Raw genomic sequence first — 72089 nt, 5'->3', positions numbered from 1 at the left:
CCTCTCCTCGCTCCTGGGCACAGGCACACCTTTCCGGTTCCTTTGTCCGACGTAAATAGGGCAATTCGCAGAGGCGCCGATTGGCTCAAGCCCCGAGGGGGACGGGAGTCCGGTCTGATGGGCAGCTTGTGCCACCCGGACCTCCCCCCCCCACTTCAAACCATAACATCCACCTAACACCTTAATCACTGGAAAAAGGCTGCAATAGTTACATCTGTACAAAACTGCTTTAACCAGGTCTTGAATTAAAAAACATTTGTATTTTTATTGCAGAATATGAATTCCTATATATCTGTAATGGCAAAATCTCCTGAAAAGCTATTAACAGGAGAATTACTTGGCTGAGCAAACCAACCTACTAAGCAACTTTGCGAAAATTAAAATTCATTTCCTACACAGTATAGTGTGCTGGTTCACTATAGCCCCAGTAAACAGATTTTTCTGTTGATGTTTCCCCTTTTTAAATTGGAAGAAGCACTCATCCTATTTCTTTCAGTTCAAGAGCCTTAATACCAGCTGAGCAAAAGTGCTGAGGACTTGTGAGAGACATTTAGGTTATTATTTCATAGTAGAAATATTTAATAAATATCTATGAGGTAAAAACTAATCAAATCAAATCAACAAAGCTCACTTTTCATAGCCTTTCTTTCTATTCCAGTATAAAAAATAATGTACTGATTCTTGCCTAGAGACCTTACAGGTGGACAAGTCAGTCATTATTTTAGCAGCGTTCTTCTGCTTAAGATGATAGTTCTGCTGAGGCTTTTTAGTCTTTGAAGATTGTCTCAATATTTTGTGAAAAGATCCTAGATACTAGAAGAAACTGGCTTCTGATAGAGAGCTGTGTATCACAAATTGACAGATTATCTGTGGCATTCCAAACAAGTCTTCTGGGTCTCACAAACACAGGCATTATTTCCATTCTGCAAGAACTGGATATCAAAATAAGCATCAGTTGTTCAGTAGCTCCATATTTTTCTAATAAACATCAAGTTAGTGTCGGTAAAAGATGACACGTGTTGGTTAAAGTAGCTGCTATTTCAGAAAAGATCTGGAAGAAGTTCCCAAAGTATAGCTATATATGTGATTAGTATGACAGGAGGAGACACAGGGGAATTGATGAATGCTTGCAACTGTAAATCTTTTGAGTTTACAAAACCAACTGTTTATTTTCATGAAGGTTTTGAAAAATAACCATAACATTAATGAAGTGAGTTCGCACTAATTTTGATTCTCCTTTCAGGTGAATTGTGCAGAGACATATGACCTAAATGTCTGGAAGGTATCTCTGTGTCCCAATGAAAAGATTTTGGAAATAGCTTAGTGAAAAGATTCAGACTGTCTTGACAATGATGTGCATTAGTCATTCCAAAGCCTTACTCTTAATTTTTTCAATTCAGAGAGAAATTCCCTCCATTGAAAATCAGCCCATAGCATTCCTGTGTTAAAGTTTAAAATGTTTTTGACTCCTAAGATAAATGGAAAATTCTTTTTTCTTATTGTATCCAGGAGCTTTTATGTAGTGTATTACAAAATGGTACAAAATAATGAAGTTTAGAGAAGCTATTAAGGAAATAAAAGTGTTTTTCAACTAAGTAAAGACGCCTACAATTCAAACAATAGTACTGCATTTGGCAGATAATTAGTCAATGATTGTCTTTTGAACTCTGAAAATAAATTTAGAAGGAGCAGATATGCTGTGCTTTAGAAAGTGACAGCTTTCACTGGTTTGTTTTATTTTTTTTTCTTTTTAAGCTTTTTGCTTAAAGATTTTTTTCAAAGGCAGTTTTCTAACCAAGTACTCTAATTATTTACACATGAATGCGCCTTGAGGAAACCATACAGGTCTATTCAACTATATGCTATACAGATTTTCATTTTACAGATTCTTATTATTTTAGTTCCACTAAATGCTTTTAGCTAAGGTTGACCAAAACTTTTCCCTTTGAGACTCTGTTTTGAATTCCTCATAATTGCCATATTTAAGCTGTTCAGGCAGATATGCCCCATGCCAGATGTCTACTCTAGGATGAATCATTTTGGAAAATTCCAGCAAAAATAGCTCAATAGCTTTGCAATAGTAAAGAAAAAAAAAGTTTTTCTTTTGTACCCATTAATGTGTTATTTTGAAGCAGTTAACTTGAATATTCTTGTTATTTCTGAATGAATCTCTCTCCACTTTACAATGCTGTCTTTGTAGAAATGGGTCCAAATGAAGCTCCAGACAAAATGTTAGCAACAAATAAACAAAACCCAACAAAATCTTAGCAACAGTCCAAGCACACGCGCCCCACTCTCCCACACACCCCCTTGTTCATAGATTCATAGATTTTCTAGGTTGGAAAAGACCTTAGAGATCATCCAGTCCAGCCATCCCTAATCCCCATTAAACCATATCCCTAAGTAGTTCATCCACCCTTTTCTTAAACACATCCAGGGATGGGGACTCAACCACCTCCCTGGGCAGCCTATTCCAGTGGCTGACAACCCTTTCAGAGAAGAAAGTCTTTCTAACATCCAACCTGAATCTCCCCTGACTAAGCTTATACCCATTTCCTCTTGTTCTATCACTCATCACTAATGTAAAGAGCCCTTCTCCCACCTCCCCACCATCCCTTCTCAAGTATTTGTAGGCTGTAATCAGGTCTCCCTTCAGCCTCCTCTTCTCCAGGCTAAACAGCCCCAACTCCCTCAGCCGCTCCTCGTAAGTTTTATTTTCCAGCCCCTTGACCAGTTTAGTCGCCCTTCTTTGGACTCGCTCCAGGAGCTCAATATCTCTCTTCAAGCGAGAGGCCCAAAACTGGACACAATATTCCAGGTGCGGCCTCACCAGTGCCGAGTACAGGGGCAGGATCACTTCCCTGCTCCTGCTGGTCACAGGAACAGGATTTTATTGTTGATTTTATTGGGGGTCAAATTCTACCGTTTGGGAGTGTTTACAGTTTTATACTAACTTCTAATATAAATTGACCATTGTTAAAATGTTTTCTATTTGTTTCTACTTTGTCTGCTTCTCCTCTCTTTTTGCCTTCCTCCAAGCCAGGAACAGAGTACTAGAACAACATGAAGTTTGATGCAGCGGGTACAGCAATCTGCGGACCCGGAGGGGTAAGCATATAGATGCCTCAGCCCAGTATGCTGGCAGAAATGGAGACTCCAGAGAATCATGATGACACGAAGTCGTACCTGAATGAGGTCTTTTCTTTGACAGATCTTACTTTAGAAGAAAGAATAGCTAATTAGAAGGACAGAATACTTAAAATAGCCTTTGGACTGTACAAATTCGGTTTTTTTTTATGATTTCCAAACATGTTAACAGAGTGAAATAGAAAACTGGTTAAGACCTATCTGCAGATGCACATTTCTTTTTAAATAAAAACATCTTAAACATGTAATACGCTATCCTGATAACTCCTCTATCTAATTTCTTTAATTCTCCTCTTCACAAAAATCCTTTTTCAAAACCTTATTCCAATCCTCTGGGAAGATTTTCAGGGAAAGGTAAAAGTGAAGTTTTTTCAGAAAAACTTTTTTGGGCATCTGCAGTTGAAAATTGTGCTATTATTCACTTACAGTAGCTCGCAATATGTTAGGCACCAACTATACCAATGGAAAGAAAATTGTAATCCTCGTGCCAAGTTTGCTTTAGGGTAAAAATGGGAAAAGATATTAATGGCTCTACAGATTTTAACAACCTAGTGTTCAAAACTAAAGCTCCAGTTCACTGCAGTTCACAGTGAAAATGTATGTGCTTAACTCTGGTCACACAAAGAGTTTCAGGCTGAGTCCACCTTCAGCTGTTGAGTGCCCTCATGTCCACAGCACATGGGAAGAGTGTGCAGTGACCATGCAGGCTTTCTTCCTGTGGAAGCCAGTCTGTGTGTGTGTGTGCATGGGTGCACGTGCGTGTGCATGCCCATGCGTGGAGAAGACAGTGCTCATGTTACTGCTCTCCTCTTCTCTCCAGATATGCAATCTGAGTAGGACTAAATGGTATACTTGCACAAGGGAACTTGGAATGTTTCTCTGTTTAGTAAAATAAACATAGCTTTGGAGCTTAGGAAGAATCTTCCAGTGGTTAAGTATACATATAATTATTTGCAGGATCAAAAGATAGGTAGAGCACAGGAAATGAAATAGAAAGTAAAAATATCTGTTAGCTCACCATGTTAGGCTGTATAATATGCTAGTAACAAATTTTTTTTCATGTTAGAGGTATTTAATTTGTTTTCTTGTACCTACACTTGAGCCATAGTCTTCCAGTAGGGTCCTATTTATTGCCAATTTTAAATTGCAAAGTGACAAAAGACTTCCATTTAACACATTAGATGTTCTTGATAAGTGTTTTTTTAAAAATGAACCAATCAGTGTGTTAAAATTAATGGTAATCTACGGCATTTCATAATATTCAATCACCGTTTAGCAGATAAAAAATGAAGATGAAAGTTTCTTTATTTTCATTATACATCACCCCTGGCTCAAGTTTGCCGCTTCAGCAGCTCTCTGAAAAAGATATGTCTTGCAGCGTGCCCTCAAGGGCATTAGATTTGGGCTATTTCAGAGTAAGGAGACTTCACTGAGAATGCACTGTCAAGAATTCTTTCTCTTTTACATGTAGAAGAACCCAGCTTGAGTGACATCTGACATGTGTTGTGGTTGAAGATAAGAGATACATGTAAGAGATACATGCCTGAGAAGACAGTAATGGCTTCACAGATCGGTTCAGAAAGGGCATGCCCAGCCTTTTAGCCTTCAAGGTCTCGTCTGGATGTTCATCAGCTAAGACAAGTGATTAAATTAGTCTTTATTGCTGTTTGACTTTATGCCCAGATAAGGTGCATACTTCTCCAGTCTTTCTAAACTTTTTACATCACTGTGCTTCTGTTCTCTTCTCCACTGGATCTTAGCCTATTCTCTTCCTCAGAAAAGACACTTAGCATCCACAGTAATTAAGAATAGTCTTGTTGCCTTAGTAAAAGGAAGCTGCAGCAGTGCCCTTTGCAATTACACAGTGCACTGGAAGGCACGATATCTAAAGGTCAAACATTAATTGCTGTTACAGGTGGGAGTAGTCTGATCAAACAGAAATACCTAAATAGTAGATACCTAGGTATGAAGCAGTCACCTCCTCAGAGAGAAGAAATAAACATTTTCAGGCCATGGTTTTTCAGACCTATTTCAGTCATCTACTTAGGAGGTTAGTCATGTCCTGAAGAGTCTCTGATTATTTCCATTGACTATAAAGGAAGACTACAGTATGCAGCTCACATGAAACATGTGCATATCTAAAGGTAGGTGAGGCATATCCTGTGCTGGTGAATGTGTGGGTTAGAGCAGCTTGTAAAGTCAGATGGGACGTTTGTGCCTCTGTGTATGATTTGGGCTGCATGCTCTCCTCCAAAGAAGGTAGAAAGTAGTGTCTTTCTAGCTTCTTAGAAGCAACTAAGTTAGTGGGTACTTTTGTCTTTAAAACTTGAAATTCCCTTCTATAAAACATTATTTTAAATGAAATTTAAATTAAGTGAACTTTCAAAGCACAGCAGGTTGATGTTGCTACAGACACAGGGGTCATAAAATACACATGTAGATTATCTTTTTAAAACTTCAGAGCTTCAGAGTTGCTTCACTAGCACTTATACACAGATGTTATTGTCATAGTCAGAAGAGGAAAAACATAAGCAAAACCATCCAAATTAGAATATCTTAGAGCATTGAAACAAAATTTAACAAAATTTGGCTATGAATTGTATGAAGACTTGTGCTACAAGGTCTGATTTTTAGAAAGGCTGCTATATAAATGTTGTTTAAAGCAACTCTTCATTATTTTCAGCAACCAATTTTGAAAATGGGACCTGATTTGCTGTCTTGATTTATGTAAGTACATTTCATTGAAATCATTCATGTATTTGATAATTCTGCATATATGGACAAGCAGTATGACTTACATATGCAATTTCTGGTTTGTGTTCTAATAGGAAAATGGAATAATATATAAATAACTCAAATTCAAATCCCATAAATATCTGGGGTCAAGTAAAACATGGGAATTTTCATAAGGTTTGTACCCGTTTTCTAAAGGAAGATAAATCCTATGTGGATAATCTTTCAGGAAGAAAATTTACTTCTTTGTCCATTTACAGAACTGGATATTGGAGTCAGTATTTTCAGGAGTAAACACATTAAAATAATTGATAACATAAAAGAGTTGAGTAAACGTGATAAGTTTTTATATTGCTTTGATATTCGGTGAATACCTGTAAATAGTGATACCTTCTAACATAATAATCTTAATATGTGACATTAACATAACAGGAGGAGTTATTTTTATAATTCAAAATCTATTTTAGATTCTATTGTGAAATGTGGTAAAGGTTTATTTGAGTGTGCGCCTGGAAATGGATCTAAACAGCATTCAATGGTTATGACTTTTCAACTGCATACTTGGAGTGAAGCTCCTCTGAAAGCAGGAAGGTGATGACAGCCATGAGAACTATGATTGTTTCATAGACTCATAGAATCATAGAATGGTTTGGTTTTGAAGGGGCCTTAAAGATCATCTAGTTCCAACTCCTCTGCTGTGGGGAGGGACACCTTCCACTACATCAAGTTGCTCAAAGCCTCATCCAACCCTGAACACTTCCAGGGATGGGGCATTCATACCCTCTCTAGGCAACCTGTGTCAGTGTTTCACTACCATCAGAGTGAAGAATTTCTTCCTTAGATCTAACTGAAATCTGCCCTCTTTCAGTTTAAAGCCATTGCCCCTTGTCCTATCACTACATGCCCTTGTAAAAAGCCCCTCTCCAGCTTTCTTGTAGGTCCCCTTTAAGTACTGGTAGACTGGTAGTAGGTCTCCCCAGAGCCTTCTCTTCTCCAGACTGAACAGCCCCAACTCTCTCAGCCTGTCTTCAGAAGAGAGGCGCTCCAGCCCTCAGATCATCTTCGTGGCTCTTTTCTGGACCCACTCCAACAAGTCCATGTCCTTCTTATGTTGGGAACCCAGAGCCGAATGCAGTACTCCACGTGGAGTCTCATGAGAGCAGAGTAGAGGGGCAAAATCACCTCCCTCGACCTGCTGACCACACTTCTTTGGATGCATCCCAGGATATGGTTGTCTTTCTGGGCTGCAAGTGCACATTGCAAATTCATGTTGAGCTTCTCATCCATCAGCACTCCCAAGTCCTTTTCCTCAGGGCTGCTCTCAATCCATTCTCCGCCCAGCCTGTACTTGTGCTTGGGATTGCCCCGACCCACCTGCAGGACTTTGCACTTGGCTTTGCTGGACTTCATGAGGTTCTCACATGCCCACCTCTCCAGCCTGTCAAGGTCCCTCCGGATGGCATCCCTTTCCTCCAGAGTGTCTACCACACCGTACGGCTTGGTGTCATCAGTCAGTTGCTCTTCCCTTATCTATCAATTCTGTAACCTCATCATAGAAGGCAATCAAATTTGTCAGACATGATTTGTCCTTAGTGGAACCATGTTGGCTGTCATCAATCACCCCCTTATTTTCCATGTGCCTTAGCATTGTTTCCAGAAGGATCTGCTCCATGATCTTGCTGAGCACAGAGTTGAGACTGACTGGCCTGTAATTCCCAGGGTCTTCCTTTTTTCCCTTTTTAAAGATGGGGGCTATGTTTCCCCTTTTCCAGTCAGTGAGACCTTCACTAGACTCCACAGCTTCTCAAATATGATGGATAGTGGCTTAGCAACTTCATCTGCCAGTTTCCTCAGGACCTGCAGATACATCCTGATTTATAGAATTTCACTCTTCCCTGTTCCTTCACAAAAAGGAATAACCAAAATTTGATGCTTGAAAGAGGGGAAAAGAGAGAAACAACGTAAAAGCAGCTTATTTGTATTGTATGCTAGTATTTTCTCAGGAGGCCGCTGTTGGCTAGATTAAAAACTACACAGACTAATTTAGAATAATATTTTCTTAAAATCAACCCATTACTCTAAAGCCAAACATACCAATACTAAGGCAATCCAAATTTTGTAGGTTTGGTTCATGTCATATTAGACCTTAGTGTCAATTAATTTTTAATTTATGAGGTTCTAGTAATCCTATCGCTTACAAAATACACTAATTATAAAGATTGTTAGTTCAAATCAATTTAGTTTGTAACATTATACTTTTAAAAACATCACAGAAAATTCCACAAATCTAAAAATTTATCTTAACCGCCAATGGATTTGAGAAAGGATGTATCATAGGAGGCACATTATTAACTTTTCTGAAAAGCACCCTTACTTTCATATAATTGGGGGAGAATACAAGCAATTTTACAGAATTGATCTTTATTCTTTGGTTTAGTCAAAACAAAGCTCATTATGGGTAGAAAGAAGGGTTTAAACTTATCTTTTGAAGTTCCTCTTTGGTTGATTCTCTGATCTGTTTATAAATTAGAAAGACCTAGAGACTGCTATAAGAGCAAAACATCTTTCTTTGCCCTTGTTGCCTTTGACTGATAGAAGTTGAAGTACTAATGTTGGTGGTGTTTAGTCTGTTGCTTCATTTTTTCACCTGTAGTGGATGCTGAAAAGAATTCGAAGTCAGCTGTGAGTTACAGGAGCAACATAAAACGTTCCTTTGCCTCACAAAGTGAGGCCTTGATAATTGCTCTGGCTCATTACATAAAATGTATATTTGAAAAATAAGTAAAAGCCTTGATATCATGACATTTATCACTTGATATTAGGAACAAAGTCTTTCACATACATCCATTTCCAGGACAACAGTGTCAGAAACAGCAACCCTTACAAGTTTTGCTTTGTACAGAAAAAGATTTACTGTGAGAGTTTAAGTGGGCTAAAGCCCCCAGCAGCTTTGCACACTGTAGTATAGGTAGTCTGGGTTGTGCACCACCATGCAGCACCACACATGTAGGTCTTGTGTGTCTACTTGCACAGAAAAAGAGCTCAGCAGTAATTGAATTCAGTCTTGGAATAGTTTCCTAGAGACAGTTCAATGAAAGAATAGATCTAGTTTGTAGATAAGTGATGTGGACACTTCTGCAACAAGTTATCTGAAGCCATCAGCACACTCTGTGTAAGTCACTGTATGTCTTTCGCAAAGTAACAAACTGTAGGTCATAATGATGGCGTGATGAGATCAGAAGAACATTTATCTCTGTAAAATTAGGGTAAAAACTCACTATGCAAGCAATCATTTTTAAGTATTGCACATTGAAATATCTTCAAAAGAAGTGAATGCAGAAATAAACGTGGATTTCCATGTTGCCTAAAGATGAATCTGATGGGATACCATTTAGGATAGAATATATTTCTGAATATTATTTGCAAAAAGCAAAAAGAATTTTTACTTCTTTGGACACTGTGCAGCAAATGAAACAAAGAATGGGTTTCTGTAACTTGCTATCAGCAGAAAACTCGGTGTTTTTTCATTCTATAATAAAGAAACTGCTTCAGACTGCTCATGGTTATTCTAATGTCTCTGTCTCTAATGACATGCTTTAAAGCTGTGGCTGATGGTATTGTAAGCTCTTGAGCAATAGGGCAAGGGATTTATTCTGCTTCATGTATCAGGATGAGAAAAATCAATTTTCTGTCAAGAAGACAGAATTAGTAATGTGGAAGAAAAATCTCTAAATATGTACAATGGCTTTGTGACAGCAGAAAGTTAAAGAGGGATCAAAACACAGGGACGTGCATATTGTATGTCCCACTACATAGATGCCACATCAGAAAGAGTTTAGTTTCAGTATCTGCCAAAATAAAGGAAGTACCATAACAAAGATGTGCGTACTACAATGTGATGGAGAACAGGACCATGCCTAATATCTTAAAGAAAATTTAATAAAAATACCCCTTCAACTTAATCAAAAAGTGCCCCCACATAATGACATTTACAAGCAATAGTTTCCTCTGTGGTCTAATTATTGTTAACTAGTGAGCAATTCGTCCTGTTTGCATTTCAGCTTCTGGACTTCTCCCCGAGTACTGGAGGGCATACTGCTGGTACCACAGCAGGTGGCACTCTTTCCTTCATATTTGTTCTGAAATAACCTCTTCAGACACAGAAGGCACAAAATAATTGAAAGCATTATATTTCATGAAATCTGTGAAAAAGTGGTGATAACAAGGTCTGTTGGCTGAAGAACAATTTGAAGGTCTCTGAGTCTTCTTACTCTCCCAGCACTTGCCCAGGATGCTGCTGAAGTAGTTTTCATATGCATAGCTAAGTAATTTAAGACTGAGAGCAAGGCCAGCTAGGAAATGGGTTGTAGGCACAAATTGCCTCCTTTCTCTTTTCTGAGAAAGTATCATGAGCTTGTGTTGCTATTTCTTGGAACAGAGGTGAGTGAGGACAAAGCTGAAAGCAGAAAGGTTCTGCCTTGTAGAGCGGTAAAGAAGTAACCTGTTATGTGTGTGATGCAAGTCAGACCAGGAAGTGTCTGAAAGGTGTCATGGTAGAAAAAGAGTCTTTGCATGGGGGATTTGAAGAGCTGTAATCTCATAATTTACTGTCTAAAGCTAGAATTTATGGCAGAGTAAAGCCAAATTTTTCCTCAGTGCACCAGTGCTGGTTTTACTTTCTATATTCCATCTGGATGAAAAACTCTTAAGGTCAGAAATGTTTGTGCCGAATGTTTGAAAAGAGTAATGCCTGTCAATCCTACACCCTAAAATACTGAAGCCTTGATCCCGTAATGCACTGTACAGAGTTTGTTGTGTACTTGATAAAAACTTTCTATCTTGTCATGGCAAATTCAGCTCACCCCAAGGATACGAGTAATTCCTATCACACCATGACAAGGTAAGTAGGACCTACAGTATGTAGGGTAAATGTCCTTTCAGGACTAGGACCTTCTGTTCTGCTTGATATGTAAGGATATTGTTATTTATTTACTTTTTTTTTTTTTTTTTTTTTTGGTCCTAAAGCTGTTAGCTGTTTCCATGGCCATAGGAGACTAAATATGTGGTGGTTATCTAAGAAGACATGTTATACAAATGTGAGGCATCTGGTATCATTACCAGACAAATTGTATTTGCAGTATTAAATTTAACAGTTTCTGGTTTTGTATTTCCCATACTTATCTTTATAGAATATGAGAAGTATAGAATAGATTACGTTAAATTATTTAAATTCAGCATATAAAAATTTAAGGTTATATATGACCAGAACTAAGTAAAAAATCAAACAACTAGGCCAAGAACTGTTCTAAAGATTACCTTTTCTACCCAGGCCTTCTGCATTCTCTGTGCCTTCTCCATGAATTAACAAATCTAACTGTATTTTATTCCTTGATAAACATATTGCTCCTCTAGAAAAGAGTGAGAAGATGAATTAAAATGACAGTTACGAGCCTATTCTGTGGTAATAGTGCTGAGATTTTCTTAAGTGAGGCTAGGACTCAGGTCAGTGTAATCTGAATTTCCTTTTTGTGTAGATATTTTTTCAGTTGTCAAAAAGAACTTGGAGATATTGTGTGCTTTGAAAAAGGCTAGTTTATTAAAATCATAATGTCTATTGTATCACAGTTTCTACTGTCTATCAAAATCTACACTCTTTTAGCACAAGTATTTTGCAGTGGATAAAGGCAATCTGAAAGCATGTAAAAAGTAAAATTAGAAAAATGATGTTGCTAATCAACGGGTCGACTTCGCGAGCAGCCACTGAATTAATTTTCTTAAGAATTCATTTGCATTTAATGTTGTTTATTATGGAGATTTGACTTTAATTTTGTTTGTGAGTCTAGTTGCATGCAGAGTTGGCAGTCTTACTAAGAAGATAAGTTTAAAAACCAGAGGAATTTGGCTTCTGCATCATATACTGTAAAATAAAAATAGTACAATTTGGTCAAAGTTGTACGAAATGTGCTTCTCGTTCCATGCACAATGCAATGATTAAGAGTTGCTAGCTCTCATGAAGCTAAAAGCTTGTATGTCAGTGGACTTTTGGCTCCCAAAATCCGAGTCAGCTAGCCTTAGCAGCCACGAGGATGTGACTTTGCTTTGGGGAGCTTCCCTCTGGACACGAGGCTGATGTGGCACTAGTGCTCACTTCAAGGCTTGAATTCCTGTGGAGCTACTTGCCTTTTTTTTTATTTTTGAGTGAGAAATCTGGTGGAATGGATGATCTTCACGTGGTCAGTTACACTCTGGTGACTGGAGTGGATTGACTCTTTTACCTGTTCTTCGAGTGGGAATTCGCCATGCGGCCTCGGTTTAGAAAAATATTTGATTCACAAAATGTCATATTGAGTTCTTCCCTTGGCACAGTGGATGCATCAGTCCTGACAGATGACACAGATTTGTCGTCAGTTTCTCCTTGAGGCAGCTTGAGCTGACGGAGCGCAGTTATAAGGGTCAAAATCTGCTCAGGACAAGTTCTTTCATTTTTCTTGGCACGTATAAGTACTCCCTAAGGCTGGGCTAACAAAAATGAGAATGACTCAGTGACTGAGCAATTAGGGCTGTTAAATGAGGCAATGTGTACCACCTCCTCCAATTTATATTAATGTCTTCAGTGTAAAATCCAGTAGTTCAGCTGAGTGGTTTTGGAAAGGTGAGAATGAAACCCTTCTCATTAAATACACTGACCGGCAACAGTGGAGATTTTTACTCCATTCCCTTGCTGATTTTTAAAATGATGCCTTTGCCTAGATCTTTTTGTCCCGTATAATCAATGGAGAGGGGTGGATGGCCCTGAAAGATGATTTATGTCAACTTTCAACTTATCTCCTTCCATTGGTGACAGGAAGAGTTGGATGACTTAATTAGACTGGACATCTAAACTTCGGTTGGCAAAGTTAGCAGAGATGGTTCTTACACTAAATGACAGCAATCTAGAGAAAGCATCAGTTTTATCTTAAAAGTAGATGGATGTAATTCAATATTTCTGAATTGATCTTTCTGAGGTTAAAAACGACAGGAATGAAAAAGAGGCAAATGTTCCTCAAAAAAATGGAGAATACTGCACTGCGATATGGAGAACAGTTAAGAGAACTGGCCAAGCAAATTGCTAAAATGTGGAATGAGATGAATCAAGTCACATGGAATCTTACAGAAGAAAAAACTTAAAATGCAGTAATATTGGGAGAGACAAAATGTTTGTGCATTTTATGTGGATGATTGTATTTAAAAAAATAGCAGAGGCTGTAATGAGCAGTAATTTCAATCAGAGCTTCAAAAGCAGTACTTGAGTTGCTGAATAGCAGTACTAAATATGGTAAACAGCAGAAGAGCCATCTCCTCTCCTGTAAAATTAAAAAGGTTCATTGAAGCTAAAGATGCGGTGATGACTTACATCAGCTGAAGAGCTGCCCCATGAAGTTTATCAGTTCCATATTGAAATATAAATTGCAAAGCATGTATAATAACAACGTCAGCTGCTTCCTGTCAGACAATGTTTAAACCTACATACTGTATCTAAGGGCTGCCTCATCCAAAAGGGTCCAAGAAGGAAGCCAGGGTGGGGAGGGGAGGCAATTCAGAAAAAGTAAAGTTTGTCTACTGCAGAGATGGAAAGACAGACAAACTCTTCCTTGTTCTACACAGCACAGATTTAACAGTGTGCTGCAGTATGGGCTTTGATTTTACACTAACACATCTCAAATAATCTTCAGACAAATAGTGGTAAGAGTAAAGGATGCAGGCATTAGCATGAGGTTTGCTTAAACCACTTAATAATCATGTTACAGCGCTCTGAGCAAGCTGCAGGCTTGAAAGCAGGGAGTAACAATAATCAGGCATCATTGTCACAGAGGCAGATGCCAGTCTGGAAAGCTACCACTGAATGAATCATATTAAACCTTTGCAGCTTTGCCAGTGGAAAAGGATATTGGAGGACATATTGGTGGCTTGTGGCTACAACAAATGACAAAATTAGCTGCTTTTTGGACTGCTTCATGAAGATTCTTCTGCTTCAGGAAAAAAGGACTCTGTTCATGAGTAACTCTTCACTAATAACGAGGGGACATTCACTCTTACTTCTTCAGTTCTTATCACTCACATCTCTTTTCTGTTTTCATTCCTGCTCTTTATAGTTACTTACACTTTGGGGCCTTATATATATATATCTGTATACACTCATACACACACACATATATACACCAGAAATATATATATATATATTTCTCTATCTGTCTTGCAGACATCCGATTTTACAGAAAACGATTGTTAAGTGGACCTGTTGAATTCCTTAAAGAGATAACATCAAGGAAATAAATAAAACATAGTCATAAACCCCTGACCTGATTATGATAATGGTTTTATTTTATGAGAACCATCACAGAAGAATGAAAAGGGTTGGTGATATGTATTCTCTATATAATTAGTTCCTCACTAATCGTGGAAAGTATTGCATCAGTTTGACTCAGAATTTTCTTTTTTTCTAAACACAAATCAATTTGTTATAATTTATGAAGGCAAAAACCCCATCGCTACAATGAAAAGAACACTTGTTCAGATCCTGTATCAATTAACAAATAGAAAGCTTTTACAAAATAATTCAGGTAGAGAAGTATAAAATGGATTATATCTTATACATTAATAAGATGTTTTTACAGCTATTGTCCTTAAATCTGCCTGTGTTCTCAGGATGCAAGGAGATACTTGATAATATGAACAGATTTATTCAGAACATTCTTCAAGCAGACGATACTACAGATATTCTGGAGTGAACTAAGGAAATCTGCGAACTGCAAATCTGTGGTATCATGTGGGCACAGTCATCTCTGTACAGTGGAAGTAGACTCACCCAACTCTGACTGCAAGATCTGAACTGGAATGGCACTGCCATCTCTTCTGAATGGTGTCATCTTAATGTTGTTGTCTTGTGAAAGACATGGAAGAAAAGAGAAATGTCATATCAATTCTTGCCCATCCAAACAATAAAAAGACTTTTAAGAGCTGGAGGAGAGAAGTTGTGGACACCCCATCCCTGGAAGTGTTCAAGGTCAGGTTGGATGAGACTTTGAGACACTCGATCTAGTGGGAGGTGTGTCTGCCCATGGCAGGGGGGTTGGAACTAGATGATCTTTGAAGTCCCTTCCAACCCAAACCATTCTACAGTTCTATGATTTTACTGTTTTTTTTGTTTGTTTCTTTTTTTTTTTCCATCGAGTATTGGACATCTCAGTTGAAGGTGCTGTGGTCTTCCCTATCTCAATGCACACATATACATTAATTTTTGTGTCCATTTAGAACAGAGCTGTTTATAGTGCAGTAATATATGGATATGCTGCACCTTTTTAAAGGTGAACTGACTAACAAATCCTAGGGATAGTAAAGGATGTTCCTGTTAACAAATGAAAGAGTCTGGCTTTATTTCAGCACTTATTCATATTGATCTAATGGAAAACAGATGGCTTATTTATGGAAGTTGAATATTAAAGGACATTTTCACCCTTACTATGTTCGTACTAATGGGTAAAATGAAACACTTCTATTATCTTAGAGAGCTGTCAGCTGCAGTAGATGCTAGGTATGCTTGATTAACTCTCACTGTATTTGCACCTTATAATGTAATATGGCCTCAAATGAAACATAGGTAGATGGCATTTTAACTTTGAGTGCTCCTTCTGGAAGTAAGTAACATTATCTTTTTTACTCTTTTGCTGCAGAGGAAATCTGAATAAACTAATTGCTTTTTTAAACCTGTAATCTCCTCATTTTCTTTAGTCATATCAATTCATAAAGTTGCATTTAAAAACATATTTTTAAGGCAAAGTACACGCCACCATTATCTCTACAGATAATATGACTAATTATACAGTAGTTTGAGTGTAGTAAGTACTGTATTGCCCATGAAAGAATGTAAAATGCTCTGTGAAAGAAACCGAGATCTCATTTGCAAGTTAAGATACATTGAACAACTGGACCATTGCTTTAAAAAAAGCTGTGTGCATGTATATTCTCTTTTATTCCTTTTGCATTGTACAATAAATATGAAGTGTATTGTACAATTATTTGAGTAACTATAGTGGTATAATATATTTTCTTCTTTTATTAAAGAATTACTTAAGTATAATTCAATTGGTCTTTATTGGCCTTTTAGAAAACATAACTATTGGGCTTTTTTGTAACCCTTCTACCTTTCTCTCATTTGTAGTTTTAAAGGCTTAACTTTGCACGGTTGTGGTTTAACGTGGTAGGCAGCTAAACACCACACAGTCATTTGCTCATTCCCCTCCCTGAATGGGATGGGAGAGAAAATCAGAAAAAAAGGCAAAACTTGGGCTTGAGATAAAGACAGTTTAATAGAACATAAAAGGAAGGGGAAAAAATAATAAAAGGATATGCAAAACAAATGATGCACAATGCAATTGCTCACCACTTGCTGACCGATGCCCAGCCAGTTCCCAAGCATCGGCTGCCACCCTTTAGCCAACTACCCTCCAGTGTTATTGTTCAGCATGATGTCATACAACCCTTTGGTCAGTTGGGGTCTGCTGTCCTGAATGTGTCCCCTGCCAGCTTCTTGTGCACCACCAGCCTCCTCACTGGCAGGGCAGTATGAGAAGCTGCAAAGTCCTTTACTTCGTGTAAGCACTGTTCAACCACAACTAAAACATCCTTGTGTTATCAACATTTTTCTCATCTTAGATCCAAAACACAGCATTATATCAGCTACTAGGAAGAAAACTAATTCTATCCTGGATGAAACCAGGACAACAGTGTAAATAGTTCCACTAATGAATTGAACTAATAATATGTTATAAACATGGATGTGAGTTTTTGGAAGACTTAGAATATAGTAATGTTCTGGAGAAAAATGAAGGAAAAACCCCTGTCATTCATAGCTATGTGTCTTTGCAAATCTTTTTTATTCCATTATCTTTTCAAATTTGATTTCTGTCAAGTACCTTTTGTTTTACTTGGGTGGTTAACACCTCTATGAACTGCTTCTGTATATTTCTTCTATGCATTTTTCACAAATTTTAATTCTAGCCAGTATATTTTCATGCCCTTTTTTTTCTTATTCTTTTTTTTTTTTAATTTATTCTGTATTGCAGCCTATCCAGATAATAAATTGGTCTTTCAATCATGTAAAGAATGGAACCGTAACTGAGGCTGATATTCAAAGGATGGAAATATTCTTCTACAGCAGGGTTGGAGGTTTATTTCCTTGATTATACATTCTGGTATTTTCTATTAATTTTACTTTGCTATCTTCTATGAGATAGAAGTTGGATAAAAATGCTTATGAATTTATCTAATCTGTCCTTGTACTTTAAATCCTTTGATTGTCTTAAAAGCTCTTGGTGCCCTCTTGCTCTTAGTGCAGTACCCAATTTTAGTCCTCTGGTTTCCATGGCTTCCAAACGTTATTCATTTTGTTTAATAAATATCATTACTGACACTCATCTTTCCAGCAGATAGAGCAATTTTATCCAAGTGAATCCCACAATAGTTTCTGCAGTTTGACTTAATGTGATCCTGAAAATTAATTTCCCATGCAACTTCTGCCATTAGGAGTGAAGTGGTTACATGCTGAACTGATTTTCCTCTGAGTTCTGAACCCCAGCGTTGGCCTCACTTCTGGTCGACATAATTGTAGTCAGGCAGCAATAAAATACGCTTGAAGTGAAGAGCCTTTAAATGTTACAAGATCAATTATATCTGTTGGTCTTTTCTAGGAGCCAGCACTGACATAATCAAACTTGTGAGCTACTGTTATTAGTTGCAGAGAAATGTTTCCTTCTCTGTCCAAAATGAATGTACCCTCTCATGAATAGCAGAACTTTCATGAAAACAAGGCTTACTACTGTCTTTTGCTGCTTCTATATTACGGCCGCAGAAATATCTACTGAAAAGTACTTTGAGACAGAGACAAAAAATAATACGAAGTAGGAAAAATGTCGATGGAATAGAATTCAAATTTTGCAGGATAGTTTTGTGGCTTTGATGAAGATTTTTTTTCCCAAAATCTCATGCACTGTCACTGATTTATAAAAACAGATCTGATTGATATGTATGTGAAGGACAGGTAGAAGACTCAGTCCATCCATAGTATGAGACAAAATTAGATAAATAAGGACAACTCAATGTAAGTGAAGTACGATAGTCCTGTGATCTGGCAATGTTTGAATTACGGGAATGCCAAATATCAGCCACATATTGGCCAATTCTAGGGAATTCCGTACTTCCAAAGAAAAATATTGATGATAAAGGCAGTATTTTACATAATTTATGTATTTGTGTTTAGTAAAATGTTTCTCTGTTTTGATAATTAGAAAGTACTGAAAGGATACTGAAATTTTAAGTTCAGTTGGTGTTTCACGTATTACAAGGAAACTGGAAAAAAAAAAAAATGAGCATTCCTTCCTTTTCATTCCGTTGGCTCAGCTTGCTGGTATATTTCAGAAGGATAGTTTTTTGCAAGACTGATATTTCCAAAGAAAATAGGATGGTTTGATTTGACTGCTTGATGGCACATTTCAGGGTGAAAAAAACTAATGAAATGTTGTTTCAAGAAAATTAAAAAGAGAGAGACAAATGAACCATGTACAGTAAATAATTGTTCTAGGAAAGTCAAGGAGGTCTCTAATAACTCAGTTTTACTAACTAAACTAAACACTGACAGTTTACTTTGTAAAAGACCAAGTGTTTAAAATTAAGAAGCTTCACAGAATTACTCTGGTTGTGAGTATCCGTGGCAATGAATAGCAATATACATGTGTATAAAGGAGTAAAATGGTTTGCACAAAGTAGTCTTTTAAATTACTGCTTCAGAATTCCTAGTTATTGTAAAATATTGACTTTCTCGCAGCAATAAATTCACTTTTGGTGTTGCTTGCCACTGTCTGAGTACCAATGTGATGCAAATGAAGAAGTGACACTTGATGACTGGCGATCTCTGGCTGCCAACCTTTTAGTTGGTACCAACACACAGAATCCTGACGATTTGTATGCAGTGCTAAATCAGCCTATCTACTGCCTAACTGTGCAGCAGATGTATTTGACCATAACGTCTGGTAGCATTCAGTAGGCAATTTAATGTTGAACCATTTACCCAAATGCTCGACTTTTTGGCTCTGCTCACTAACAAGTTCCATACAAATGAACTGTGGGGCTATCCTGGACTCTCTTGTCTCTTTGCTTCTAGTTTTAATCTTCTTCACACTAGCAGCGGACCATTAATCCTGAAAGAAAATTTATTTGGTCTCTCAAGAGACGTTGGTTTAGTGCTCTATGCCATTACTTCAGCTACCGGACAGGCAAACAAAGATAAGTTCCGCTCTTTTCAAATCTGCTGTCATTCATCCTGATAAAGGACTCTGAAGCTTACAAAAGAACATCTTTGTTTTATATAAGTGCTGGAAATAAATAATGGTTTATAAATTAAGATTTCTGTTTACACTATGCAGGGAAGGTTTTTAGGACATGCATGAGAGGGAGTGCAGTAAAGAGAAAGGAATGAAACTGTATTAGTTTGAAAAGTAGAGACTAAGACATCCTGCACTGAATGGATAAAAAAGCCTTTGTGTAAACTAAGGAATAATCCAGTTGATTTATTTTTGATTGCTCATATTAGTGTAATGTTTCATACCAGGATGTGAATGTCCACAGTAGTGACCATTACATAACTGGTTATAAATAAAAATGTTTTCTAATTTCTTACTCTCTGTTAGTACGGTGTGGAACAAGTGCTATAAGACTGTAAGTTAATGAACACATACTTTCAAATAAAAAGGAGTAAATTGGAAAAAAATGCAGTTCTAAAAGCTTCAGTGAGTAATTTGCCACTATAGAAGAGGATCTGCTCTTAATAATTTAATTACATTTTCATACAGTCTTATCCTTCCTCTTTTCTTCTTACTCCTTCCTGTCTTTGCTCTACCATATAGCTGTCAGGTTGCCTAGGTTGTCTTGGGGAAATATATTGGGAGTTCCTCCTAAGGAGATAGATACACGGAGTAGAACCCTCACAACTACATGTGTATGGAGAAGAATAAAACCAGGTATCACTGTTAGAATTTTACGGCATATGTCATTTCCCTTCTTAGCATGACTCTAGGGAGAAAGATCATATTGCAAACATAAAATGGCCTTTTTTAGCACAGACATTAGCCTCTGAAGTCCTTACAAAAGGGCTGTATGCCAAAAGTGGAATGGAACAAATACTACAAGAATGCTGAACAGTTTTCCTTGTAACAACAGAGACAATGTTAGATTCCAAATAAAAGGGTTTAACAACCCGCCAAAGTAATAACTATGCTTTCTGTCTAGTGCCTTTGGACACGTTCATCTCAGAGGATTAATCCTATGAGAGATATAAATGACAGCTAAAGCTAAAGAAAACTTTTTCTGTTTCATGAGGATGTTAGAGGTCTTGCCAGAACAGGGAAAAATGTACAGCTTTTTCATGTAAGATAGCTAAGATGACTTAGGTAACATATTTTAAATTCCAAAGATGAAATCTTCTAGACCATGGTAGCAATATTTTAAAAGGATTCATTAATAATTTTCATCCTCACTTTAGCTTAATATATTGAAAATATACTTGTATATTTGTTTTGTAAATTTAAGCATTTTTAAACACTACGTTTGTCTGCATTAGTTCCTTTAATAGTGTTAAAAATAAGATATCTTGCTTTAATAAACTAATCAGTTTTGCTTTCTAGACATTCAGACAGTATATTCTAACAGAAATAACTTTTTTACTGCTTTACACTCCAGTCAACAAAAATCCGGAGGAACAGTGACCACAGGCTCTACACCTGTTTCACCTCAGCAGCTCAGCCACCTGCAATAAAAGGAAAGATGCTGGGAACAGGAGTGGCAGGGTGCTTGGGAAGCCATCTAAACCCTAAAATAGGATTATTTGTGAATAATCAAAAATTGGAAGCTATAGTAATCTTTTCGCTGTAGCACTAGCTTCCATCCTGTTTATCTCTACGGTTTTGTTTATTTATTAATTGGCAGTATAAAATTGGGGGGGTTTAGTTTAAATAATACTGTATTTGCATTTATTTTTATTTCCAAATCTGATGTTGAAGTCATGATGTCTTAGAAGACCTCTTTTGCATATGGCAGAGCACTAGCTGTAAAATCTGCATCACGTGAGTGAGCCCTGGAGTGGCACTGGCCTCTGGCTGAATTTTGTTTCTGTAATTGTTCATCTTAACACATTTTAATCTGAATATCTGAATATGCAAATAATTCTATTTCATTAAACTAGGCATTTAAATCGTCTAAAGGAAAAAGAAAAAAAAAATCAACCAAACCATCCACCCCACTAATAACTGTATATAAATAATTAAAAAAAAATTTCTGCACATGGATTTTTTGAAATAGCATTATCTTTCTGACTTATTAAAAATTATTAGTAAAGCAGAGAATGCTATTCATATAAGTCTGAATTTTCTGGGATGAGACACATGTTCTGACTGAGAACAGTCAGCTCTAAATTCCATAAAAATAGACATTTTTACTGATTATTTTAAATTGCAGCTAACTTTGCTAGTTTGATGTAATGGAATGCCAGTTCAGCTGTGAAGTTTTGTGATGTGAAGCAGCATGTTTAGGAGCATATTTCACTCTCAACAGTAATAATACTAAATTAATACATCTCAGCAAGATTCAGAAAATCTGGTTCAAATTTAGTGCTACTTATACAAGTTTTGAAGAACAGTAAGAATTAACAAATCATGTCATGATTTCAAATTAGCAAAATAGATATTTAGGAGCTGTTAAAAGACTGAGTTAAAATGTGAAAATGTTATGAAAATATACTTTCTGTGTTCAAAGACAATGAATACTTATTTTACAGAGATTGAAGACTGGGTGCACTTTTGTTTGTTTTTCTTTCTGAAAAATACTCTAACTTAACCTGTATTACAATCTCTATGTTAAAAGAATTTTTAAAAGACACAGAACAAAAGTTTCCCTAGGCTAAATTCTGTTTCCTGCTGTCCCACTGTTGACTCTCTGATTCTCACTGAAACAGTTTGCTGAAGGAAATCTCTTCACATGTATGAAGGTGGGAGGTGGCTGTGGGGTGGATAGGTGCATAGTTTTCTCTCTTCTTTGCTATTCATATCTTCTTTTCTCAGCTGACAGAAGGTAGTAAACACCTAGCTTTGTAAGATGGGAGAAAATATACTGCAGATTCACACAGCTCGTGTGAATCGTATTTCTCTTTACACAGAGAAACGTGGAGGGATGTGAGAGAAAACCAACTTCTTTAACCTAGCTAGGCAGATAGTCTTACTAAAGCTTTTAAGAAGTGACACTGCAAATAATTTGTTTTGATACAACAAAATCAGCTAACTTTCCCATGTATTGGGGAGATCTGATGAGTGTGTGTTGTACGGCCTTATCTTATCTAGGTTTCCTTTTAAGTTGTAACTGCACATTCATGTAATGTTAGCATAACGTTTCTATAATACGGTTATACTTGAATGTTTTTCCTTTGGAGAGGCTCACTGTGTGTAGGGATACGCATCTGCAACTAAATTTCTCCATATTAGCTTTTTCTTCAGAAGTTTTATTACTAGTTTTGGGCCATCTCTTGCTGTTGCAAAGACAGTAATTCCCTTACTTATCTCTCCAACAGCAGTTAGGAAAGATTAGATATCTATCCCTAAAAGTACTCATGGGATAACCAAAGTATAAAGATATTAGTATGTGCATGTGTGTGGAGGAAACTAGCACCAACCAACCTGATTTTCAGTTCTGTGAACATAATATAGTTAATTGCCACATATGCAACCTCTCAAAGACTCCTATATGACCACTTTAGCTCTTTATTTGTAAAAGCATTTTTTTCTAAGACTTTTAAAGTCCTTTCAGAAAGTTGCATACAAAATGGTTTTCATTTTATGATTTCAGCTTTCTTAGCAAAATATCATTGCTTCTGACTCTAACATTGAAGATTTCTGTGGAAATATCAAGATCTACAGAGATTAAACACATCCAAAAAATGGAGAAAATGAATGACCTGTACATTTATATGAAATATTCATTGGGTTTCCCTTTAAATGATGGTAATTTTGGAGATATGCTTCATTAACTTTCTTGTATATCACATTACATTGGATTGTATGTCTCATTACACTATGTTATCACTTCATGGTATTGTAGTTTGCATGGCGACAGTGAGAGTATAATGTAATGTGATGATGTACTGTAGCTGTGAAATACTATTAAATGATGACACTCTAGGGATTCAATAAAATAGACCATTTCACTAATCTCAGTTTCAGAATCTGTAGGAGAGTGTTGAGGGAAATACTTGCCTTGAAAGGATTTTCTGGGTTTACTTACCTCATTTGTGACCTGTACGGCTTAATGCTGAAACTGCCATTTCCATAGGGTTCTGCTGTTGGAGTTAATACGTAGACTTTGCTTGTCTACTGCAGTAATGCTCCAGTAATCTGTTACCTGCATGCTGTTAAAGGAGTGAGATCTCTCGCGGAGATGGTAATTTAATTTAGAAGATTACGAATGCCTCTACTTGGTGCTTGACCTCATCTATGGTGCAAGCTGAGAATTTAAGAGACAGATTGACCTGGGAAGCCTATGAACATTGACACTTTAAAATCAACAACAACGAAACCCCCAAACATCATACACTTTCCAAAAATATCTATATTTTTGTCAAAAACTGTCAAAGCAAGTCTGCATTCAGTTTTTCCGATTTCAAGACCACTGGAGCAGTACACTACCAACAGGAAATACAGAGTGATCAATTGTCTTGCATTACAAAGCATATTTAACCTTGAGTTATCACGATTCATACACTGAACTTCTAATCTGATCATACAGGAAATGATTACTTTTAATCTTCATTTGCAACAGAAAACGTATTTCATTGCTCAAGGAGGTTCTTAAAATGTTATGTATCTATGGCAGATACGCAGCTTAGCTGCTGGCACATGGCTAACAAAATTTTTCATATAAATGATATGACATTGAATCTCAGATTTGTCATCATCAGTATTATACAAAGTAGACAGATGCCTTGACAAGCCTTCTTTGTGAGGAGTGTCTCACTCATCATTGTTATTTTCCTGTCATGAGACAGAATAGTTGTAGAGGTGTTGGAATAGAGGTCTTGGGGTTACTATTATTTTTTTTTTTTTTAATTTAAATGCAAGTAACCATATATAGCTGCTATGTATATTTCCTTTGTTGAGATGGAAAGAACATCTTCAAGAATTTTTGAGAATCTTGAGTGCTTCATCATGTCTGATATTTGTGCCCTCCATTGTTGGCTCTGTGTTTTGGGAACCATCTCATAGAAATAATTAACAACTACACTTTTTGCCTCTCCTCTTCCAAGAGCCAATTTGTGGAGGAAACAAAGAATGGCACCTTCTCTGGGGTGGATGTTTTCTGCCTTGTTGCAATGACTCCTCAGTACCTTGAACATCCTTGGGTAAACAGAATGCTAATATTGATGTGTCTCAAGAATCTGTTTCTGGCTTTTCCTAAGGTTATCAAACTATTTAAGAAAATTACACAGCGATAAGCCCTGAGGTAGTGTGGTCATGGGTGGCAGGGTGTGTGGGGGAAGATGAGCAGGTACCTAGAATGGTTTTCACCTTGAATAGTGTAGGATCTGAGCATGATGTAAATGGTATGGCATAAGTGGTCAAGATTGTACTGATTTTGGCTGGGATAGAGTTAATTTTCTTCATAATAGCTAGTATAAGGCCGTGGTTTAGATTTGTGCTGAAAACAGTGTTGATAACACAGGGATGTTTTTGTTATTGCTGAGTGGTGCTCATACAGAGTCAAGGCCTTTTCTGCTCCTCACCCCACCCCACCAGTGAGTAGGGTGGGGGTGCACAAGAAGTACCATATGACGTTGTGCTCAGCATATAAAGCTGGAATAAGAAGATGGAAGTGAGCAAATGTTTGGAGTGATGGTGTTTGTCTGTCCAAGTAATGGTTACTTATGATGAAGCCTTGCTTTCCTGGAGATGGCTGAACATCTGCCTGCTGATGGGAAGTAGTGAACGAATTCTTTGTTTTGCTTTGCTTGTGCAAGCAGCTTTTGCTTTACCCATTAAACTGTCTTTATCTCAACCCACAAGTTTTTTCACTTTTGCTCTTCTGATTCTCTCCTCCATCCTACCAGGGGGAGTTGTGAGTTAGTTGTGAGTGTGGGGCTGAGCTGCCAGCTGGACTTAAACCACAACAATAACACAGACTGGAAGAATGGAAGCAGGTGGGCAAAGGCCACTGCATCACTCCAGCTGAATAGCTACAGTGTGACGAAGTATTTATACCATGAACTTACTATACTGAATTTGATTGTGAATTACATTGCCTTTCATGAAGTAAATAAAATAAGACAGCACAAAAAATATTCATGGTTTCATTGGAAAGAATTAATAACAATTTGCATGTTAATTTACTTCTGAAAGCTTATGAGAGTCATCAGTTCTTTGTAGTTCTGTATTACAACCATGTCTTTATTATCTCCTTCATTACCTTCTCGTACTGCATTACATCTTGATCTGTATGTACTAGTCATTTTATAAATCTTGAATTTGGAATAACATTTTCCATCAAAATTTCACTAGAGTAATAGCATCTCATGAATTGTTTTGCTCTGGCCATAGATGTAGTTAACAGGAAATTAGAAATATTTTTCAGTTTCTGATATCTTTTATCAATAGCTACTGATTTATTATTTGGTAATGTTTCACCTTGTTAAAAATTTTCCAATGTTTATGTTACTATTTAAGAAGCTATTGGCGTCCTGAAGCTATTTGTCGTTTACCTACTTGACTTCACATGTACCCTTTTAATAGAAACTCTGAAAAAAGAAATGTAACGATTCTTCTACAGCCTCTCTTTTATGGAACTGCACTGTTTATATTTGACTCTGTTCATAATGCTAATACAAATACAACACTAATTCATGTTTTCATTTGCAGCTAAATTTTTATTTAGCTCTCTTAGAGCTTTTCTAAAAGTCATGATGTTATGTGAATCTCAAAGTTTGGTTTAAACGCTTGCAGGATGTGAGATTTTCACATACAAAAATTTCTTCAGTTTTTGTTTTGTGTGCATTCAGTCCGTTCTTCATCACGAACATTCATTTTTGGTTTTGCATTTGTGAATTAGAGCTACCCGGGACTTGCAATATACCCCAAGTGATTTCTCCGCTACCACATTTATCATTACCTTGTGAGTTTTCATTACACTGTAGATAAGACTTCAGCAAAACTTGACCAAGCCATCTAACTGGTTAAAAGCTGGACAAATTCTAATTATTTGCCAATAGAAATGTAGCATAAACACTGCAATTGATATTTCATCTTTTATGCAGGGTTTTTTTTTTTCTGTCCTGCATTTGTACCACTCAGTCCTTCCTGAAAAGGGCAAACAATAGAAAGAGAAAATGATTGACTTAAATCTCTTTTGGACACAATGCATCTGTCCATGGTTAATTCATCTATTTAGCCCCTAAGAAGCTGTGGTCATCCCTGTCCAAGCAGATCCTCAGCTGATTTAAAGATAATGGTCAGAGGTCATTAGAAACCAAACTCAGTTTCTGAGAAGCTGTCCACTGAGCACCAAATGCCAGAGAAACATTTTCTTAATCACACTAAAGCGCTGCAGTTTGTTTCTGCATTGCTGAGAAGACTATTAATTATGAGTGTCTTTTCGTCTACATACGACTTTTTATTAACGATGGATGACCTTCAAGAGGTTAAGCTATGAATAACCACGTTAATGTTTGCACTAGGTTGACTGGCATAGTAAAATAGATCTGCTTCTGTGATGCCTGGCTCTTTGTGTGGAGCAAAACGCCGTGACCGGGTGGCACAAACAGGGCTTCGCTACGTCCCTGTGACGCGACCCAGCGCCCAGCCTGCTGTGACGGGCTGGCGAGCACGTGGCTCCTGAGGGCTTCCTTGGCCGGCAAATGCTGGCAGACTCCAGCCTGGAGCTACTGCTCTAACAATGGGGAGTCCCAGAGCGTTCTAAATAACTCTCTAAAATATATATTATACAGCTAAATAGTTTCTAGAGGAAATGTCAATATCCTGAGGTAGTTACATTTTAGAGGATTTCAGCTGTGCCTCTGGTATCGTCTGAAAGAAGTTCTGTATCTGTTCACTAAAATTCCTTCAATAGATTTCAGTGTGACTATCAAGGTTTCCTGACACTAATGTTTAATCCTGTGTATCTTTTCTAACTTCTTCCATTTTTTATTGACTTCAGGCAATCTATTAACAAATTTCTTTATTTTACAGATGTGAAAATGGAGTTGCTGGATATTTCTGAGTATAATGCCAGAAAAGTGGAATTTCTTGGTGTGATTACAATAAAAGGACCTTATAAATATATTACACCTGCTGCTGTACTCTGGTAAAGCCCAGTGTTGATTGAAAAATTAAAAAAAGAGTTATTCAGTTTAATATAAAAGAAAATAACAATTATTCAGTTTAATACAAATGAAAATATTTAATTTTGAAACTAAAGTTATTAGATATTGAAGCTGTTACTTGACAGATGATTAAATCTTTAACTAGTGTGATCATTACTAGTCTTGAAATCTACAGATCATTTCTTTCTGCTTTATAACACACTACTATTACACTTAAAAAGACTAGTGAGTCTCACTTCTCCGCGTTGCAGCTTCTGCTGAGTGAATAGGAAAGAAGGTAGAGGAGGTAAAGTCTTGTGATTGGGCATTTTTACTGTTACCATAGAGACTCATTGAAAAACTCAACTAAATGTACTCCTTAAAATGTCAAACACAGGAAGCAGGAGGGAAATTTCAGTGGAAAAATATATGAAAAGCATAAAGCTGTTATATTAGCTAAACTCACTGTGCCACTCTTTCATTCATTGTAGGTTAAGTAAATCCTGCTTCTGAACCGAAGGGAATTATTTCCTTCAAATATGGGCTTTCAATTACCTATGAGATATGAACTCTAATCTCTTTGGTAGAAGATGAAAATTAACTGTATCTACCAAGGCCAGTCTTACATAAAGGTTAATTAATTTGGATTTGATTTTTCCTCTCACTTCATTTTTTTTAGAAAGAAAGTAAACACATGAGCAATAATCTTGCGATCCGCACAACACTAGGCGTAGCTCTGATTTTATTACTGAGGGTTAAGAATGAGTCGAATTCAATTCAGTATCACAATTTTTTATTAATGTTTTTCCATGGTGGGTATTACTCTCAGCTAGGGACCAGTAAGTAATGAAGCCAACACAGCCGTAAAAGTGGGTCGACTTTGCTGCCCAGCTGGGAGCTGGTGAGAGTGGAGCAGCGCCCGGCACAGAAAGCCTCTGCCCTCCCACTGTGTTCTCAGCCTTGCCTGCACTTGCCTTTTCCACCTTCACCCTCTCTCCTTGTTTAAGGAGATTAACGAAGACTATTTGGAGCGCGTGTCTCACTATCAGCAACAACACTGAACTACGGAAACACCTCAAACCTCATATCAGATAGCAACGTAACATCTTTTATAGGAAATAAATGTGTGCATGATGAAATATAAGATGAAAATTGTGCATTATGTGGCTTGTAGGAGAATTCATACATGGTAGCCTAAAAGACCAATGGGAATCAATTCTAGAATTAATATCCTGTCAGTTCTGGGGAGCCCTGTCGTGTAGGCTAATATGCTTTGGCTAGAGTGGATATATTAAGTGAAGTACTTATTTTGTGGTGTAGAGTATTGGGCTATGGGCCAGGTTTTCAAAGTTCTATAGTCCTTTCCCAGGTTTTGACAAGAATGTTGGAGAATTTCACTTGACTTTCCTTCCTTTTTTGCTTGTTTATCTGTGAAACTGCCATCATGGTACTTAGTATGTAAAAATATTCCATATACCTTAGGCCTAATATTTTAGTAGTTAATCTTGAAACTATATGACTATAGCTTTTATGACACTGGAAATTTCCACCAAATACTTTATTTAAAATAGCTAGCAAATGAACACAATGAGTATAGAATCATAGACTCATAGACTCATAGACTCATAGACTCATAGACTCATAGACTCATAGACTCATAGAATCATAGAATGGTTTGGGTTGGAAGACCTTAAAGATCATCTAGTTCCAATCCCCCTGCTGTGGGCATGGACATTGTCCACTACATTAGGTTGCTCAAAGCCTCATCCAACCCGGCCTTGGCTCCGAGCCTGGTGTATCTGGCAAGGGTTTGGGTTTTTTGACAGTGGCTGGATCTGCAGGAGGCCAGGTCTGTTAGAAAGGCATGGTAATAGCCTGTCCCACAGAAGGAGAAGAGTTTTGGGAAGGGAATTGGCAGGGTTCATAGACAGAGCTTTAAACTAGGTATGAAAGGGGGTGGGGGTGAAATCAGTATCACTGGAAGGCAGCCGGAATGCAATATGCCAGTGCTTGTGGGGGAGGAATGCACTAGCAAGATCGCGCAGTCTTGTGAATTAGCAAGGGATCAAGGTGTCATGCCAGGTTGCAGACAGAGCACAGGGGTTGTTGAGTTGTTGGTTACTGTGGAAACATCTGAGCATCATCAAGGGGCTTCAGGTACCTCATCAGGGACCCAACTCAAATGCCTCTATATGAATGCCCACGGCTTGGGCAATAAACAAGAGGAGCTGGAGATGCTTGTGAACCTGCAGCGCTATGACCTGATCGGCATCACAGAGACATGGTGGAGTGACTCTTGCGATTGATGTGTTGGACTAGAGGGGTATAAACTGTTCAGGAAGGACAGGCAGGGGAGACGAGGAGGGGGTGTTGCCCTCTATGTCAACGAACAGCTAGAATGCATGGAGCTCCACCTAGCAAGTGATGATGATAGAATCGAGTGCCTGTGGGCCAGGGTGAAAGGAAGGGTAGGAGACTTTACAGTGGGAGTGTGCTTCAGACCACCCAATCAGGAGGACCAAGTGGATGAGGTCCTACATAGGACAGATAGGAGTTGCTGCTCGTTCACAAGCCCTGGTCCTCATGGGGAATTTTAACCACCCTTATATCAGTTGGAAAAGCAACACGGCGGGGAACAAGCAATCCAGGGGATTCCTGGAATGCATTAACGATAACTTCCTTATCCAAGTGATAGAGGAATCAACGAGGAGAGGTGCCATGTTAGACCTCATTCTCATCAATAGGGAAGGGCTGGTAGGTAATCTTAAATTCATGGGTAGCCTTGGCTGCAGTGACCATGAGATGGTGGAGTTTGAGATCCTAAGGGCAGCTAAGAGGGGGAAGCTCAGCAAGCTGGAAACCCTCGATTTCAAAAGAGCTGAATTTTGCCGCTTCAGGAACCTCCTTGGTAGTGTGCCATGGGATAAAGTCCTGGAAGGACTGGGAGCCCAAGATTGCTGGTTTACTTTCAAGGATCATCTCCTCCAAGTTCAAAGGCATTGCATCCCTAAAAGGAAGAAATCAGGCAAAAACACCAGGAGACCTATATGGATAAACAAAGAACTCCTGGCTAAAATCAAATACAAAAGGGCAATACACAAAGCATGGAAACAGGGACTTGTAACCTGGGATGAGTACAAGGAAGTTGCTTGTGTACTCAGAGACCAGGTTAGAAAAGCTAAGGCCCTGCCAGAGTCAAATCTGGCCAGCGATATTAGAAATAACAGAAAAGGATTTTATAGGCATGTGAGAGAAAAAAGAAAAATGAGAGAATGTGGGGCCTCTCTGGAAGGATACAGGTGACCTGGTTGCTGAGGACATGGAGAAGGCTGAAATATTCAACAACTTTTTTGCCTCAGTCTTCACTGGCAACCACTCAAACCACACCACCCAAATCACAGAGGATGTTGTCTGGGTCTGGGAGAGTGAAGAACCACCCAGGGTAGGAGTAGATCAGGTCTGGGAACACCTAGAGAAGCTGAAGGTGCACAAGTCCATGGGATCTGATGAGATACATCCGCAGGTCCTGAAGGAACTGGCAGCTGAAGTTGCTAGGCCACTAGCCATCATATTTGAGAGGTCGTGGCAGTCTGGTGAGGTTCCTACAGATTGGAAAAGGGCGAACATAACCCCCATCTTTAAAAAAGGGACCAAGGACACCTCAGGAAACTACAGACCACTCAGCCTTACCTCTGTGCCAGGTAATATCACGGAACAGATTCTCCTGGTAGCTGTACTAAGGCACATAAAAAATAACCAAGTGGTTGGTGACAGCCAACATGGCTTCACTAGGGGCAAGTCGTGCCTTACTAATTTAGTGGCCTTCTATGACAAAGCTACAGCGCTGGTTGATGAGGGTAAAGCAATGGATGTCATTTTCTTGGACTTGTGCAAGGCGTTTGACACTGTCCCACATGACATCCTTGTCTCTAAAATGGAGAGACACGGATTTGACAGATGGATCACTCGGTGATAAAGAACTGGCTGGATGGTCGCACTCAAAGAGTTGTGGTCAATGGTACGATGCCTACATGGAGACCAGTGTCAAGCGGTGTTCCTCAGGGGTCTGTTCTGGGTCCAGTGCTGTTCAACATCTTTGTCAGTGACATGGATGACAGCATTGAGTGCACCCTCAGTAAGTTTGCCGATGACACCAAGTTGTGTGGTGCCATGGACTCACTTGAGGGAAGAGATGCCATACAGAGGGACCTTGATAGGCTTGAGAAATGGGCCAGTGGAAACTGCATGAGCTTCAACAAGTCAAAATGTAAGGTCCTTCACCTGGGTCGGGCCAATCCTAGGCACAAATACAAACTGGGCACAGAGTGGGTTGAGAGTAGCCCTGAAGAGAAGGATTTGGGAGTATTTATAGATGAGAAGCTGAACATGAGCCGGCAGTGCGCTCATGCGGCCCAGAAGGCCAACTGCATCCTGGGATGTATCAAGAGAAGCGTGGTCAGCAGGTCAAGAGAGGTGATTCTCCCCCTTTACTCTGCTCTTATGGGACCCCAGCTCGAATACTGTGTCCAGTTCTGGTGTCCCCACCATAAGAGAGAGATAGGTCTGTTGGAGCATGTTCAGAGGAGGGCCGCAAAGATGATCCAAGGGCTGGAGCACCTCGGCTACGAGGACAGGTTGCGGGAGTTGGGATTGTTCAGCCTTGAAAAGAGAAGACTTCGGGGAGACCTAATAGCTGCCTTCCAATACCTGAAGGGAACCTACAGGAAGGCTGGGGAGGCACTTTTTACAAGAGTGTCCTCTGATAGGGCAAGGGGAAATGGGTTTAAGTTGAAGGAGAACAGATTTAAATTAGATCTTAGGAAGAAATTCTTCAGTACGAGGGTGGTAAGACTTTGGAATAAATTGCCCAGAGAAGTTGTGGATTGCCCCCTCCCTGGAGGTGTTCAAGGTCAGGTTGGACGGAGCCCTGAGTAGCCTGATCTAGTTGAGAGGCATCCCTGCCCATGACAGGGAGGTTGGATTAGATGATCTCTAAGGTCTCTTCCAGCCTATGCCATTCTATGATTCTATGATTTCCAAGGATGGGGCACCTGCAACTTCTCCGACCACCCTGTGCCAGTGCCTTGCAACTCTCACAGTGAAGAATTTCTTCCTTAGATCTAATCTAAATCTCCCCTCTTTCAGTTTAAATCCATTGCCCCTTTTCCTATCACTACATGCCCTTGCAAAAAATTCCTCTTCAGCTTTCTTGTAGGCTCCCTTTAGGTCCTGGAAGGCTGCTAGAAGGTCTCCCTGGAGCCTTCTCTTCTCCAGGCTGAACAACCCCAACTCTCCCATTCCGTCCTCACAGAAGAGGTGCTGCAGCCCACTGAACATCTTCATGGTCCTTCTCTGGATCTGCTCCAACAGGTCCATGTCCTTCTTACGTTGGGGGGCCCAGAGCAAAAATATGTAAAAATCCTCAAAATATTATTTCTTCTTCTCTTTTTCAATGTCAAAATGAGAGAAGAAATAAATAAAAAGAAAAAAAAAAGGAGAAAACTTTATGCAAAAACTTTTTACGAAGAAAAGTTTTAAAATACATCTTGAAAAATATTGTGAATTTTATGGTTTTTGCAAGTTCCTGATTTTCAAGTCTCTCTTGTTCAAAAATATTACATAGTGTCAGTAATTTTTATGTTATGAAAAACTTTTTTGTTATCTAACCAGATTGTCTCAATACATCCATTATGTTGTAATTCTTCTTGATGCATACTGAACATGATAAATATGGAAGTTCCTATTTTGACGCTGTAACATGTTAAAATAAATAAACCATAAGAAAGACATCTTTTCAGAAATGAAATTCTTGTTATTTTTTTTAAACATGTATCACATTAGTGCCTAGGATGACAACTCTTAATCCTCCCTACAGAAAGCAAAATCTGCCACAGGAGGGAAAAAAAAAAAGGCTTTTATTGAATTAATAGGAAAATAATAACAGTAATCTAATAATGGGAAATGTCGTGGGACACCTTATCTGTTTAGTTTAATACTCTAGTTCTACCTAACGAAAATATGTTTCCATAGATGTTTAAAGTAGCTTGTAAAATGAACCAATTTTAAATCTCCGCTGTTTTCTCATGAGTGTTGTGCATCTCCTGTTCATAAGAAGGAGGCTGAGCGACAGACACTTGTGCTATGAGAGAGTGCTAAGTCCGCGCCTAGAAGAACAGAGGACAAATAACACAATATACTCTACAAGTGTGAGTGACAAATCGCTCATTGCCTTTTTCACCTCAATTCCTGTGAAATTATTACGAGTAATTTCTTTAAATCTCAGATATTAACATGCATCTACTAATACAATGACTTATTTTGTTGATAAGCAGCAGTCTCGGAATGAATGTATTTGAGAGCAAATCCTTTTTATGAGGTTTAAAAAATCCTGCCATTGGCTACCCAAATGAACAAAGATGATATCTGGACAATATTTTGAAATTTAATCAGGAACATAACTTCGGTGCTTTCTTTTGAGAAATAGTTTTAAAAATTATTGTCTTTACAGAAACTCAGAAAAAGATTAAAAAATTATGTCTACATTACACTATTATTAAAGACTAACCTGGGATTTATGATAAAGGACTAGTGTTAGCCCTTTTAGACCTTTTAAGTAGTAAAAAACACCACACCGAAGAAGCACGGTATAGGGATATCTTTTTTTTTTTTGGATTTTCAGAGAGAAATATATGAGACTGCACCTACCAACTTGCAAGGTTGTATATGCTAAAAACTAAGGAATTCTAATTACTTCCCATTCTTTATTTTCACTTTTATCTTCCAGCTATGGCTCTGAAAAATAATGTGTAAAAGTGTGTAAAATCTTGGGTTGTTGCTACTTTTCTTAGAATCATAGAATCATAGAATGGTTTGGGTTGGAAGGGACCTAAAAGATCATCTAGTTCCAAGCCCCCCCGCCATGGGCAGGGAATTTCTTGGGCAGCCCTGCCCTGGTGCTTGGGAATGGGAGGCTGGGAGAACATGAGGGACACATTGTCTGTTGCAGTACTTAGCTGAAGGGAAATCATGGTGCTGAATCATGGTGCTCTCCGAGAAATTCTCCCCTTTGGCTTTCCCGCACTGCCAAGACAGTGATGGAAAGCATACCCCGCGGTCGGTTGCTCTTTGGTCATGAAATACACACGTCCCGGTGCGGGGACCAGCTGCGGGCCCTCTCCGTGGCCGTCCCCCTGCGCAGGCTTGTGGGCAAGGTGAGCCGGTGCCCCTCATAGGTGCCGTCCCCTCGCAATGAGTGCAGCAGAATCTCACAAGGCTGCTGGCAGAGTGGGCAGTCCTGGAAATTCCTGATCCACCCCTGGATGCAGACAAAGCAAAAGGCATGCATGCAGTAGGCCACGTATACTGCATTTGAATGCGTTCCAGTCAGATGGGGCACCAGGCGTCTGCTGCTTCCTCCGCCGGCCCTGCCTGGGGCCGCTGGCTGCTGCTGCCATCCCTTGCAGCAGAGCCCCTTTCTCCAATGGCTTCCTCCTTGCCCAACATTATGGCCTGCCAAGAGAGAATTGCAGAGTGTTGGAGCACGTCTGACAGGGCACTTGCTCTCAGCCCACCGCTGGATGCTGGATGTGAAGGCACAGCATCACAAAGCTGGCCTCCTCCCAGCTGTTCAGGGACATGGGATGACGCTTCTCCAGCTCTATGGCCAGGCTCTTCATGTGCTGCAGTGGGCTGGGGGGAGCTGGGGATGTCAAGCTGCTCCATCTCACTGGCACTGCAGCAATGGGTGTTGCACAAGAACAGGAAGAGGGGTCACAATTCTGGGCTGGCCTGGGCAGAGGTGGAAGAAATACCCAGATCCCTCAAGAAGGACACCCTCCCACCTCCCGGCATGAGGTTGCTCCACACAGCTCACCTCTGCTGCTGCGAGTGTGCCGCCTGCCTGTCCCTGCTGCCTGAACCTGGCAGGGCCAGGGAAAATCCTTGGGAAATGGCTCTGGGGTTGGACACTGAGAGTTGCAACAAACAACTTCCCGGACATGACACCAGCACCAAAGGCCTCACTCCCCACTCCGAACCTCATGACCTTGCTCAGCTGGAGTGTGGATGCAAAGTGGCCGAGTGAGGCTCGGCACCCTAATGTAAGCAGCAAGGGATGCGTGGCCATGGCTGATGTCTTCAGGCATGTACGACAGTAAGGTTCACATGAGAACACCTTGCACCTCCCTTGGAGGCTGTAGGACAAAGTCCCACAGGCTCTACCCATGCTCCAGTACTGACTGGATGACTATGACGACTATGCAAATGTGTCAGTATTCTGGTTTACAGTTTGATTATTTGAAGACTTCAGAAATTAAATGTATACATGTGAAGTGCATGCACGCACAAGCTTACATTAGAGTATTAATGTAATATATAAATTAATATATACTGTAAATCCTATCTTGTACTACAAGATTAAAGCTCCAGCTCCGAGCTCTCCAAAATTAGTAACTGTTGGATAGAGTTGCGTGTACTTCCTAATTCACCACATGCCTTTCAACGAATAGATGTTTTCCCTAGAAAGAAGTCATAATGTGACAGTAAAATGGGCGTAGTCGGCAGGATAGCCATGGATAAACTGCTGCGAAAACATAAATATACTACGAGGCTTTGAGCAACCTGGTACAGTGGAGGGTGTCCCTGCCCATGGCAGGGGGCCAGAACCAGATGATCCTTAAGGTCCTTAAGGTTCTTGCTACTGTAATTTTAATTTTGTTTTTCATGACTACTGCTCTGTACTATGTTGCAGTAAAATGCATAATTTGAAAATCAATAAAAACATTTTTCCTGTAAAACACAATGCCCCCCAAAGGTTCAGTTGGCTCTAACTAGGTCAAAATCTGTGACCTTGTAGTATTTGTAAAATACCAGTGGTAACTTCTCAGATTGTCGCATCAAAATTGTTTTTAGGTCTCCAAGGAGAGTTCAGACTCTAGTGTCAGTAGAACAAAGGTAAGGGCAAAAATTACATGTCAGCTGCACTATATCTTCAAAGAGAGCGTTTTGCCAGGCTGACACATTGGCTGAAAAAGTCTCACACATATAAATCTTTTATTTCTTTCTAATATGTTTTTGGAGATGTCATAGAACCACAGACAAATCCATAAAAATAAATAGGACAAGAACAATCATATAAGACCACCATATATGTAGTCACTAGTGAACTGAAATTTAATTCACTTTTTCTCAGCTCTTGAAGCAAAAGATATATACCAATCTTTTCACCTGTTTTGTGGTTTCCTCTAGAAATAAGTTTTTTTACACTGAGTAAGTCAACAGCTAAGAAAAGTAAATTGCCTAAATAAAAATAATTGTAAAGCAGACTACGGTTTCAGACTGCATATGGGTTTTATTATTTTTTAAATTACAACCTTTACAAACGATATTATTTTTCTTGTTCACAAGGCTAGAAAGGATCGTAGAAAATGAAGAAAGAATTCTTATGAAAACAATATTTGATTGACTGCTGTTTCTTCTATCCTTGGCAGAAAAAAAGTCGTGTTTATGTAATGCTGTTGGCAGAAAGAGCTCTTGTCATTTCTGCAGGTATGGAATAATTAGAGAAGAGGACATAAATGAGATTACCATCATGCTAATACTAGGGAGTATTCGAATATATTGAAGAAAGAAGAAAACTCCTCAAGGAAGCAAAAAGATTATAGATAAGAGAAACATGATTAAATTCCATTTTAGATTTGCCTGGGAAGAACTAAATGAAATACACTGTCTGTGAGTCTTCCTGGAGAATCTCTGTTTATAAAAAAATTTCGAATAAGAGGACAATCCATGACTTTTTTTTGAGAAAAAATATAATGACAGTCAGAAAAAGATCTTTCAAGAAGAAATAAAATCCTGAAAGACTGAAAGAAATGGTTAAATTTTCATTGACCTAAATAAAGCTTCAGTGTCTAGCTAGCAGCTTCTGACCAAATCTAGCTTTGATCAACTCCAGACAGGAAGGACTCATTACTTTAAAATTGGTTTAAGACAAAAAAAAAAAAAAAAAAAAAAAAAATTGCTAAAACTGGATCTACTAAGCTTTAAGATTGTTAACTCAGTGCACAGCTCACTGATGTTCTACAGTACCTCAGGGAGATAACTGCTCTTTCAAAAAGGATAACTATGTGTATGTAGAAATGACTCATGATACACATTTACTCTTTAAACTAATTATTATTTAATGAGTGCCTGATAAAAAAAAATAAAACCTCAGAAGAGGTAATTTCCTTTTGTTTTATTGCATGAATAAGAGTCATATAGATCCAGCTGTGTAAATGTGTATTCTTCTTTCAGGCATGTTATTCTAGGCAAAACTAGTAGCACTCTATTTTTAGAGTTGCCTGATACTCCCTGCTGTGCAAAGCTCTGTCTGTTATATCAGCTTCGCCAAACTTTCCTGTTTGTCCTACAAATTATTATGATAAACATCTTCATGAATGTTTCTGAAAATTTCCAGCCATAAAAGCACAGTTCTTACCATTGTGCTGGGTTTGTGTAAAGGAAGCCAGGGAAAAAAGTAAGTTTTGCTGTCTTAAATACTGCTTGAGACCCAGATAAATGCTTTAACACATTGAAACACCCTGTGCATTTATATAACAACTTCATATTTTGCAGGCATTATCTCTTGTATCGAGAATCGCCTTTTTGTCATCTCTAATGACGATTTAAAATTTAACTTAGTTGCACACTTTAAACAGTATATACATACTCAATAGAAACTTGCTGTTGAAGAATAACAGCTGATATCTTCAAAGAATTCATCATCACTGTGTGTGCTGAATGTCTGGTATATGGGATAGTGCCATTCTCATGGCTGCTCTTATTCTCAATGGAAGTAAATTGGATGTTTTAGGCAAGACCTGTCCCAGTTAAGGGGCATTTGAAGAACAGTGTGTGACATTTGAAAAGCATGCTACTGTACAAGCTGATTACCACATATATACATGTTTATTGTGTTTGACACCATATGAGTTCCTTCTGACCCAGAGCAGTGTGCACATGTAATCACAGCACATCTCTAGGTTTATCAGCATTGCTGAAAACATGATGCCTTGTTTAGGGAGAGTGTTTGTGTAACTATGGACTCTGGTACCTGCACAGTTTTTCAAATCCGGTTTCCTGGTTTTCTGTGATGTGCAATGTGGACATACATTAAAGCGAGAACTATCCAATGATGCATCCTCTGTCACTGTCAAATTTTTTGAACAGAAATACTGATCTACTGTCTAACTTGAAAAAAACGGAACGGGTAGCTGACCTTTCATGTCAGTCATGCCCCTGAGCCTCCACACAACGAAGAACTAGAAAGTCTACTTGTCCCAGCAGAGGGATGTCCTGGGACATTATTGTGGTGCAGCTCAAACAATAACATGTAATAACACCAGAAAAAGTCCAAAAGAAAGTGAAACAGGATGACTTGCTAGCCATTTACTGAACTCCTAGAAGTCTGCTGTAAGGATGATATGATCCACAAGAAGGGGCAGAGACAACAACATTTGTCTTTTCTTTTCTACTTATTACTACACGTTCCCACTGTTGATAACATCCTCAATGTACAAGCTGTGTTTATGAGAAACTAATGACCTCTCCCAAAATATACTTGCAGTTTACTTTATCAAATAAATTGTTACTGGCTACACAAATTTCAAACACCTGTAAGGTGAAGGAGAACATTTAACACAACTGAGTATTTTGGAGTCTGTAATCTGGTAATATTTGAATGGACATATTAAAGAGACATCCATAATCAACAAGAAATTAATTAAAAGTATTTAGATGCTTATTTAAGTGCAATTCTGTTGCATTACAAAACAAGAATAATATTACTAAAATAGATATTAACATCAAATTAATAAGCAATATTAGCCTGTTAAAAATGTGCCTAGTTGTCAATCCTCAGTTAAGTGCTCAACTTTCCCTACTGATGCAATCAGAAGGGAAAATATTTAAGTCAATGTAAAAATGCTATAAAAACTTGGAAGTATAACCCAAGTGTAAACCGAATCAACTTGCATGGATGAGAAGATTTGAGGATGAATAATAAAATAAAATAAAACTATTTTATTATGACTTTAAAGACCCTAAAAGCAATAGGGAATCTTAAAGTTGATCTCAGAACACAATTCTATGAGATGTTATCTCTGCAGAAGAAAAAGAAGTTATCAAAAATTCTGTTAATGGTTAGAGCTTTATTTGGCTATAGGTTACAAAGAGCTGAGGTGTTAAAATGCCACACTGACACCAGAAAGAGTCACTCCATCAGTTTCATTCAGTATAAGGTCTTACGTAGTTTTACTGAACAATACAAAATGATGAGTCAAATCGGTTTTGCTGCACCTTTTTTTCCCTCAGTCATTATTTTCAGGAGCAAAAGATTAGTAAAAGTCATAATAAGGTGAGTAATATCAATTTATTGTAAATTTCAATAATCTAAAAATCTGAATACAACTGTTGTCCTTAGTAATCTAAACTAAGGACTGATTATGTTCATGTCCTAAAAGGTTGGAATGAATGTGCTTCTTAATTAAAAACACTTAATGGCAACCAGAAATCAATATCCAGTATTCGTATATGCATTTTGCTGTTACTACCTGTTGCGGTTTAGTTAAGCTAACACATGATCGCTCACTCCTCCCCCTCGGTTCTTTGGAGAGGAGAAAAATGTAACGAAGGGCCTGAGGGTCCAGATAAAACCAGGGAGGGATCACCCACTGACCATGGCCCCGGGTAAAATGGGCTCAGCTTGGGGACAAATCAATTCAATTTGTTAACAGTTCTTTCAGAGAAGACGAGAAGAAACAAAGCCAGATCTTAAAAAACCTATTTCCCCCACCCCTCTCTTCTTTGCAGCTCTACCTCCTCCCACAGCGCAGTGGTGCAGGACAGGGAATGGGGAGTTGCAGGTCAGTTCATCACACTTTGTTTCTGCTGCTCCTCCTTAAAGGGATAGAACTCCTTACACTCTTTCCCCCTGCTCCAATGGATACTCTCCTCATGGGACAGTCCTCAGACTTCTCCAATGTGAGTCCTTCCTGCAGAATGGAATCCTTACCCACCAGATTGCTCCAGTGTGGGCGTCTCATGGAATCACGGCTTCTTAGGGCGCAGAGTGTGGTTCTCCACAGACTTCAGATGCATCTCTACTTTGTCAGTCTCCAGCAGCATGAAGTCCTTCCGAAGGAGACAATCTACGACGTCCATCAGGCACAGGTATCTCTGCTCCAGCATGTGGTTCTCCATGGGCTGTGGATGGATCTCTGCTCCAACCACATTAAACTCCATGGGCTGCAGGGGAATCTCAGCTCCGGCACACCTCCTCCCCCTCCATCTTCACTGACCGTGGTGTCTGCAGAACTATTTCTCTCAGATCTCAGTCCTCTCTCTGTTGCAGCTGCACTGGGCCCAACTGGCCTGATGAACCCCAGCAGTCCTGGCAGGAAGGACTCTGCCCAGCAGGTGCCCCAGGAGCAGGGCACTTTGGAGCTCTCCAACTCATGCGGCTGCAGCCATCTCCAGTTGAGCAGAGGCTGCCCAGTCTGGGCAACTGCTCACCTGAGAGGCTGGAGGGGGGCCAGCCCCTGCCTCCTCCCTCTCTTCAGTGTGAGTCCAGCCCCATTTGGACTCCTTTGTCCCTGTCTTAAATATGGCTTCGCAGAGGCTCTGATTGGCTCCGCCCTGTCCAGAGGGGACGGGGACGGGGACGGAGACGGGGGGGGACGGACGGGGGGGTGGTCCCAGCTGGCCAGACCTGTTCTGGAGCCAGGGACGCTTCTTGTAACTTCTTACAGGAGCCATCTCTTCAGTCCCTCCCCTGCTACCAAACCCCATCACATAAACCCAGCACACTACCCTGCATGTCAGCTGCCGGTAACACTTGGTTGTAAAAGAACAGAACACTTGTTTTAAACTTCTGATGAATTAGATTGCCTTATCCGGATGATGTGTGAGGACAACATGGCAGCTGATGAAATGGTCTTCCCTCTCCTCTTCCCTTTACTGAGAAAGTAAAGAGAAGAGAACCTAGGCATGGTGGAACTGAGATTTTACCTCCATGGAGGTTTGAGAATTGTAAAAAACAGGTATATCTCCTGATTTTGAGGCAAATAAAAGAGCTACACCCCAAAGAGGCAAGCATGCTGTGGCAATTTTTACGCCACAAATATGCATAGCTGAGTCTACCAGCTATGGTCCATCAGTGGAACCGTAAGAGCCTGAGGAACCTTGGCTCCAAGTCGCAACAGTGCTACGCGCAAGGGACATAGACACGGAGGCTGAGTGCAGAAAAAGGTGTTACATGGTGTGAAAAAACAATATAGACATCTAGGACTTAAATGAGACCTGAGAGCTTTTTGGTCCCCTGTGGAGAGAACATCACAGAGCACCTCTGAAGTACAGTGCTTCCTTTAGTTGCTGCAGATAAATACCAGTCATTTAATAGCATATGCTCAAGATTGTGACTATTGACTTGATGTGGCCCTGATACTTTAAAAACAAGCACACAGATCAAAAACATACTCCTTAATTAAGCAAAACTCACAGCAGGTATGTGGAAACATCCAGTCATAACACTGAAATCAAAATCAAGTCAGATTTTCTATCTAAATACATATTTGGAAGGCTTTGTATAGACTGTGGAGGAAGAGTATTTGCCTTTTAAATGAAGATATAAAAAACACAAGCTACATCAAAACTGTGGAACATGGATCTGCTTCATGGTGCCTGGATGTACGCTGGCTGCATATCAGGACAAGACCTGGAAGCATTATCTTGCTGTACATTATTCTCCCCATCTCCTCTGCTGTTTCCTCTTTCCATTGGATGAAAATGTGGGTATGTGACCAGGAAAGGATTTACTGAACACTGGCTGTTTGTGAAAGTAAGTTTATGGGAGCACACCATAAAGCATACACAGCTGAGATGCTGCCACTGCTCCTGTTCAACTGCTTAATATTTCAGAGGTAGTCCTATTGAGAGAAACACATAACAGCATATTACAGTAAAGGTGGCACTAGTGGGTCCAAAGTAGATTAGTGTTTCTACCTGATTAACATAAATTCCTACAGCCTAACCTGGATCAAAGTTTAACCTTTTCAAAGCTTGTCTTGTATTCACACATCTGTTGCACTTGACATTTTAACATCTGTTTTCACTTATCTGATGTCTCTATTTCATTCTGCTAATGCTGAGAATATGCTCTTGTGTGCACATGGAATTTTATCTTTCTGACTTCCCAAGTCAGTGCGGACATTTGGTGTACATGAGTATCTACTCTGTCTCCTGATTTTGAGGAAGGAAGGTGTTACTGCTCAGAAAAGGAAGTTACGGCATATTAAAGTTCTAACCCCTTTTTTTTGCAGGAGACAGGTGGCTGTCCAGAGGCACATTTTTATAACCACTTCTTGTGGAGTCATACTTGAATGAAGTGATTTTTTTTTTGTAGTGAACGAGACAGGACAGTAGGTGTCCTTAGTATTCCAATTGGAAAAGCAAAAGTGTGCTCAGAAAGGCAGGCAGGATTTGAGGCTAACGTGTTTCATCAGCTTTCTTCAGTGAAGCAAGGCTCATCTTTAATTCTCTGAGCTACAGGCAGCCAATAAGATCTTAGGAATAGTTTCTCTGGCCCAGATGTAAAATAAGTTAAAGCATTTATTTTAAGTTCTGATTTTGAAAATTTACAATATCTGCTAATAACAGGAAAATTTGTTTCAGTGTTCTTTATGTAATGCTGCTATAGACAGAACAGAGTCGGAGGGAAGTTTTATTTGACACTGGGAAAATAGGGAAATCTTTATTACATGAGTAGAAAGGGCTTGTGTTTCTCCTATATTTATTGCAAACAATTTTACCACTAAGAGTACCATCATTCAAAGGATTGTGTCTGGATAAAGCCGTCCTTATGCAAGAGGAAACAGGGAATCTTGGCAGCCCTGAGCATAAATTCACCCTCTCCCCAAACAGCATTAACTACTACAACCATTTTCCCACAAAGTGCAAAATACTATCTTGTAAGAAATGACAGCAAAGATACACAACACACACATATACAGATACACAAAAAAACCACTTGTGCAGTGGAAAAAGATATTAATGTTATTCAAATTGCATAGTAAACACACCAAGCCAGTAAGCATGCAATTAGTCACACTAGTTTAATTAAATAGAATATTAGGTTTGGCAATGGGGAAAAGAAATTCTGCTGTTACTCAGATAACCAGCTGGTTGAGTCTCTGGTGACTGGAAAAACTCAACGATTCATCTCCGGACCTAAGAACAAGTTACACAGCACAGTTCGAGACCATACAGCCAAGTTCTTTCTCCCTCGCAAAGAGGACCGTCTCATCTTTACTACCTATTGGGAACACTCCTTGGCCTCTGCAATCCCCTGGTCATTAGTGCAGTTGCAATTACTGTCTTGTATTGTAGTTTTTGTCTAGAAAGGTGTTTGCTGAGATGAGCCAAAATCATGTCAGGCAATGGGATAACTATGAAGTGATCCAGTGCTGCATGCTACCTGTGAACCCATGCCCTGTTCACACTTAGTTTACTAATATAGATGTAGCCACAGAGAATATGATTCTAGTTTCATGCGTGCTTAGTAAATAGGCAATGCCTAGACTCTCTCACAGCCATATCGTGCTACGTCTGATCAATGTTAGCCCTGCTTTGGCTGGACATGCAGGACTAGCTGACCTCTAGAAGTGCTTTCCAACAAATACTGTTCTGTGATTCAAATAAGAGTAATCTTATCCAACTCCCCGGGTTGACAGGTGAAGTTATATTCACTTAGAAATATTAGTGTTAAACAAAGCAGAGCTTCACTGATCTAGAATATTATTCATGGCATGAAAATATGCCATGCAATAGACAGACTTTGATTACTCAAGATCTACTGCTGTACAAGATAAGAAGGTATGTATTACGGAGATATCAATCTTGCGGCACTCAAAATAGTGTACTAGTGGTTTCTAGGACTGTTCCTTCCCAGAAGTGAATTTTACCGTAAGTTGGAAAGAACATATTTCGTATCATTGCACTTTAAAAATAATGATGCCTCCTGTCTTGGTTCGATGTAGTTTTGTTGTTTTTTTTTTTTACAGTCTTCCAACTGTGTCAGTGAAAGAATTAGAAGCAAGGTTAAGAAATACTTTAAGTGACTACAGTGTTGTCAATACAGATATAGTTTAGATGATTTGGTTTTGAATATTTAGAAAGTTGTTTTTTTTTGCAATTCAGATGACCTGATAATTATAACAAGAGCAATGGATCTTTTTACTTCTTCATTTTAGATTGTATAGGTAACCATCTTAACTTGTCAGGAAAGAAAATGATCCCCTACCTTTGGCACAATCATAATTCAGACATTGAACATTATTCCCTAGGTTTGGTTTTTCTTCTATTTTTCTGACTTATCAAAGACTGATTACATAACTTCTTACCTTTTTTTCTTAACACACGCATGTCTGGACATTGACTTTTAACCTTATTACGTCCAGTGCTTGAAGGGGATTAAAAATAGTTTGCATGTAGTTTCCATAGGTTGATTTTTGTTTTGGTCAGATAATTTCAACTCTGTCAAAGTTCCTTTACTTAGAAATGACAATTTGTTTTTCTATTATCCTTCCATGTCATTCCAATTTTCATCATTCATGATCTGTGGAACAGTATTTGGAAAGAAAGAGAACATGCTACAGGGTACTCTGCTTTTACTGTCTCAGCAAGTGTCTTGACAGAGATATTCATAATATGAGATAGCAGAAGAACCAATGCTACAAATGATTCATGACATTTGGTGTTTTGCATTCTCGTATAAGGTTGCTGTTCTGTAAGGCTTTGACTCCCAAGACTGATGTGTTTGAGTCCTAACAAACTAGGTCTACCGAGCTCCTAGTTTCCATGGATTTCAATACGCTCTTGGCATCAAGTTTATCCCCATCTTCTCTACCACATTATCAAAGTTCAAGTTCTCTGAATAGGCTTCATTTTATACAGTATAGATATTTAAAACTTAACCATCTAAATCTATGCTAATCACCTTAGATTTCCATTACTGCAAACAATGACTATGTGTCATATTCAGAGCAGTACAGTCCTAAAATAGAAGGCTCTTTCACCATCTCATGAAAAGGAGAAATTGTAACAAAAGATAAGTCTGAGTAACAAAATTCTTTAGTAACTCAAGGACTTCGGGTTTACATATGCACAATGATTAAAAAAACGTGTTCCAGTCTTTTAAATTGCATTGCTGCCTATGTTTTATGCTTTTCTTTTCAACTGTGTCTTATTTATAAATTTCATATTAGACAAAGAATGCAGGAACTGCTTTATAGAATCAAACAAAAGTTCCATGTATTTTGGGATCCTGTGCATGGTCACAAACACCAATGCTTAGGAAATGTAGCAAGTACAGGGTGATCCTCCCTCCTTTTAGTCAACTCTCCATTTCTGGCAGTTAACCATTTAAAGAATTCCTGTAAAAGTTACACCTGAACCATTGTATTTAATATTCATTGCAGGCCTATATGCCTGAAGGATTTGTTGAATCCCTTTTCTGAATACAGTTGTGCCCTTGACCTCCCAAACAAATGTAGTAAATAGTTCAGCACTGAAATAATGTGATGTGTGAGGAAAAAAGTGCTTGTTTATTGTATATCTGATAAGCTTTTTGGGGCAGCCCGTAGTTCTCATGTTAAAATAGAGACAATATGATTCCTAACCACATTTACCAGTTCTTTTTCAAAACGTGATCCTATTTTCTCTCAGTCTTACCTTTCCGGACTCTGTTATAGTTTATGTGGAAGCAATTACGTGTGTCTGATAATCAATGCATTATTCTTCTCTGTAACTTGTTTCTGGTTCTGCAACACTCTGGTTTTAAATCACAGACAATTTTTTTTTAATGTAATAGTCCAGATTTCAGATATTTATTGAAGTTTTCTAGTCTTTGTTCCATCACGATATTCTCCAAGACCTTGTTTGCTTTTTGACTACCTATGCATGTTAAACGTACTTTCCCAGACGTTTGTCCAGATTGAGTGAAAACTTCTTCCTGTATATCCACTTTAGAGGCTATCATATAACTATAAGGTTTGTGGTGTTTTTTTTTGGTTTTGTTTTACTTCTGTGTGCACTATTCTGTGCTTACTAATTTTGCATTTCATATACCATTTTATCCTTGAGTCACTGACTATGGAGAAATCCTCTTGAGGTTTTTACAGACAGCTTTGATTTTGACTATCTAGAGTCACTCTGAATTATTTGAAAACATCACTGCCTCACTATTTATGTTTCCAAACATTTGTGTGTATATTGAGCAGCCAATGTCCATACTTAGGAAATTCATGTGAGACTTGGTTGAAAGCTTTTTGAAAATAGAAATATAATTAGACCATACTTATCCACCTACTCAGTGGCACTTTGGAAACGAAGATGGATTGTAAGTCGTGGTTTTCCTTTTCAAAATCTGTATTAACTCATTATCAATACACTGTATATATCTGTCTGTTTATTAATTTTTCTCTTTACATAGGTTTTAACGGTTAGACTGGTACATGTCAGTCAAATTCTTAGTTCTCACCAACAGCTATTTTATCATATTTGCCACCTTCCATTCCTCTGCCTACAAGAATTGATTTGAGAAATAGGTTACACATGATTGTAAAGATCCTCATAGCTTCATATCAGGGTTCTTTAAGTGAAAAATATTTAATCCTATTCAGTGTACTTGTCTATTTAAACTCTTTTTTTTTTTTTTTTTAATCCCACTTAGAAAGCTTCAGTTAGAAGTACTTCCTCAAATTCTTGCTGAAAAATGAAGACCTAATGTGGGAATCTTCTAGATTGCCTTTGAAATGAGCAAAATTCCAGAAATTCACTTCTTTTTTCTGCAGTCTCCTGGTTCAACCTTCTTATATGAGTGCTACTTATATGCCTTCATCATCTACTGATCCCTTTCATTCTCTGAGAAGTCTTCTGCTTTTGATTTGTTTGAAAAAGCTTTTATTATGAGCCTTTATACCTTTAACATTCAGATTCTCAACATATTTTTTGACTTGATTTATTATGGGTTTAAATTTGAGTTGCCAGTTTTATGCTTTTTTACATCTTTCATGTCTGGATGCAACTTCTGTTTTTTGAAGACTATTTTCTCTATAAATTTGAAGTCTATTTTAAGACTCACACATTCTATCCTTTCAATTTCATAATAAATAGCTTTCTCACATTTATGCAGCAGTTCCCCTTTTCAGTGAGCTTTGGTAACCCATAATGTAGAACTCAAATATGTTTTGATCACTGTGTCCACAAAGCAACAATTTGAAGATTCATCTGAAAAAGGCTAAGTGCATTTCATTGTGTTCTCCGGAATCCTATGCCCCTAGTCGTCTGGTTGCAACTTTCAAAGTGTTTCACAGTTCCCTTCCCATGCATAGTTTTCTTCCAGAAGAAATCTGTATATATTAAGAAAGAGGAAGTGGAAGGAGGTGAAAAGATGTAGGAAGTTTTCTGAGGTCTTACTGTACATATGAAGCCTGAAAAGATATGTTTTGAACCAAAACTAGTGTGATACTTAGGATTAGATCAGGAGTTGCCTTTTTTCTTGTGGTATCTCTGAGCCTCCAAGAAAAGGTAGCTTATAATGTTTAAAAATTTAACTCTCATATCACAGCCTGACTTGAATTTTACCCAACATACATAAGAGTAATTGTAATCTCTAATTATCTTTGTGTATCAATATTTGAAGCTCCCTAATGTCTCTTTGTATTTCATAGCTGCATTATGCCTTTAATAAGAAGTTTGGACCCAGTCCAAAACCCAGCATACAGGTATTTGAAGCTTCCTATTTCTTGAATAATAAGTTGAAAACCAGTCTAGTTTTGTTTCTGCATATGAGATCATTTCAGAAATACCAATGTCCCAGAAGTACTAATATCACAAGAGAGTTCTTATCCATATCCCAGAACACATACCGAAAAAGGGATTCATGTGATATATGAACTAATATGAACAACTCAGTACTGTATCCTTCAAGTCATTCTTACTAGTATAAAAGGTAATAGACAATATATGGAAATGTAGAACTGCTTAAGACACATAATACATTTGCTGTTACTATTATTGTTCATATTAAAAAAATTAATTCAAACGACCAAATGAAAAACTCATCTTTTTCATTACAGATAGTAGATCGGCCTATCAGGATCCTATAGGAAAACATTCTTTTTTTAGTAAAAATCCTTGGAATTTCAAACCTTTTATTATAACTCACTAATTCTCTTTTATTTTTCCTCTGACATCAGGAAATTGTGACTTCAATTTGATTTATTTTATCAAACAAAACACACACTGTTGTTATCACTATAAAACTTCAGAGATACCCATAGAATGTATGGTGAAGATACGTAGTAAGTTTCTACTTTCCGGAATTTTAATATTCAATTGCCAGGCTTTTTTTTTTTTCCAGGTAACTGGTTTTTTTTTTTTTCCCCTTCGAATGTTCATTGTTTCTTTGCTATTTTAGCACTTGTTAACATTTTTTTCCTTGCTAAGTCTTTTCATTTTGTATTCCATGTGAAATAACATTCACTCTTTTCTCCATCTGAACCATCCAACAAAGTGCAGGTCACAGAGCAAGTCATGAATTATTAGAAAGGTATATTTCATGATAATTAAATAATAAAATAAAATTAAAATATCTAAAATATTAGGACTTATTTTTATTTTTTTTTAATAAAATTTTAAAATAGCTCTTACAAACAATTGTTTTGCTGAAAGTGTTCAGCTAATCACTTTCTAGGACATTTAAAGCAAAATAGTCATTAGTAAGAACAGAAGTGGAATTTTAAAATTATATTATAGTGGCACTGCATTCCCTTACTAGGTCAGGCACTAACCTGAAAGCAAAGACAGTAAAAGGACCTTACAGAGCAAGACAATGGTGTCAAGTGAGTCAAACAGCATGAGATGAAAGATATAGCTGGTTTTGTTTGTCTTCTAGAAGACTAGTTGTTACAACCTAGCATACCTCAATTACTTACAACTGAAGTTATCTCCTGTCCAGCAGGTATAATTTGTCAATGTTCTTTTGACTTCACCAGAGAAATGAATCCTACATGGAACGTCGATGGTGATAGTGGTAATCTTTATAAATACGGTTAGGGATGACCTCATGCAGTGTGAGAAAAAAAAAATGTTTTCAAAGAGTTTTAAGTAATTTTTTCATGGGGTAGTAAATTTGGCACAAAAAAAAAGGAATGTGATTGTTAATAAGGAATTCAACCCATTTTCACTTACTAATTTCAGTAATCATTTACTAATTGAGCTGAGGGACTTGATTTTCAAAGGGATGATAATGTTATATGACATATCTGCTGTAGCTTCTTCTATAATATTATCTAATATTATAGAGAAAATAGATGATATATGTGATTACAAGTGGTAACTGATCCAGTAGGGGTATAGTGAATAGAAAATTTGGTAAAAATTCCACCATGGTTAAAGTTCAAAGCTTTAAATATTCCTTAAAACGTGTAAAGATTTTTTTTTTATCTTTCCCAGGACTGAATGTAGATTCATCTATCATTTTATTCAAAAGCATAGACTGGAAGGAAATACACAAATTATACTTTCTTCGTACTTCTAGTTTGCAACATAATTTATAATCCACTATCTGTATTACACATAAATTAATAATATAAGCAAAATGTATTATGATGTGGAGATTATAAAAATGCTGACAACTCATCCCTGTTTCCTTATATAAACAGCAAACAGTGAATATTTAAGATGACACACAGCTGTTTTTTAAGATGAACATGTCAGTGGAAAATACCATGAGGTGAGGACCACTTCCAGTTCTGTCTTCCATAGAATCATAGAATGGTTGGGGTTCGAAGGGACCTCAAAGATTGTCTAGTTCCAATCCCCTTGCTATGGGCCCGGACACCCGCCACTACACCAGGTTGCTCAAAACCTCATCCAACCTGGCCTTGAACGCTTCCAGGGGTGGGGCATCCATAACACCTTTGGGCAACCTGTTCCTGTGCCTCACCACTCTCAATGTAAAAAATTTCTTCCTTATATCTAATCTAAATCTCCCCTCTTTCAGTTTAAAGCCATTGCCCCTTGTCTTGTCACCATATACCCTTGTAAAAAGTCCCTCTCTAGCTTTCTTGTAGGCTCCCTTCAGGTACTTTGTCTTCCATCAGCCAGATCTCAGTGCCTTTCATTCTCCTTTTTTTTTTTTTTTTTTTCCCTCAGAAGAAGAATAGTGACTGCTGGGAAGGCTCCCAGGAAACTTTTGGGAGATTGTCATAGAACTCCTCTCACTATAAAGGGAGTTTAGGTGACTGCTTCATAGGTAAATGCCTATACTGTAAATGTTTTCCACTTGGACTACTTAGACGATTCCTTTCTCAAGTGTGTGGAGTAATTTAGTTCTTTAGAGTCCCTCGGTAGCTGCAGAAAGAATTATGGTGTCAATCTTTTTCACCATAAGACAGTTTCTATAGAAAGATAAATTGTTCTTGGAAAGTCTCTTCCTTTTATGTCAATTATAAAAGGAGCTGAGGTAGCTAATTTATATTGGCTTCTTACATGAATGAAGTTATGCCAGTTGATCTTAGCTGTTTTTCTTTTTTAATTCTAGAAAATATTTTGATCTGAAAAGGGAGTAGTCAAGCATGCATTACTAATTCAGCCTTGTATTTGTTTGCCCAAGGTCTAGATATCTCACACAAGAAAAGAGAGTTTTAGTGTAGCCTACTATTTTGTAGGTGCTTTGTAAAAATCTGAACGTAGCTGTAAATTGTATGAGAAGTTTTCTTCTTATTCCGTTTTGAAGAAATCTATATGACAGTCTAAAATACAAAATGTAATTTAAAGATCTGCTACTAAGAAAATTAATGAAAGAATAAATTAGTAATTTTAGTTTTCAGTGTCAATAATAGAAAGTAGTTAAACTTTCAGTAAGGCAACTCCACAGTGCTTTCCACAGAACAAACTAGGCATGGATTTTTCAACTGATATTTTACTTGAAAATTGTTATGAAAATTAGCACAAATTATTTCTTCTTTAACTAAAAATTGTGGCCATTGTTCAGTATTGTTTATAAAAATGAACTTCATTACTGTCGCAGATATGTTTTGCAATTGCTCCTTAATGAGATTTTCCCGACACAGAAGGGTCAAGGGTACTCTTGTTTTGCCCATCACTACATTTGTTCCAGTATGCTTGCTGGTGAGGTCTCTGCTGTTACCACCTGGATGTATCGTAGATGTATGAACAGAGCAAGACCACTACAGCATAGGAGAGATGAAATATGTCAGTTATTAAGTTTTTTTGAGAGTACTGAAAAACAAGTTATTGTTCTTGAGAAATATTTGATGTTGTTTAACATTTAAACAGTCACGTTTATTCCTTCTTACACAGAGATTTTGATGAAGTAGGTAATGTATTCTTACTCTATTTGCTTAAGACTATCTATCTTGTTTATTTCCACATGACATTAATTTTGATTTCTCTGTTGCGTACATTTATCTGATTGGATGGAAATGCCAATTTTGATGCTATTTCTTTGTGGTTAAAACCTAATAAGTATTTAATATTTACTCAAGTTCCTCTTCTGTTTCCCAAGTTCTCATGTAATTGGAAAAGTTTGGGAAGTGAATTTTGGAAAATATTTTTCATTTAGTCTTTCAACGTAACATTGATGTGTAATTCGCCTATTAAAACAATTAAGATGTCAACAGAGTATGATTATTTTAACAAGTGATTTATGATAGCTTGTAGACAGCTTTGAGATTACTGAAGCTAATAAGATAGCTAGCTGTCAACTGGCCATGACATGAAATTCAAATCAAGCAAGTAGTATGGAAAAAATCACAGATTTTAGCTAAATTAGTGACAGAAGGAATATAATGCAATGTGAGTTTAATTTGTCAGGAATTTGTTGGAATGTTCATAAGAAAGATTTGAGTCTAGGTTATGAAGGCAATGTTGGAGTTGTGAAAGTGGAGAAAACGCTTAAGAGAATAGGCGAGTCACCTTGTGACTCATGTTTTCTGTGGCCTTTTAAGACTTGTCTGCTAGAACAGTACTTCATGGTTATGACATATATCTTGTATGTAAAAACTAGATCTTTTGAAACTTGACTACATTAAGTAACAGAAGAGAAATGCTTTGAGATCCCAGATCTCTTAAACATAAGAATCTTTTTGTATAATAACAAAAAAAAAACCAACCCACAGACAATTTAAAATGTCTATAATCCAAGATTTGGACCACATATTTCTTATTCTAAAAATCAGTACTACTATCATTTCATTCCTCTGAGTTAAGAGCTTGACACTACTACTCACCACTGGTAGGTATGAAGTAATCCAGAAATTCCATTATCTCCTCAAGTTTCTCCTATCTTTTCTTAAGAACTTTTAGTTTGATAGTACTTTACTATACTGAAATGAAAATGATTTAAACATTTTATCTGATAGATGGGACAGAATAAGAAACATGAATCTGCAATGTTGGCTAGTGAATTGTAACTACCATTAAGCTGCCCTGACTCAACCATTAATCCATATCCTTACGTACTGACGCTAGACACTGGAAATTTTGAAATCTTACAGATTTCCTTTAAAATATATAATCCTTAAACACTTAAAATTCTTACCTCAAATACAAAAGACAAGAATCAAAAGAAAGCTGTGAATATAGAAATATGGCAAAATATACCTTTAAGGAAAACACAGGAAAGTGCGTGTTTATTGTAGTTGTATAAGGACATAGCTTGACTTTTTTTCTTTTTCTTTTCAAAAATTGAGTGACAATTCCTCTGTGGAAAACAAGGTAGTTCAAAATAGCATTTAACAAGCAAGTAAATAAACAGAACTACTGCCTTGCTTCATGTGGAAATTAGTCTATTAGAAATGCAAGCAACGTCATTTCCATGGTTACAAATGACCTGCTAATCTCTTAAATTATCTAGTCATCACGACAACAAGCCTACTAAATAATTATAGTAAAATGAAGAACTGATGTTGTCAGTATTTTCAAAGTAAAAATCTCCCAAAGAGAGGAGTTTTTTTACCTGGTAAGAAGTTATCCCACAATTTCAGTGTAGGTTCATCATTGGTTTAAACTATTTGAAATAATTTGCCCTGACCACTTTTTAAAAAAATTTTATTTCATTCATCATCTTAGTATTGTAGGTAAGAATAATAGTAACCTATTGGAGGTGTATGCGTGTCTGTTTCATTTGAGTACAAAGTGAAAACTCATTTAATGTATATTTGTCTGAGTGCTTCTTGGTGCAAACAGGACACAACATATGTTGGCTTGATACACTTTTATTTCTGGTATTTCCTACAGTTGATAGTCATAATTTTCCATGAAGTAAATTAATTCTGTTTGCTTATGTCAAATTCAGTTCATCTAACTGAAGAAAAACAAAGAAATCAATGGCTTTTGAAAGATCACTGTTCATCACATAATAGCTGTACAAATATGCCTTCAGAAATTTCCTCAGAATTTTCTAAATCTAATGTAAATCTATAACTGTACTGAAATGGCAACAGGAAAAGCTCTCTATGGTCTCCTACATGTGAAACATATGTGCACTCAATAACTGCTGTGGCATGCCTATTTCATCGTTGTCACAGTTTTAATGAAGTGGTAGCTTGACCTAAAAACAGTGGGCAAAAACATTTTGCTAATGACTGATTCCTTGTATACTTTTTGTTCTAATTAATCCCAAATGCTCATCAAGGTTGGTCCTCCTCTAATGTCTTTACTATAAACCACTGCAACTCTGCTAACTTCATTTTTCCTCTCCTGGGGTCCCTAGTCAGCAAACAGTTGCACACTTGAGTTAATCTATCAGTATTGTCAACTTCCGTAACTTTATCACAGCCTAGTAATATTTCACACATTTTTAAAGCCTCAGCACCTTCTAATCTTTGTTGTATGATAAACTTAGCTTTCATTTAAAGAAACTGCCATGGGTAGAAATTAAGTTTGTATCCCTTACGAATGAAAAGGAATGACTTGGTCCCACTGTAACCTTGAGTTCCAAATTTCAACTAAAGTCAAAGGAAGTTGAAAGGTTTTACAATGTAAAATTCCTGGGGCCTGACTTGAGTGCTTTATAGAAGTAGTATTATTCCTTTTATGTGAATTGCCTGCTGATTTCCTCATGATTTCAAATAATGACGGGATTCCCTTTTGACTTAGTTTTCTAGGCTTCATTTAAATCTCTTCGATTTGTGCTGTTTAATATCTGAGATCTATTTTTTTATCAATACCAGAAATATGAGCACTAAAGTTCTTGTCTCACATTTTATAACATGATCTTTCCTTTTGCCTACCTTTATATTTCTCCGCTTTCATTTTACCCTTTTCAAGTGCTTTAAAAGGAATCGTCTTCCATTTTTACTTGGACAGTATTACCTTTCCTGTGAATTTTTTTTCACTGTAACTTTCTCAAATCTTGTCGTTGCTTTTTTTTTTTTGAAGTAGCCACTCTTCTCCAAAATCTTATGTTATTGATTTAGTCTTCTATCATTGTTTTTGCCATCATTGTCAGTTTACCTTAATCCCCGGAACTTTTATCAAACATACTTTTCTGTGCATTCATCAAAATGAGGGAAAAAAATCCTTGAAAAAAAATCACACCATATTATATGACTCCTCTTCTGGTATAAGTCATCACTGATAAGCTGATCCAAAGTTCGTTGTTGCAGGAAGAGTGATGCACTTCACTTGCAAGACAGAAACAACAATATATTTTATTGATATAAGACTGTGAGTTAACCAAGCTCAACGGTAAACACAACAGTGGTTTAACAAGATTCGATGGCAAGGTATACTTGATTATTGACTGCATAGAGAACAGGGTCAGACAAAACCATGAGGGAGATTCTCCTGTTGAGTCACCAGGTTGAGGACACTCTTGCTTTCTGAACTCCTTCTCAGAGAAGAGTTTAGATGTGGCTGGATCCTATCCTAGTCCCAGACTTGGTCAATGGTTTATGTCTAAAGGATTATATACGTGCAATCAATCCTTTATATTACCTAGCTAAGATTATAAAGTTTTAGTGTGCTTATTCCCAATTCACTTACAGGGTGTCTGATATGATAAGGATTCTCTCAACCTTGAGTAATCTTGAGAAGCGTCCTTACTCAAGAGGAGACCCTGGCATGCAGCCCACTACTGTGCAGGATTGCTCAAAGAGCTCTTGGGGAGCTCACTATTTATGGGGTAAAACGATTGACTTATAGTCATATTTGCATACCGACCACAGATGTTAGTCTCTTCCAAAATTGCCTTGAGCTGGACATTGGCCAGTACTGTGGTTAGGTTGCCATAAATTAGCCCTTGGCTGTTGTGTGGTTATCTGTCTCCTCCGAATCCAATTTGAGCCAGACACATCCATCATGATCTCGCCACTGGTGGTTATTGCTTGGGCAGAGTTACAGTAAAAGGTCAGAGTCGGGAGAGGGGTGGCGGGGCGAAGGTGGGAAGCACACCGTCACAGTTGTGTGGTGATTCTGCATAATGCCCGGAGTAAAGCTCTTTTTATCTTTCAGAGAAGCACGTATCATTAACTGTGGTAGTGCTGGCAATTACAGGAATTTGCATTTCTCTGGACTTATCTGAAAGACCTGTTATACTTATTATACTTATTGCCTACATTTCAGCTATTTAAATAATAGAGTAGGCTATATGTATAATGTGTTCTTAAAAAAGAGGCAGACCTAAGTGATGGGGATTTGACAAGCTCTTTGGTTACTTGTTCTTATGTTTTAGTGTTCTTGTAAATTGCTTTTAGATGCTTGTCTTCATGCTGAATGCTTTCTTGAGAGGAAAATAGGTATTTACCAGTAATGATGTTGGCTTTGCTTGTACTCTTTGTCCTGAGTCCATCTTTTCCATTTTTTCCCATTGAACATTAAAAAAAAAAGAGAAAGAAATAAACATTTTACCTCTCTATCTGTATTATCTATAGTGTCTATAATATCTGTTATCTATCATATGTCCCTGTATATCCCTTTTCTTCCCTATCATCCAGGTTGGAAGAGGGGGTATTTTAATGATGTCCAGTTAAGTTCTGCTCATTTTATCTTAGGTTGATGTCAAAGTACTTAATGTACACCTTTTCACTTTCAGACTATCCATCTCCTCTCCCTCCATCTTTCTCATTCACATTCAGAGATCTGAACTATTGAACTATACTACTGCAAAATGGAAGAGGAAGGCTTTTACTTGTCCTATGGTCTGTTTCTGAGAAAGTCATTTCTGATATTCTTAATTAGAATTTAGGGATCTTTCTTGTGTCACCTATAGTTTCAGATTCCAACAATGGTTTTTTTTATCTTTTTTTCTTTTTTTTTTTTAAAAAAGGAACTTACTGTTTACTGTTAAATTTCATAGAGTCTTAGAATAATAGAATGGTTAGGGTTGGAAGAGACCTCCAAGATCGTCTCCAAGATCATCTAATTCCAACCCCCCTGCCATGGGCAGGGAAACTCTCCACTACACCAGGTTGCCCAAAGCCACATCCAATCTGGCCTTGAACAAGACATGGGACAATTTATACACAAAAGACTGGTTGAGGTGAGAGTCCTTTCGCTGAAAAACTTATTATAACCTTTTTTTATGCCTAACATCTATCTTCTATAGTAGGTCTAATCATAAATGAAGTCACATCTGACTCAAACTCAGGAACAACAATTTGAAGCCTTCACACTGTACCACAGCAGAGGATTGCCAGTCTACAAGCTGACTTTATAATATGTTTCTTCTAATCAGTCATCCTTATTTTGATCAACAATAAGAACATGTCTCTGATTATTCAATCTTTCATTTATTGTGAGGAATAAGAGTTTTACAACACGCTTAAAAAGAAGATATCAGGGCTCCATCACTCCTAATGGGTTTTTACCCTAAGTAATTTGGCTTCTGTTTGTCTGGTCTCAATCAAAATCCAATTATACATTGCATACAGTAAGTCTGCAGCTGTTTGTATTATGTATGTTTTCAATGTAAAGGAAAAACGAACGTGATGTTCGATGAACTGTCCCTTCACCACTGAAGAATGCCAAATAATTGCTGAAAGAGGAGGATAGAGGTCAGAGTTTTAACACTTCATTGAAGCAAAGAGTTTTTTCTTACTCTATTAACTTGTAAATGATAACAAATACTACAACAAAGAGATATACTTATCTACAGAAAGGAAAGAACCTTTATTCTAGTAAGAGGTTGGCTAGACTGCTTCCTACTTAAGGAGAAAGTAAAATAAATCTGAGAGATGAAATATTAGACTAATCCAGATCTTTCAAAAGACTTGAGAGGAAATATTGACTATTAAACCAAACATAAACCACTAAAAGAGAGAAAATATTGGTCTGATTCCTGTATAGTTTCTTGAAAGAGAGCAAGTCTGATGAATGACGGAAAGACAGATCTTCTAACGCAACCTTAGAATTGTTTGAATGGATGTAGGTGTTTTCATTCCTTCTTTTCAAAAGATTTATCAATAAGTTGTGTATTTTAGAGATTAAATGTTGATATTTACATGTTTACTATAATCTGGCTTGAAGTAAGCATAATTTACAGACATGGAATAATAACAAAACATTCATTCCCTGTTCCTTGCAGGGGGGTTGGACTAGATGACCTTTGAAGGTCCCTTCCAGCCCTAACCATTCTATGATTCTATGAATCAAGGGAGCAGTGAACCTATGGACCAGAGTTCTAGCATGCCTTAATAAGTAACCCAATACTATAACAGATTTTCATCTATATTGACAAGTAACAGAGAGGGTCTGCATAGGGTAAAATTACAAAAGTCAGAGGATGCAAACATTTCTTGGCTATGTTGGGACAAGATGAAAGAAATGAATGCCCAATTGGCACTTAAACTAGTAAGAGACACAAAGAAGAGCAAGAAGGGATTCTATAAGGATGCAAGTAACAATAGGAGATTCAGAGAAATTATGGTCTAAAGTTGAATGGGGGACACAGCCCCCCTGATGGACAATACAGAAAAAGCTAAGTATCATCATTTTAGCATCAACCTTCACAGATGAAACTTGCTCTCTGACTTTGTGCACAGAGGTGTGGTTTCAGGAGAGAGGCAGTCAGCAGTGGGAAAGCAACAGGCTTGGGACTGCTTAAGGAAGTTGTAAGTATTTAAATTTCTGAGGCCAGATAAGACCTATCAAAGTGTGCTGAAAGAATTGACTGATGTGATTGCAGGGTCACTTGCTTGACCATACTCAGTAAAAAATTGTATAATTTTTTACTGAGTAAAAATTATAGGAATTCTTAACAAAATATTCCACCTAACACCCTGAGGAAGAATTCTCCTAACACACAGACTCTAATCTTATACTCCACCTTTCTCAGCATTCTTGCACACATCATGCTCTCTAAGCTCCAAATCGAAGCTTCCCACTTCCTGCATTTCCTACCAAATTCCATATACTCAAAATGAATCCTAATCCTAAACCCCTTTCCTTCTTCAATCTTACTTCACATAGTCTCATCTGCAGAAATCCTTTCTTTCACGTCAACATCATGCCTACCTCACCAACCTCCATGCTCTTTATCTATTACTCCTTGGTCCTTAAGAGAGGTCTTACATGGTCTGGATGTCCAGGGCTGGCTAGGGTCAGCAGTAGCAGTAGTAATCTTAATTCTGTCTATGTAGAGACTTTTATAGGAGTTGCTCAGATGGCACATGAGAAGAAGTTGCTAAAGTTCAGATGACTGTCACGAATTATCTGTGAAGAGCAATTTATCCATTGAGCTTGAGTCAGAAACAGATGTGAAAGTAGGAACTGTAGATTATGATGCACAGACTTTTGGTTTGTGTATCACAATTGATACAAAGACAACAATTTAGTTTCATGTCCTCACTCTTCATATGGGGCAGGGGGGATAAACTTATTTTTTAATTTTTTTCTCCTTATTTTCTATCTTTCCCTCATTTTGTCCTATCTTTCAAATCTGTATGGATTTAAGATTAACCAGTTCTGCTTGCATAGGAGTAAGTACTACTTTGATCGTATTCACAGAATAGAGAATATTTTCAAATAGCATAAGCTACCAGGCTACCAAACCCTCATGATATGCAAGGCTCATACTACACCCACACTTCCTTCTGATGAACAAAGAAGTGCAGAACACTTAATCCATTGATTTATACCTGTCATCAGGGCCCTTCAGACCCGTGTGGGATGGACGGAACCTGGGCCAATGATTGCGTTTCAAAATGTATCTGCTGTTCTGAACTTTTTTCTCTTCCACACTTTTTTTTTTTTTCACAAAATATATAGCCCTTAATTACTTTTATGTACTTTTAAATAAAGCAGAAAAGTTTTCAACTGTGAATTGTGAATACTAATGCAAAATGCTGCAGTCTTCTACTTACCAGCAAAATAGCTGTTTCCAAACACTTTATCTGTGTTTATCTATTACTGCGTCAAAGAAAAAAGGAAGGAGTAGTGACTAGCTTTTATCAAAATCGTGTTTGGCAAGTAAGGTGAAAGCAGAGGTTTCAAAACTAGTGACTTACTCAGAGATTCAGGCCAAGTGTCAAGACTTGCACTTTCCCTGGCACTGAGAACCTTGTAATATCACTTGTAAATTAGCAAGTACTGATCAAGTGAAAACAGCCCTATTCACTTTTTTCATCAGCAGGTTTTTATTAAGCCTAGAGAGCATAGTGGCATTCTCACACAGAGAAGGCAAGAAATGCAGTAATATCCAAGTACCATCCTCCTCCCTTTTTATTAGGTATTCTTTGACTGCAGTCATGAAATGGCTTTGTAAAATACTCCATTGTCAAGTTAGATTTGAGCTGATGACCGTTTTCACCTTGCAGATGATGTGCAGTAATTTGTGCTTAAAAAATGGTTACAGTTACCACGCTGATACAGAAGACGGCAGAATAGTTTCCTCTTTGAAACAGGAAAGCCCTGTACTATTGCAGATGCCATGGTGTAGCAGCTATAGAGAAATGTTACCACTAAAAGAAGCAACTACTACCCCTGCACTAAACTATTTCAGATTCCTGAGTGTAATACAGTATTAAAATTACATTTTCAAGTACTGGTTTCAGCTAAGACATCTTGGCAGAAGTCCATTTCAGCTAAAGATTTACTGCTAATATTTGCTGAACTAGGAAGGACCAGTATTTTTCATGCTGCTTCTGTTTCAATGTTCCCTTGCTGTCAGCACTAGCTTTTGTGCTGTTCTAAGGCAATTCCACATTGGGGAGGCTGAGGCCAACCACACAATGATCAGCTGAAAAAGTGCTTCAGAGTTCTTGGGATTTAGTCCACAGAGTAAAATAACTCCTGTACCTGCTTAAAATTTTACTTGGATTTTTTTACTAAGCAAACCCTTGCACTTAAGTGCTCCTTAGTATTGATTGCTTTTCTGTGTTTTTGCATAAGCAGTGTGGTACAGTTTATTCACATTATAAGGTGATGAAAACATATAAAGAGATTTCTTGGATTCTTTTTCTTAAAGTTCCTTTTTTGCAGCTCAGATGTTGGCAGAGAAGAGAAATATGAAAATAAAGTCAAAGGCATTTAGATACAAGTACTTATCTTGGCATTTGAGCAACCAACTGGTAATCTGTCAATTACCTGTCAGAAGGGTTTGTATTGTAAATGTAATGTTTCTCCACATTATTTTTAAAAGACATAATCCAGGAAAAAGTTTTCTATTTTTTTTCTTAAGAACTTCTTCCATAGCTTAAATTATCTTTAAAATAAACAAATAAATAAGTACATGTATTCCATTTTACCCTAATCCCTCCTCATAGATGATTTTGGACTTTTATCTTGCTTGCTTTCTTCATCAGCCGCTGTAGAGCTCTGACAATGGCTTCTATTCAGCGGTGTTCAGAGTGGCTTGCAGGGTTCAAATTCAGGTGTATATTTTTGTAGCATAATGCCCACCTTTCATCAAGGTGTAGAAAATTGACTGTTATGTCTCTGATTCAGGATGCTCTGTTTAGTTTCATCATCAGTCCATAACCTCTTGCAAATGTTATGGCTTCTCAAAGGTATGTCATGTTAAATGCCAGCATTACAAATTTGCTTTTCTCAGTCTCATTAGACTGATTTTTCCAAGCTAAATTTCCCTTTGTTTTTCTCAGCTTGTGTTTTCATAATAGGTTTTGAAATATTATTTATTGGTTTTGCTAGAAGGTGTTTGTTCTTGATTCTGCTTTAGCTTTATTTATGAATTTCATTAATGTGATTAGCTTTGATTGATTGACAGTTAGTTACCTGCAGAGGAACAGTCAGAGCTCCGTCCTAGTTTCAAATATGATTGCCATCTGAGTATATGACTACTGGGTGAATAGTGAGCTCCAAAAGACATCTGGAAGATTTGAAAACACCATTAACTCCACTTTATAGGATGGAAAATAAGCCAGTAGACTTAGAAAGATGAAGGCAATTTTGCAGTGTCTTGATATGTGTTATGGCATGTAACTTTAATGTGGCTAGTATCCAGAGTCATATTCAGAGCCACTGTGACCCTATTGAGCATAAACAGAGGGGTTTTGGAAGCAGGGGGCTGCATATGTTACCTGTGTTAAGAAGGCCACCAGCCAAGTCTGACACTGGTGTGAGCAGCCCATCATCTGTCAAACTGCAGCCTGACAAGGGACCCTGTGGTGCCCCGGCTCATACATTCTTAAGGAAGAGCAGCAGCCCTGAGGGAGTGGCAATGCTCTGTATGCTGTTGGAGACAGGTGCTCTTGAAAAGATATAACAGAAAAGATGCTGATGAGGAGACAGTTGAGACCATCTAAGGAACATGAAGGTGCACAAGTCCATGGAACCTGATGACTCTGATGATGTGCTTCCACAGGTCCTGAGGGAATTGGCGGATGAAGTTGCTAAGCCACTATCCATCATTTTTGAGAACTCGTAGCAGTCTGGTGAAGTTCCCACTGACTGGAAAAATGAAAACATAACCCCCATCTTTAAAAAGGGAAAAAAAGATGACCTAAGGAATTACAGGCCAGTCAGCCTCACCTCTCTGCCTGGCAAGATCATGGAGCAGATCCTCCTTGCAACTATGCTAAGGCACATGGAAAATAAGGGAGTGATCATGGTTTCACTAAGGGTAAATTGTGCCTGACAAATTTGGTGGCCTTGTACGATGGGGTTACAGTGTTGATGGATAAGGGAAGAGCAACCAACATCATCTACCTGGACTTGTCCAAAGCATTTGACACTGTCCGCACGACATCCTTGTCTCTGAACTGGAGAGACATGGATTTGATGGATGGACCACTCGGTAGATAAGGAATTGGCTGGATGGTCACACTCAAAGAGTTGTGCTCAATGGCTCGATGTCCAAGTGGAGACCAGTGATGAGTGGTGTTCCTCAGGGGTCAGTACTGGGGCCATAGCTATTTAACATCTTTGCGGCGACATGGACAGTGGGATCAAGTGCACCCTCAGCAAGTTTGGAGATGACACCAAGTTGTGTGGTGTTGTGGACACGCTGGAGGGAAGGGATGCCATCCAGAGGGACCTTGACAGGCTGGAGAGATGGGCCTGTGAGAACCTCATGAACTTCAACAAGGCCAAGTGCAAGGTCCTGCATGTGGATCGGGGAAATCCCAAGCACAAGTACAGGCTGGGCGGAGAATTGATTGAGAGCAGCCGTGAGGAAAAGGACTTGTGAGTGCTGGTGGATGAGAAGCTCAACATGAGCCATCAATGTGCGCTGGCAGTCCAGAAAGCCAACTGTATCCTGGGCTGCATCCAAGGAATCGTGGCCAGCAGGTTGGGGGAGGTGATTCTGCCCCTCTACTCTGCTCTTGTGAGACCCCACCTGGAATATTGCATTCAGCTCTGGAGTCCCCAACACAAGAAGGACATGGAGCTGCTGGAGCGAGTCCAGAGGAGGGCCACAAAGATGATCTGAGGGCTGGAGCACCTCTCCTACAAAGACAGGCTGTTCATCCTGGAGAAGAGAAGGGTCTGGGGTGATCTTATAACAGTCTTCCAGTACCTAAAGGGGGCCTACAGGAAAGCTGGAGAGGAACTTTTTACAAGGGCGTGTAGTGATAGGACAAGGGGTAATGGATTTAAACTGAAAGAGGGTAGATTTAGATTAGATCTAAGGAAGAAATTTTTTACATTGAGGGTGGTGAGGCACTGGAACAGGTTGCCCAGAGAAGTTGTGGATGCCCCATCCCTGGAAGTGTTCAAGGCCAGGTTGGATGAGGCTTTGAGCAACCTGGTGTAGTGGCGGGTGTCCCTGCCCATGGCAGGGGTTTTGGAACTAGATGATCTTTAAGGTCCCTTCCAATCCAAACCATTCTGTGATTCTATGATTCTATGGCTGAAGATATAGCCTTGGAAGGAGGTGACACGTACTGGGTTAGGGACACTTCTGAGGGACTCTAACTGTGGGTGACCCATGTCAGGGCAGGAACACTCCTAAGGGATTTCATCCTGTGGAGGACAGAAGTTAAGACAGAAAGACTGCTGAGGGACTGTGACCATGGCTGAGCTACGCTTTGACAGACACAAGCCTGAATAGCTGCAGCTATGGGTGGCCCACACTGTGGAAAGGACAGCCCTGAGGGACTGTGGCCTGTGGACAACACATGCCAGAGTAGTGGAAAATGAAAAAGCCCAAAGCAATGGGAGACAACCAGTAAAGAGCACGGATTAGCATATAGAAACCAATACACACATGAAACTAACCTCCTGTGCTACCTGTTGCTTCACCAAATGAATTAGGATAGATTGGGTGTAGCCCACATAAAACATGCGAGAAATTGAGACTAGGAAGGGAGGAAAAAGTCAATTATATTTTTTCTTGTTTTTTTCCCCTCCATATCCAAATCAATAATGAGAAACTGGTGTTAATTGACATGTTAAATGAAGTAAAATTCCCCAAGTCAAGGCTGTTTTATCCATGACGATGTTAGGTACAGTGGGCAGGCACTTGAGAAGGGAATCAGAAAGACCTAGGCTTAATGGGAACCTATCTAAGTCATTTGAGATTTGGCAAAGAAAATGTTGTACTTAAAACATTCATCATAGCAAAAATGAAGGCATGATACTGATGGGTCTCTTTTAACACTCAAGAATCCTTACATAAAATAGCATCTTAAATTAGTATTACAAAAGCAGAGTATTGAGCATTCCTTGTTTTTAAAAGATGAATGGCTAAGCGGCGGACTAGGTTCAGCTTCTTATTTTGTAAGTGACTTCTCATACCACCAAAAATCTATGGTAGTTGCCATTATGATTTCTCTTGTATGAAGCTGTTTCATTTTTGCGTCCTAACAGGTTTAAGGTGTAAAACCAATTCTACACTGAACCCTGAGCAAATAAATAGTGGTACTGACCATGTTAAAGCTATGCAAAAATGTGTTGAGGAAATATAGAAATGAGTAATATAAAATTTTAAAAGAGTACTTTAAAAAACTTTTTGCCAACAGATAACAACATAGTTCTATGCTATGTTTTCCTGATTAACAAGGGCAGTGAATAGCATTGAATTAAATATTTGCTAGAAGAAAACATTTACTTCTTTCTCAGGCTCCTCTGGAATGACTTGATTCATACACAAAAATTCTGAATAATATCTGAGAGTTGATGTTTTGAAAATAACTGTGTGTGGCTCTTAAATGCCCTATCCACCTTTTCTTGCAGGCAATGTTCTGTTTGGCCTCTGGAAGCTCACATAATAAAATTAGGATGAAAATTATAAATGAAGCTGCTAGGTTCATTAAACAGCAAATGGAAAGACAGCTGCCACGTTGATATGCAAGTCAAGTCTTTTGTGTGTGCTGTGATTTGCAAGTAGAATGCTGTTAGTGTATTGGCTCCTAAGTGTTTCAGTGTCACGTATCTGAAAGCTTTAATGCAGTAGGTAACAAAGCACATTTTTTGTGAAACAATAATATCAAAAGGAAAAGTAACTTAATCTTTCACTTCAACAAGCCTTACATTTATCTTCACTAGAAATGCTACATTAGTTGTATTGACCTCTTACAACTGTTTGAGCCTCTACGATCATCATTTCTGGAGTACCAAATTGTCAGTTTTAGTGTACAAGATTTGGAGGGATTTTTCTGTTCTCATAACATACAAAACCATCTGAATTTATCATTGTTAACCAAGACTTTATTTGATCTGAAGAAGAAGAATTGCTATATTATGCATGTTCTACTTCCAAGATTGTCTTGGGCCTATTGAGTACATCAGTACTGTAATTTTTGGTTACCCTTGGTTACATTTCCTATGATCCCAGAGAGTGAATATGAAATTTCTAGAGCATATAGAACCCCCAAGCCTACCTAGAGGCATAGTATGCCATTAGCACAGCACTACAATGTTTGGATACCTGCAGACACATATAGAAATACTGTCAGCTCCCCTGGAGGTCCTGCTTGCACAAAATGCAGGCAAAGCTGGGGCCACAATGTCCTGCCTAAGCACAGACTAAACACAGCCACACTTGTTTTGGACACTTAATTTGCTCAGTGTATCATACAATGGATTAATGACAAAGAAATGTGATTGCTTTGCTGATTTGGAGGTAAACTGGAAAATAAAAAATACCATTGAATATGTGATGATTTTATGCATTGCTGACCAGCATGTTTTCTTATGTGATTGATGGGTCCTGGGGATGAAAGCACAGTGGCAGGCATTTATACAGCTCCAGTGAATAGTGGGTAGTAAGAAGGCCTGAATGATTTGTTTTAATCTAGCTTTGATTCTAGTCCTGCCGCTATCAGAAGAAAATCACACAAAAATATCGTTTTTAGATAAAAAAAATTCTGTCATATCTACATTTTTCTCAATAGTGCAGAGAAAGTATTCGGTTTTGGTAGAAATATATATATATATATATCAGTATTTGTTTCACAAGCTAGAAGGGCTATATTGAGAAAACTAACAGTGATATCTCTTTTTCCCTATATCAGACAGGTCAGAGTACCAGTCCAGAATGTGGGTGTTCTAGATTCACGTCCTTTTTGCTTCTATTTATGTCACAGAAGAAGGTGACAATAGGACATCACCAGGAAACTATGTTTTGGGCCTGGACTTGCTCATGTTTTCCATTTGACAGTGTTTAATTCTTTGATTTCTATGGAGAAAGAAGTGAAAGCCAGGTAACTCAACTCTTCATTAACAGTTCCTTTAATTTAGTAAGTAATTTTCAAAACTGGTGCAAACACATGCCTTAAATTTTGCAATTTTATATGACTTGCAACCCTTTGCCTCCTGAGCAAGATCTACCTGTTGAATCTCCCTTCCATTTTCCAAGATGACTGAAAGGGCATGTTTGATAAATTTAACACTCACCTCAAGATTTCTGGCCTAGTACAGAAAGCATGGCTGAGAACAGTACACTTTTAAACTGAGTAAAATAAGTACATGAAGACAGTCTATGAGTTGCTTGGTTTAATGCCCTTCTGTATTCTGTATTCTGCATTCTGTATTCTGTATTCGTTATTGTTTGGGTTTTTTTTTATATTATCCAAAAGGATGTCTGTAGATATGCTCCTTGACATCTAGAGAATATGAAAAAACACTTCAGAACATCAGCCATCCAACATCAGTAAAGGAGGGAAATACGCGGGTAGGAAACGAACAGAAAAGTATAGATCAGCTACTTGTTTTCTCCAGCTGCAGAATCTATCTAAAGGCTGCAACCTTGCAATTTTGATGATGGTAGGTGACATGAAAAAATAGTTTACATGGATACTTTCCTTCGTTTTATGCTGAGAATGTCTCTGATTGTTCAGCCAAAATAAGCCGAGACTTCTATCTTTTTGGTACTTCACAAAGGACAAGTGATGTATGATCCCAGTGCGAAAGTCCCAGCTGGAAATGGAAAGAAACACTATCCTACTCTGCCTACCTTGCTGTCTGTTTTTAATATACGTCAGCTCTAAGAGCTCGCTTTATGGCGAAATAGCATTTAAATATCCTAGCTCTGATTTTCAAGACTATTAGGATTCTAGTTTACTAAGATTTTTCAGGCTTCAAAATATAAATGACATTTTAAAAGCCTGTCAGTAAGTCAGTCTTTAAAAACACACCTTTTTCTATCTACTGTCTATGTCTTTTTAGTTCAAATTCAATAGAGCATCACTATGAAAAAAGGTGGCATTATTCTACAGTATGTCACCGAAGAACAGGACATTTTATTACTTGTTAAATTGCAAGGCTAGGAGCTCAAATCCTGGTGACTTTAAACAATTTTAATCATATGAACTTACTTTAAAATAATTCTTAAAATCAAGCTGAAATTGTTAGGTCATACTGTTATCTGAAGCAGCTGCAGAAGTAGTTCAATTGAATCCAATTTATAAAAAAAATACTTATTCATTTTAACTGCAAAGTCATTATGGGTTGTGAGAGGCTAAGGTCATATAAACCAGCAGGATCAGAGAAAGAACCAAGGAGGGAAAAATGCATTCACTTCTTTTAAATGATAGGAAAATTTGCGACTTTGAGTAGAGTTTCATAATAGCTATACTTCTGTCAAAGTTCAACTTGAAGGTAATGGAGTATAAAATAATCTCCCATTGAGGACTGACCATGTGAAATGGCAACAGATGAAAGTAACAGTTTTTAAAACCACTGAAGCACAGACACAAGTGCAATTTAAGGACTGGTATCTACAAATAACTCAAGGGAAAAAGAGAAGCAAGTTTAGGCTACAGTATGATGTAAATTGGAAATAAAGGAGCTTGAGCATCACCTTTAAATAATCAAAACAGTACTATTTTAAATTTATTTTTCCCACTGTGATATCTGCTGATATGCTTAAGTCATAGAGTAAAGAGGGGTGTCAAGAGAAGTCAAGTGATGTTTGATAGTGTGCACTTCTGGAAATGAGATCTTACAGTGTGCTTCTCCACGTGCTGTGGAATCACTGAGCTAAGCTTCCTACCTGCACCTTGATCTCACTCCAGCTATATTTGATTTATCTTTGGATTTCGGCACCTTGTAGCAAAGTATCAGACATTTTAAGCTTATCTTTCATCAAGTAGCCCCAAGACTGCCATAAAATTTATTTTAAAGTAAAGCTGTGACATTTTTACACATATTTCTGTCAAAATGCTTATTTCAGGTAAGCTAAATAAAAACAACCCCAAACCCCAAAACCTTATTCCTTAATCTGCAGTAAAGCAGGCTTCTTTTTCTTCCATTCTGTTTCATTTTAAACTACTGCATCATTTTACAGAAATGTTATAATCTGTATTCTTATCCGAGCTTCTTTTCTACCTGGAATCAAGCCTATAAATTCTTTATAGGAGGATAACTTTCTATATTAAAACAATTTCTTGAGTAAACTCGTGCTTTCTTCAGTCTGTGGTACATACTTCCTGACTAGAAAATGTATCTTTGTGTTTAATAGCTTTTGATACGTTTTTTGTTCATGAATTTGTCTAACTGCTTTTTTAACCCATCTCAACTGTTAACATGCACAACATTCTGAGCAGTAAGTGCAATAATTTAATTACATGTTACATGAAAATATATAATTAAAATATAGGGGTTTTTTGAGTCAAATTTATGGTTTCTGTAACTCTGCAATATCAACAAATCTTGTTACCTCACTGTTCTCTATGTTCACTGCATCAGATGCAAATGCATTGAAGAGTACAAGTCCCCTTAAGGGCCTCTGAATAACATTTCCTTCCTCTGACCATGAGGTGAACTTTAGTAGTACTTAAATTGTTAATAACATAGAACTTCAGTAATAAATTACATACATAATTGAAACTTCTGTGGTTTTATAAAGCTTATTTAAAAATCTTGACCATCACGTAATATTACTGATTTATTGCTACTCATTCTTTCAGTTTGTTTTAATCCCTGTTTTATGCTTGCTTCACTTGGAAAGAGTTTCTCAAACTTGATTTTTCTCAAAGATCCAGCATAAGAACTTCCTAAGTCTCTCTTTACAACAAACAATGAAAGTTCATCATAACGAACTGATGCTGAAGACCCAGAATGACTGATCTACAGAAGACAAATTTTCTAAGATGTCAGGAAATGAGGCACTGTATATTTTATTTGATACTGTAGAAGAATGTCATCTATTATTTAATTTTTTTCTTCAGGACTAGTCCTTTTTTTGCTGTTTCTGTTCTTCTGTTTGTGGCATGTTTATCACTGGTTTAAATAAGGGCAATATGCGTGTCAGGAATGGTACTGTAGCTACTTCCCTTGTCTATAGGAGTAAATTCTGTTATTGTTAGACATAAATGTGTATTATTTTTAATTTACTTTCCCCTGACATTTAATAATTAATCTGTCTTTGTCTTTTTAGTCTTTAACCTCCAAGACTCTGCATTAACTTGAGCTAGGAAACTCTAATTCAGAACTCAATTTATGCTGGTTTGGAACAGGAGTGTTTTGCGCTAAAGATGAGAGTCTTGAGGCCATTTTCAAAAGGTAAGCATTATCTAATATGATGGTGGTGTTAAATATACAGATCTCTCTATAAGCATCTGGTAATGATTTCCAGCCATTAGTGGCGTGGACTGAAATTGAACTTGTGACCTGTATGTGTACTCTGGATTCTTAATCATAACTCTAAAGCCCTTCAGAACAAGTCTTCTTCCCATCATTTTCCCATTATTTTTTTCTGACAAAGAGGAGTTTATTGTGATATTCTGCTTCCTTCTACTATGGTTACAATTTAATAGACCTAAGTCACAGTATTGTATGAGATACACATGCCCTTTTTTCAAGGTCATGTAGTGATAAGACAAGCGGTAATGGCTTTAAACTGAAAGAAAGTAGATTCGGGTTAGATATAAGGAAGAAATTCTTCACTTTGAGGGTGGTGAGGTACTGGCACAGGTTGCCCTGCCCAGAGAAGCTGTGGATGCCCCATCCCTGGAAATGTTCAAGGCCAGGTTGGATGAGGCTTTGAGTAACCTGAATTAGTGGAAGGTGTCTCTGCTCTTGACAGAGGTGTTGGAACTAGATGATCTTTAATGTCCCTTCCAACACAAAGTATTCTGTGATTCTATGATATAATTCTGAAATTATTTCTTCTTATCATGTAGGAGAATAGACTACACACAGTCAAATAATAACAGAGTCTATTGGGAGCTCCAGTTGATTAATTACTGAGGATTGGACTGAATAATTCTAAGCACTTAGAGCACTTACATAGCACTTTGTATGTTCAAAGCACTGCAGAAACATTATCTAAATAAAACAAATGTGGCTTATTAAGGAATCTGTTCACGTGTATTCTGATGAGATAAACAAGCATGCAAAAGTGCATGACAAATTACCTAAATGTTTCTTCTTTTGCAAAGGGAATTGTATTTGAAATGTGGTTTATCCTTTTGCAATATTTTGTACTAGCATGTTTGTTTCTTTTTCATTAGCAGAGGGAGTAGACATCATTTAAGGTGTCTCTTCAGGGTGGGTGAATGTGTATTGTAGAAAAATAACTTTGGAGTTTATGACAAATATTCTGCATGGCATTATTAGTATGTGAATTAACACAGGAAACTTCAGCTTTAGCATTTAGCAGCATGTGGTAAAGAATTTTAATTTCCTTGTTTTAAAGGTTAAGTGTTCCTTCAAGCCCACTTGTTACCATTCCCAAACAGAATAAATAGGGAACTTCCTCTAAGAAAGCTACTAGTTCATTCTATAAATATTTTAATAGAAAATCTGTTGCTTTCATAATCCTTTGAATTGTTAATATAAATCTTTGGCCAAGGTGTGCATAAGGATTGCTGAGGCACTTTTTACAGTTGAACTATGTATTCAAGTTCCACACTCACCAGCTCACCGAGGCTGACATAACTCTATTATCATATACAATTTGAAGCAAGGGGTAATATTGGTATCCACATGACATTTAAATAGTCTTCATAATCAGTACTCTTTATTTTTATGCAGCAGTCCTTTCCTTGTGGGTAGGGTCACTCAGACTCTTGAGAAGTCAACTTTAATTATATTAGAGATGCTACATGCTGACTAACACCCTGCAATCAAAAATCATTGTAGTGATAGTGAGAACACTTTTTTTACTAGTCTACCTCTCTGGATAATCTTAAGCTCTCAGTAAAAGGGGATGAGTTGAGCAGAAGGACCTTTAGAGCTCTTTTCCCAGCAGATCTCATTACCCTTGCTGAACTCCCACACCTTTCCAGCTGTTCAATCCCGACACTTGGAAGACTCTTTGGTTGCACTTGACCCCTTTTTTTCTCATCCAGGTCCTGTAAGTTCCTTACCAGCAGGATACTGAGGTCTTCTTTCCTTCCTGCTTTTATACTTCATCTTCCTAGAAGGTAACAGCTGCCTGCATAAAGAGAATGAAAACACAACCTTTGTATACAACAGGAAATATGTGGGAAGGGAAAATCACACTCAGCTCCTGGACATTTTGGAGCACATCTGCACAGCTTGGTATTATAGAATCATAGAATCATAGAATGGTTAGGGCTGGAAGGGACCTTCAAAGGTCATCTAGTCCAACCCCCCTGCAAGGAACAGGGATATCTCCTACTAGATCAGGTTGCTCAGGGCCTTGTCCAACCTGGCCTTGAACGTCTCCAGGGATGGAGCATCCACCACCTCTCTGGGCAACCTGTTCCAGTGTTCTACCACTCTCATGGTAAAAAATTTTTTCCTAATATCCAACCTGAACCTACCTCCCTCTATTTTAAAACCATTACCCCTTGTCCTATCATAACTGGCCATCCTGAACAGCCTCTCCCCATCTTTCCTGTAGGCCCCCTTGAGG

This window comes from Tauraco erythrolophus, chromosome 1, assembly GCF_009769465.1.
Source record: "Tauraco erythrolophus isolate bTauEry1 chromosome 1, bTauEry1.pri, whole genome shotgun sequence".
Classification (NCBI taxonomy): domain Eukaryota; kingdom Metazoa; phylum Chordata; class Aves; order Musophagiformes; family Musophagidae; genus Tauraco; species Tauraco erythrolophus.
Note: the sequence above shows the minus strand (reverse complement) of the source record.